Source organism: Neolamprologus multifasciatus, chromosome 11, assembly GCF_963576455.1.
Source record: "Neolamprologus multifasciatus chromosome 11, fNeoMul1.2, whole genome shotgun sequence".
NCBI classification, from domain to species: Eukaryota; Metazoa; Chordata; class Actinopteri; order Cichliformes; family Cichlidae; genus Neolamprologus; species Neolamprologus multifasciatus.
The window spans coordinates 9879627-9951715 of record NC_140449.1 but is presented as its reverse complement, the minus strand read 5'-3'; the positions used below and the strand labels follow the sequence as shown (position 1 = coordinate 9951715).

Here is a 72089-nt window from a genome sequence, read left to right as displayed (position 1 = left end):
CCAGTCCATCTTACTTCACCAGTTCAGATACTGTCAGCCTTTGATTTTCAGATAATCTTCTTATCCTCTTCTTTGTGATAAGTGGACATTGACTTGCTGTTCCTCTCTATTTGTGAGGTGCCTTGTGTGACACACACACACACACACACACACACACACACACACACTCATGTAGTGGAGTACACAAAGTTTGACCAAAAGCATATGTACATATGCGCATACATAGCTGTCAAGATCACAAATTCATCTTTGGGTTTTCACCATCGATGGACAATGTTCTACTTTCTCTTGCTTAAAGACACAAACATTCTAACATGCATGTACACACATATATTCTGGAGGATAGCTGAGCACCCAGGGGATGGATAGCATCACATGTGAACAATTTACACACCAACTGACTGTTGTAATGTATCTCAGATGCTTTCTCTCCATCCTAGAGCAGCTGTGAGAGATAGAAAGATATTCAAGACGGTTCTGCTAATGGATCAAGAGACAAATGGGGCTTTAAAGGGGATAGCCGCTTCGCAGGAGTGTGCACAGAGGAGATAATTATATGACATATTCTTTGTCTAGCGATATTTATCCATTGCCTTTTTTATTAGCTCCTTTGAAAATTTATTCTGAAACTGTAGGAGTGCAATGTATCACAGTGTATAGCACATGTTTTATGACATTTTCTTTACCGAGTGATTTTGTCATAGTTGGCTGTCATCGTAAACAGCCATAAAAAGAGTGCATCCACTCTGTAACTTATGTTAGCAATGCACATTCATTATTATACTTTAGTGACTTGCTAAATTTGAAAACTCTTCTTTTTCTCGGTAGGAAAAGCATAAACCTGAAACTACAGTGACTCTCTCCCACATCACAGTCACAGAGTCTGAAAACACTATTTTATAAACATTAAAGTTTGGAATTTTCAGAGTCCAAAAATCTTGGATTCTGAAAACTGGTTCAAATTCAGTGCATTACCATTTATATAGGTTGTGTGTCACACATCACATGAACAAAAAACAAAAAACAAATGAAAAAAACTCTTACATCTACATAATATACATGTCAGAAAAAAGGTATTTTGTCTATTTGTATAGCAATTGAATGTATATTCATTCAATATATAGACATCGTGAGCTTCTCTGTCTTTAAGCTGTGTCTGTGAGAGAGTGAAAAAGAATGGGCGAGAGAATTAAACCATTAATCAAATGTTATTAATGACTCACCCATATGCATGCGCTGGACAATTAACCATTCACAGGTGAATGCAGCTGATAGGCGCTTTGCTTTCTGTGGGACAAATTGAAAGAACTTTGATAACATCAGTGGCATCCCTCTTTTTTCTATACTCATTCATTCTCATCGGTTTTTATTTTTTTGTTTTTGTTTTTTTCCCTGTTGTTCACTGTGTGCTCTTGTTGCTTTGGTTATCAAACTATCACCAAAATTTGCTTGCCCATCTACCAAAGCAGAAAACGGGAAAGCGAGCAGACCAGAAAGAGAGAGGGAAGAGCCTAATTACTTTAGACTCTTCCAGTGTCAGGTCATTAATAAATCCTAGTTATCTTCCCATGATGTCCAGCCAGGAGCCTCCACAAGCCATATCTTCTTCTTATCTAGCATAAAATATTTGGGAATTTTTTCTCTAAAAATAATTCAAGATTTTTGTCTTGGCTGGATAATAAGAAAAAGGGAAAAAAATCCCAAATTCCGTGTGCATGTCTACATGCACGTGGGTGTTCCAGGTGGATAAATGTGCTAGAATTACACTTGCCTTAGCTTCATAAACATTGATGGATCTGGGCAACCTGCAAATGCAGATAAGGACTGTGGAAAAATCACTGGGGCAGTATTTTTCGTTCTTGGCCAATGTATATTTAAAAAGGTGTATATATGTGTGGGTTACATATGCATTACTTACTCTTTTGCCAACATACATCAATGACAAGCAAAGAAAAATGAATAGTCAATAATAGCATGGTGGGGTTGTCCCACGGAGTCCAGCCATGCATATTTTACACCTGCCTCTATCAAATAGAAATAGTAACGTGATATGCAGTTCATTTCCTGTAGTGTAACCTCTCTGGCCTGTTTGCTTGGGAGTCTGGTAGATGGAAAACAGAGCGGAGAATTTGTAAATCAGGTTGGGTACATGGGGCAACAATGTTTTTTACCAGCTATCATCTGTCTAGCTACAAGGCTGAAACTAAGTTTACATTTTTATCCATGGCCAACTATATCAGTGCCGACAACTGCTCTCTGTTCTTGCAAGGGTAAGAGAGGGCAGTTGCTTCATAGTGGTTATTCATGGCTGTCATGCAGAGTTAACATGATTAGTGTATTTTTTGGTTTGTCTTAATGAAGTAAAATTATACCAGTTCAGCCATCTGGCTTGTTTCCAAGCCATGGTCTTCAAGTATCACGGTTAACCACACAGAATGTGCATGTGTTGAGCGTGTATGATGTCCCTAAGCTTTCAGATACATCCCATAATACCCAGTTATTATCTTCATCTCTCCCTTCTGATGACAGATCATTTCCAGCTGCTTTGAAACAGTAGCACCCTCTACTGTGTACAGACCTCTGATCACACAAGAGCTGTATTCAGTGGGAAACACTGAATAGAAAGACACAGTTCACTCAAAATGTCTCATGTCTGATCAAATACATACCATTAATGCACTCAGCAGAGAAAGAAGGAGGCCTGGCGAGTTCAGACAAAGTGTCCGAAGAGAAGGAGAACAGGTATCTCTTTGTGTTTAGTGAGCAGAAATATATTGAGTCTATTTGACTTAGAGGTAGCACATAATTGAACATTCAACTAATAATAGTATATTATTTCTAGCTTTTATATTCAGTTGTATTCATGTATAACCTTATACCTTCAGCATAAACAAATATATCCTCTAAACTTTGGATGTAAACACTGTGTCCATCGGTCCACGACAAATTCTGGACATCTGTACGACGTCCAAACTACGTCCACAATTTGGACACGCAACCATGACCCAACTTGGGCGTCAATATGGCGTTCAACATTTTAATTTTGGAATTTTGGATAATTTTTTGGGACGTCATGTGGATGTCTATGACAGGTGCAGGAAATTTACACGATTAATAAATATTGCTTTTTATCTACAAATATCAACATTGTTGTTATCAACATGATTCATGTGAATATGGAATATTTACAAACAAACACAATTTCTTATGTCTTTATAGATTATTGATTTATTCAGTACATCTGTGTGTGTGGGGAGGGGGGTTATTTTAAATGTTTCTCTTTTTCTTTTACTGGTTTATTTATTTTAAGTAATCATCTGATTTTTTTGTAACCAGGTTAAAATTGTCATTTATTAAAATGTGTTGAAATATTAAAAATATTGAAATTCATGTTAAAATATAAAATAAAAATAGTTATAGTATTAGAAACATTTTGGAATTCCCTTTAAAAGGACTACAATGTGTTTAATATGTTTAAAAGAGTATTTTCATTATATATGGTTCATTTTTACAAGTAACCTGTTTTATTGTGAAGAGCTGATTGTAAGAGGAAGTGAATGTGGTTGTGTTCGATAGCAGGGTTAAAAAGGTTGTGCAAGTGTGTATGTATGAACTGGGCTATCTACTCAGCAGTCTTTGTTGGTGCGCACATTTTGCGAGCTACCTGTGAGAAACTGGGGATATTTCTGCTTGAAATCCACCGTGCAGCTGCTCGTTTTTGTTTTAGCATCAAGAGCCTGCACCATCTTGGAGATGTCCACTGATCACTCTGCATTCCTTCATGTTTTCTGTACATAAAACATGCCCTCCATCCTCTGGAGACATGGGACTACTGAGCCTATTGAAGCAGTATTAAAAGTATGTCTAAAATTAGTCATTTGTTTGACGTTGAAAAGCCACGCACAACGACCATTTGGATCTGCATTTGGACTATAAATACCCTGTACACGGAGGTCCTACAGACGACAACACGTCAGCAGAAAAAAAGACCAAGACCTATTAATTTATCACTATTGATCATGTTTGACTAGGTCAGTAGTGTCTCTTTGACATCATAAAAGGGATTTGTTTGACAGTACTTGCTGGATTATACATTACTCCAAAGAATTTGGAGAGTCCAAGAAATTCAGTGAAGATCTAAGAAGGAGATTTAGATTTACACAATCTGAGTCTCTTGGATGTGTCATCAATTTCCCAAAGTCAGGAAGAAGACCCAAACTATCACCCTCAAATGAGAGGAAAATGATTAGAAAGTTTAGGAACAGTGTCACTGTCCTGCGAAGCAAGTTTTACATGGCCATGGAGTGAGAGGGTACCAGACAAGAAAGAAGCCCCTGCCCCAAAATCCAAAACATTAAAAACTCTACTGAAATATATATATATATATATATATATATATATATATATATATATATATATATATATACACACATATTAGGGGTGCAACGATACTCGTATCGATATTGAACCGTTCGATACAGTACTTCCGGTTCGGTACTCATATGTATCGAACAATACAAATTTTTTTATTTATTTTATCAATCCGCGGTAGCTCATTAACGGAGATTTGCCATTTTGTGGCGTTAACGTCATTTCAGATTAACACTGACAGCACTAGTGGGAACACAACGAATATGACTGCACATTTACTCCGACATCATCCTCGTGCAAAGACAAGTGGAAGCAGACAAAAACAACAAGCACGCATGCTACAAACTTTACCCGAGTCATTTAGACAGCCTTTAGCACATGATTCTCCTTATGGGGACCTGATATGTTTAATATGCTGCTGAGAATATAGCCCAGAAGAAGCGTATAGTATAGCTTTTATTTTGGAAAGAGACATTTCTCTGTAATAAACTCTTTTCCAAAGATGAGTGATTTCTCCATCAGATAATTTATTTTTTTATTACTTTGTTCCAGCAACATTAAATTTAAAAACTGTACTTTTGAGTTAAAATATATATTTATAATTTTAATAAATGACAAATTAAAAAGGCATGAACATTTTTTTTGTATCGAAAAAATATTGAACCGTGACACCAAAGTATCAAACCGAACCGTGAATTTTGTGTATCGTTGCACCCCTAATATATATATATTTATATATATAGATGAGACACAGAAGATGAGACACAGAATGAACAATTTAGCCATAATTACAAGAGGTTTGGAATAAAGGTTAGGATTTCAAACCTAACAACATTGTTTCAGCTGTCAAATATGGTGGCGGTAGCATCATGCTCTAGGACTGTTTTGCTGCCACTTGTATTGGTACGTTGCAGCAAGTTGATGGAATAACGTAAAAAAAGATGGCTAGCTCCAAATTCTTAAACTTTATCATAATAGCTGGAGACTTGAAACACAGTTGGGTGTTCCAACAGGACAGTGATCCCAAACACACATCAAAATTGGTTTTGGAATGGATAAAACAGGATAACATTAAACTTCTGGAAAGCCCCGACTTCAACAATATTGAAAATTTGTGAACCACACTTAAAAGCTGGTTCAGAAACCAATCATTTTAAATGAACTCTACCAATTCTGCCAAGAAGAGTTTGCTTACCATGACAATCCACCCTCACCTCCTCCTCCTCCTTATGGGTACTTTGTGGCTCTGTAACTTCACTTTACTGCCTCATTTGTTCAAGGAAAGCTATAATCATTAGACAATAATGATAATGGTCTCAAATGACATTAAAGATAATAAACTCAATAAACAAGTGGTAATAATTTAGACTTCATCTTCTGCAGGTTGTTAAATAAAATTTGCAATTTGCTAAACAAAGGTTTACTGAACATTTTTTTTAGCACAAATGTTTGAATTCTCACTGTGTAAAGAGCAATTTGCAGTTTATCCTAAACAAAGCCAGAGACAAAACTCCATCCTCACCCATCCCTACTCCATATGTGTTCGTACAAGAGGAAAGAAACATTTTTATTAATAACAGTTGGGTATTCTTTTTGTTTCTTTTAAATGGCTATGCAGATGAAGTCAATATCACATCTAAAATGTTACGTCCAGATGAACAGAATCAACTTTTGGCAAATATCACAGCTACTCACTAAGTTTGTTTCAACAAGACTGCTTTTATCTAATATCCCCTACTGCACACAAGGAATTGTAACCCAACCCATGGCTTAGGGTCTGCATGGCCATCTAATTTGCTCTGCATTTAGGACTCATGAATAAGTAATGACATCTCTCAGTACTGACAGTAAGGCCAAGAGCTTTCACCTGCTCCAGCCCATGTTCAGCGTTAATGTTTTCCTTCCTTCTTGATCATGTGACAGACAAGCAGCTGACCCGAAACCACCATAAACAGTGGCATCCTGTAAGTGCAAGACAGTGAGGAAATATGAAGCTAGAATATTTGATTTGGATCCAAAATCATTATCTAGGTAGAGTCAGTGCACAAGTTATCAAACTTAAGTAAGTGTTCTTAAGTGTACACTTACTTAAGTGTAATAGATCAATTTCTGAAATAGCCAGGCATTAATATGAAATGGTTGATATTTTATTGAATTACTTTATTTGAACTTTGTTATATACATCAGTTAGTTAATTTGTGGGACCACTACATAGCACTGACACAAATTTTAGAAAGTATACAAAAGTATTAATTAAAATACATCCTTATGTAAATGTTAAAAAATAGAGTGATACAAAACTGCCCAAAGGCTTATCATCACAGGACACAATACATTAAACATCCAGAAAAGCTAGGATTTCATTATATAGATTAGTTCTGAGCTCCAATTTTGACCACTTTCTGTATTTATTCTTTTTTTTTTCTCATTTTTTTCAGTTTCACCTACAGTACTGTTCACAAGTCTTAGGTCACTTGTCTTTCTTATATTTTGGAAAATGGCAAATCAGTGCACCAAATTAGTGAAACATGCAAACATAGAGTTTGTACAGTTCTCATGAGCTTGAAAATCACTATTTATTATGACCACTTTTATTCAGCACATCTTGAATTATCTTAGGCAAACTTTCTCATAATTTCTTTAATTGGCCTTCATAAACAGTTCTACAGGTTTTCATCCTCCAAGATGATCCCCCACTTCAGTAATGTTGAGGTTCGTGGTGGAGGCCATGACTGAGACAATGTTAAGCACTGTGTGTTTTTCTATCCTGCTTTTACCCCATTGCTTTTACTGCATTGGTAGTGTGTTTGAGATCATTTGGGCCTTATTTACTAACAGTGCATACACACAAATCTGAGCATAAGGATTTGCCATCATGTCATTGTTGACCATCATTTCTACCATGTTGTCCACTGCCATGTCAACAGTGAACAAAAACTCCAGATGGCGCTTTGTGAGTGTAAGACTTCAATCTGCTACTGAACCTGCAAAGCTTCTTATGATTAGTATATCTGCTGATAGCTTATAAGGTAGCCAACTCCGCAATGCTATTGACATGCTTTCTAATTTGATAGAAATTGATAAATTGTTATCTGATACATCTGATAGTTATATCCTAAGTGTCTTGCAAGAAAAAAGCTATGGTTGGTACTACAAAGTAATGTAAAATCTAATAATATCATCATCAGTATAAAAAGTATGATAGGTTTTCTGACTTTTACCAGGAGAAAAGGACCCAACTACTTTGCAAGAAGAAGTGTGTTTCCTTTTTATTCGTACAGTAGAGGTGAACACCGGCACCACAACCTGGCGATAATATGCCGCCCCCCTCCTCTTATAGTTTTAGTCACTTTTTAAATTATGTTCCAGTGGTCATTTTTATCAGTACGCTAGATTTATTGATATGTTTAACAATACATTGTGATTTTGGCTCTAGTACCTCTCCCTTGCTGATGGATTTGCTGTGAAGATGAAAATATGGGTTCTAAAGGTGATAATAATACCAGAAAATTTCAATCCTTTATCCCCTTGCTCTCTTTCGCTCCCTTTCTCTCTGTCTCTCCTCTTCTTTTGTTATTGTTGAAAAGGTTGCCTAATGTCCCCACATCCTTACTTGGGCATATTCATTTCATGTTAAATTGATGAATTAAGTTATCCCTGGCTCAAAATCAATTGCAGCTTGCTTTTTTACACTGGCGAGAGAGAGAGAGGGAGGGTGAGAGAGAGAGAGAGAGAGAGAGAGAATGCATAGAGACACTGATAAGGCTCAGTCCCGTTATATGTCATTTTAAACAAAGAAGCAAAGCAGCCTGTGGAGACTCCCTATCAGCTATTAAACAGAGACGTAGCACGCAGCCTGAGATTGATGATTAGCATTTTCTACTGGTAGAATAAAGATGCTGGCCTGGACCAGCGATAACAAGAGTGACTACAAAGAAAGGCATCCCTTTTCTCGCCTTTTGTTTCCTCCTTTTTTTTAAGTATTTTTTTTTTATTTTATTGTATATTTGACTATATTAACACCCATAATCATAAATAATCACTTCTTCCTGTTTGTGTTCCACTCTTTTCCATTTTCTGTCTCTTTTTCTCTCTCCGTCCCATCACTCTTTGAATTTCTGTCCTTCTTTCCGTCTCACTTTACAGAGGCAAATAAATGTGCAGGCCACTTTGCTGTCCTTTTGTCTTGCATCTTTGTGTAATCGGTTAGGACTGGACGACGCAGAATCCCTTATGTCACAGTCAGAGACTTGTAAGTCTAGGCCAGATACAAGGCAGAATGACACAGAATGAAAGCGGGTTAAAAGAGGGGATTTAAGTAAGAATTTGATAGGACCATGTAGGGGCATTGTTTTCTTTCCTGCAAGGCCAATATCAACCACGGTGCTGAGACCGTTTCAACAGCATGTAAGAGCTACAAGACAGCTGAGCTTTAGATGCACAAAGAGACATATTTCTCTTGTAAAATACTAACTGAGAGATTTGGCAGTGATAATCTGTTTTTGTAATCTTAAATACACCCTGACTGTCAGATGTACCCTTTCCTTCATTTAAACACTAATACCATTTTTTAAATGTCTTTCATGTAATACTTAATAATACTGAAACTTAGCTTTCATTACATTTATGCATGGCACACATTTTTTTCTCCCAAGAAATTAATTAAGTAAAACAAAATTAAAAATGTAAAAAAAAAATGCATAAAGGTAAGTGTCAGTTCAATCATGGTTTTATTCAGTCTCCTGGATTAAATCGCCTCACAGGCTGTTGTATTTTACTGTATGTTGTTTGTTTTGGACAATTCTGATGTAAAAAAAATGTTAGTGGCAGGTCATTGAGGTTCCTACAGCATTCAGTGTTTGGCATATGCTTTTGATTGTGCAGCATCTTCAATTTATAACTTTGTATTTTGTGTACATTATTAGCTTTTAGAACATCTTATTTTTTGTTCTTGTTATCAAGAAAGATACTTTCTTTTCTTTTTCTGTTTTTGATTCTCTTTTTTTTTCTGTTTCAAAGATAATTTACATGAAATTTATGTTTAATGTGAATCACTTTTTTTGTCTTTTTACTCTGATTTAAGTTCTGTAACACAACTGATATTATCCTGGTTTAATATGTGTTTACTTCAAATTTGATATCTGAGAATTTTATAGGATCTTTTTCTTTAATTATCATATTTATTTACTTAGAATAGACTTGTTAGATGTCAGGTCAGGGTCACTGTGACCTCACATCATTTCTATTATCACATCTATCATTTCTAGAATACAATACATGACACACAAAGGAAATTGAATTCAATATGGCATAAAAGTTCACTTAACTGAAGTATGAGCTGATGAACCGATGCTCAAAGGTTAAGATCATATGATCTCACAAAAAACAAACTTTTTCCATAACTTAAGAATTTTTTTTATCACATTTACAACAACATTTAATAAGTGTAGCGATGCAAATTGGTAAAAGTGGTTAAACTAGACGAGTTAAGAAAATAGTCAATAAAGCAAATGGAGTCAAAGTTCACTTATAATCAGAGCACAAATAAGTGTTGTTTATTTTCATTGCTGTACTCGAATTTACACACGTTTGTTACCCATATGACACACATGGCCCTGTGTATACAAAAAATATGTATAAGGCTGTGCACACATGCACTAACATAACTTTAATCAACAAATGCATGAATCGTCAGCACAACAGCAGAAGTAACAAACATACAAAAATAGGTACACAGTCAAGGTTTGCATGCACATGTATACAGATGCAGATGTGGTCCTTCCAGCGGTCTTTCCAAGTGATCAAAACAATATCACTAGAGCTCCTCCAATTGCTCACAGTTAGTACTGCAGCAAACGAAAAATAGTCCACATTGTACATACTGTAGTCCGATAAGTGCATAGACATATGGATATAAATAACCTTGAAACAAGTCACTTATTTTATCCAAATAAATTAAGTATTTCAGCCTCTAGTATAGTTTAGATTTGCAAGTCTTAGGATAAAATACTAAACTTTAATCAGAAACTCTAACCTTTATATCTTCGCCACCTACATAAAGATCTTAACTAGATGGTTTGAAGAAGATGAGGAACTGACAAAATGAAAAAGCAGGCATGTCTCAAAAGGAAAAAATCAAAATCCCTTTGCTTTGATACCTTTGTCATCGCCATAGTTGGTCAATTAGACTAAACACTATCCCTCTTGCAGAAGAGAACATAGAAAGGTAATCAGAGAGAGGACGAGAGAGAGAAAATGGGGTACATTTGTTGAAGTGTTGGCAGATTTGGAGACAGGGAAGAACCAAGAAAAAAAAAGAAGGAAAAAAAAACCTAACAAGGACATTTGACACATGAAATGTGACATCTGCCTTTCATCAGCAAGCCACCCACACTTCCATTCCCACTTTGCCTGGACACTTGTACCAATTCAAGTAGAGTAATTTTGTTTCTGTCTAATCTTTCCAACCTGCTTGTCAAGAGAAGAATTAACTCTCTGTTTCTTCCACTCGCCTCTCCCAAGCGTTATCTTTTTGAATCTGTTTCAACTGTTTTAATTTTGTTTGTGGTGCCCTCTAATGTAATACATTTTAAGAGTCTGGATTTGTGTTGTTGCTTTTGAATGAGTGGTGATGAACTTTAAATTACTGAAGATTTAATGTTAAACTGTCAGCCACAACATTAAAATGATCTGGCTAAAATTTTCTTGTTCAACCTCATCAACCCTTTGGAAGAAAGTAATATTAGCATATTTAATACAAACAAACGTAATGCTCAAGCTTATTCTACCTGATAATGTAAGTGATTTACAGTAAACTGTCCTTGAAACCACAAACCTGTCTTCCACAGTTAAAACGACATGTCAGGCTACAGAACAAAACCATCATCTGTCCCCACTCAACATGTAGACTGAATATTAATTTAATATTCAGGAATTTTTTGGAATTTAATTCCACGAGTTTCGACTTCCCTTTGTTATCAGTGGTCAGTGTGAAACAAAATCATATTTGGCACACACACACCAAATGCAGGACAAATTGGGTTGATACAAAGCAAGGACTGTCTTATGGGCTTCATCTGAAAGTAACGTGTACGTATCAAGAAATGTGCACCACTGCACAGATAGACGTGTCTTTTAGCGAGTGTCATTTGAACCATATCATATACATAATCAATTATGCCATAATTTAGCAGGTATCCAAAACCATAAAGCTGTATAGTTCAGAAAGCAGAGATACACTTGTTGATCTTGTTCTTGAAAATAATTGTAACAACCTGAAGACCCTGCTTTGGCTAATAAAGTAAAGACTAGAAATTTTAGAAGTACATTTCTTTCTCATTCTTATTCAGAGACACAAATGCACACACACACACACTTGTGGTTTTACCACTGAGGTTGATCCGTGTTTTCTGTCACCTGACACTTCCCTTCTGATGATAGCACCACAAGATATGTGTATTGTGTGTGTATGTGTCGGTGCGAAAGAGCAGCATTCAGGTTTTATCTGTTTCCCATTCCTGCTTAGTATGATGCAGTCACATTCCAAATCACTGACACCCATTTGATTTCCATACTGGCTTGTGTCTCTATTTTTTCTACTTTCTTTGATTATTCAAGTGTATGTTTTTTTTTTTTTTATCTATTTGTTCCTTTGACTTCATTCTAAGTGACTTGAGAAAATTATTTAATATGAAGATTACAACAAAAAGATCAAAGCATAACCAAAGTCCAAAAAGTGATCAGTGATTCAGTCACTCCATGGTCACACTGGTTGTGCCTTTCAAGGTCAAATGCTGTCTCTGAAATATCCCAGCAACATTTTTATGAGTGTTAAAAATATACTCTTACTTCCTGAGAGATCCTTTTGAGACAAAGGGAGGTTGTTTCCCCATCAAATAGGAGTGGGCACTCAGCACCATTTAGTGATATATTACAAAGTAAACACATGCACAAGCACTGTCTGTATAATCTCCCCTTATAACTCCCCACTCTCCCTTTTGTTTTTGCATGTGTAATATTACAGTTGTACAGGTGTCCAGTCGGCAAAGCAACGCTGACAGACAGGCATGCCAGAGGACAGCCAAGCACTTGTGTTCACCACAAAGATCTTTCTTGTCCTACAACTGGCTGTCTTGCCCAACATGTGGCTTTGGTTACAAAACCCGCTCTTCTCTCAGGAACTCCCTTCATCTCCGCGAGGAACACAGAGGACGATGGAAGGTGCTTTCCAAGATGAGCGGCAAAGTGGCTTCCTTTTTCAAAGGGCCGTCGATGTACACGGCTCATGGATTCCTGTGTTAGCTCTGAGATAGCACAGCACCTGGAGAGGCCAGACAGGAAGAAAGGACACGAGATGAGAGGAAAGAGATGAGGGAAAAAAAAGAGAAAACAGCGAGAAGCCGCTTAGATGCAATGCCAGAGAAGGCACCGGCAGCTTTCTCAGATTTCAAACATTCGTTGTGTGAAACTGCGGTTTCAAACTGTAGCGATCAGACCGCCTTCCCCTCCCTACCCGCTTCATCCTGCACTCATCATCAGCATATCATGCAATGTGTAGATTAGTGGTTTCACAAAAGCCTGCTGCACAGAAATGGACGGTTGTGAATTCCTCTCTTACCTGTAGGTTCCGATAAAGTCCTCTCTCTGGGATAAACCTACAGCATTACACTTTTGTTTGAGGTTCTTTTCTTTACCACTTTTTGTTTTGGAACCAAATGTAAAACAAACCAACAACAAACAAAGAAAAGTCATAGGAATGCTTATTACTCATGCAAAGACGAATGAAAGTAAAAAGACAGGTCTTTGTTATAGAAGCAATAGAAGAGGGATAAAACAAAGGGCCTTTGGTGATTGACACTTGCAGAGTCCCCTGCCAATCTCGGGCACAATCCATTTCCTCAAGCCAAAGTGTTCTCTTTGTGTGTTGAGTATGTTTTGGAACATGCCGGCCATTGATTGACATGGGCGCAAGGGCTGGTAAAACATTTCTGTGGTGTGAAGCAAACAACGGTCCATCTGTCACTCTGCCTCAGATGTTTGGCCTGGGGGGTGGGGGTGGGGGGTGGGGGGATACTATATAACAGTGGTATAGAAATCTGGATTTTCTTCTTTTGTTCTTCTTCTTATTCCCTCTATTTAATTTCCACCTCATTCATTCATCATAGCTGTTCATTTGTATTTTTGTTCTCTAAATTTTCTGCTAACTGGTATTCAAACTTATTCACCGTTGGACTTCATCAGCACAGACTCAACCTTCTTTCATGTCACATTTGACAGAGTTTGCCTTCAGAAACTGATAGTCAGCTTTACTGCACTTTAATTCACAAATGCATGAAGCTGCCTCCGTTTTGAATCTGGCTTGAAATGTGGTGGTGGTGATGACAACTAAAGCCACTGAAACGCCTGTTTAGAAATGGAAGAATTTAAGATCCCATCAGAATCCTGTTGGAGACCAAAACAGTAAACAGTAAACTTAACTGGTTCCAAATTATGTTGATTGTTCACAAAACACCAGAAACAGAGTGATAATTGTCCTGTTACAGGTTTCACTGTGCATACCTTACACGTGGCTTTTGAGTAAACACCATATGCAATTATAGTGACATATTTATACTTGTTTAGGATGTTGAAACTTCATTTTTTCTCTCCCCTTCAAACAGTTGCAAGGCAGAGTTCTGACACCCAGTGCAAGTCACCACCTTGCACCTTTCTGTTTCCAAATGAAAACAATAGAAAAAATGCTGTATATATAAAATGTCCTGATAGCTGTGTATTTTTAAAATGTCATATGGATTGATTCAACACCGGCATTACAATTTTAATCAGTGGTGTAGAACCAGTTGTTAAAACGCATGCGGCAGCCCTCCAGGCCATAAGAAATTGGACAAGGCACCGGGAAATTGTCTCTCTTCTAGAAACAAGTGTTTTGTGATTGTTTACCCCATGTCTTTAAATTGGATTTCTTCCTTTTTAATTTAAGCACCTCAGCTATGGGATTGAAGGATGGAAAGAGAGGGAATGAGCTGTCGCAGAAATGGGGGAAACCTTTTCCCCTATTTCTTTCCCCCTTCTTCTATCTCTCCATCCTATCCAGTATTAACCCTGTCTTATATGATTCCTGTCAAATGCAAATGTCACGACCTGATACGGTCAGCCCACAGGGCACTTTGGCTACATGCTAGTCCATACCCAAATTACAATATGAAGTTTAATGGTGTGTGCTAGTCTGTCTGTGCCTGCAAAATGAGCGTTGTGTGTATGTGTTTATGTGTGTACGTGTTTGACTGGTTGTCCTTGACACATCTGCAATTGGAAAAGCCATAAGCAAAAAAAGAAAAAAAGAAAAGAAAACAGAGAAACATGACTGCTATGAGAATGAGGAGAAATCAAGTGTCACAATAAAAGTAAAGCCTCCAACATGCATCATCATTTTTCACACTATGCTTGAGTACCTATACAAGCATGTACTTGAATCAATAGGCTTGCAGAAGGGAAACTTTAAAAACTGCTGTGCACACACAATGTAATGCAGTTCAACACTCTGGCAAATATAAATGCGATACTTTGAGTTTTCTGCACAGCGTAGTCTATTTGTGTCGCGTCTTTTATTATGAAAAATAAATAACTAAATAAAAGTTATTTCCAAATAAACGTGTCTTAAACGTGTCAACTGCCCTGTTCACACCTTTTATCTGAAATGAACATATTCTCATGTAGGTACTTAAGACATACATATACACACCCTCTCACATTCTGCTCTCACTAGCGGCCTTTTACATCATTTGACATGGGATGGAAAGGAGTTAGTGAAGCAACTGGTGTTATAACTCAAACGTTTATTCATTTTTAAGCAATAAAGCAAGCAATAAACACTGAATTAAATAACATGTATTTATATTTTTTCTTCTTTTTTTTCTGCTGACTGATTTCAGTTTAATGGTTTAATGTCATTTGTCAAATCTAAAATATCTTTGGCAATTAATCAGGAGAGCATGATGACTGTTGAGAATCAAAGGAAATATAATCTTCCACTAAAATTAGCTCTTTATGTTGAAAGTGACGTGTATTATGAACTACATGGGCATCAACAGCTGTGTGTATACGTAAGCATCTTTACACATATCATTGAGTGTGTTGTCTTATACTAGTAAGTCAGAATTACTGTACTTCTGATGGCACTGTGAGGTTTTCACCACTAGAGGGAAGCATATAATCGGTTATAAACTGGCATTAAGGCAAGCCATTAAATAGGGTAAACAGTGTAAATATATATCACCATAAACGTTCTCCAGATGATATAAACATTAGGACCAATAATTCCTATATTATAACGTTTCTCAAACTTGATATTTACATATGCACATGAAAGAATATGCATCTAAACATGTCTGATTTAGAACAGAACTCTTTAAAGCCATAACAAAAAGCGGCTCATTAGATAAAGTTTTCTGCACATCTCTTTTTATTCTGACAAAAATGAGAAGAAAAATAATAAATAAATAGGAATGAATTAATTAATGACAGTTCTGTGAAACTTCCCCTGTGGGATTCTTAAATTAGCCATTTAAACACAAAATAGAAAAAGAAACATAAATAGCAAAACACCTCAATGCAGATTTTGGACAAGTTATGGAAACAAACAAATGAATCTCCAAATGAATCTCCAAATGAACTAAAGCCTAAAAAAATGGATGGAAAATACTTATTTTGTTTGTTTATTTGAGAATAGTCACAATGCAAACCATTAGTCCTAGATTTTGTGGTTAGTTGACTAACAAAGAGCCACTGCGTGATGAACTACGTTTGGGACAAATGAAATGTGTGTTTGTTTGGGGTTTTTTTTGTTGTTGTTGTTGGGTTATTTTTTTTTGCCTGTTATTGATTACTGATTGTTTATTGAACTGGGATATGTTGTCTGTATGTTCAGGTCTATGTCACCTTATTCATTTAAATTCAAATCTGTTTAAGCTACATATTTACAGTTCTGCAATTGGTCTCTTTGCAAAGCAGAAAAGACGGCTATCTCATACTTTAGAGGTTATCGTTTAGTTAAGTTAAGCTGTTCAAATTCACTCTCTTATTCTTCTTCTGGCTCCTCCTTTTAGGGTTTGCCACAACACACCATCTGCCACAATCTCACCCTATCCCTAGCATCTTCCTCTGTCACGCAAACCCTTTGCATGTCCTATTTTACTACATCCATGAATCTTCATTGTGCACTGTCCTCACCATTGTCTGACTCTCCTTATACATATCCTGCACCACCCCTCACGTACTTTTGACTTCCGTACCGCAGTTCTTCTCTTGGTACTTTGTCATATGCTTTCTCTAGATCCACAAAGACACAGTGTAACTCCTCCTGACCTTTACAACAATTCTTCTCCGTCCTCAGGCATTTTTAGACAGGTCCACACCGACACAGGTCTGTCATTCACCCTTCATATTCACCCTACATAATTTCCCCTAGGGATCAATAAAGTATTCTGATTCTGATTTTCTTCATAGCTGGCCTCCCTCACTCTTACTAATCTTCTGCATTTAATGATTCAATAGCTGTCCTTCATCCATCCTCCCTCTTTATTCATCAGCTCCTGAAAGTACTCCTTCCAAATTCTCAACACGCTCTTCAGTACTCTATCCTTAATCACCCTGACCTGTTGCACATCCTTTCCAGATCGATCTTTCTGCCTAGCCAATTGATACAAGACCCTTTATCCTTCCTTAGAGTCAAGCCCTTTTCCCTTGCCACATCCCTCTTTGCTGTACACCTACATTCCCAGTATTCGTGTCTATTTCCTTCATCTCCCTGCCCATCCCACTTTTTCTTTGTTGACCTCTTGCTTTGAATACTTTCCTGTACTTCCTCGTTCCGCCACCAAGTGTCCCTTTTCCTCTGCCCAGAGGATACATCGAATTCCTTCTCGGTAGTTTCCTTTTCCACTTCTGCTGTACTTTTGCAGTGACGGGAAACTATATATATATATATATATATATATATATATATATATATATATATATATATATATATATATATATATATATATATATATACACGTCATTAGTCATTATATAAATTTTAACCCACCGTATTTAGGTGTGCTTGTGTTATAAATATTCATTTTTTTAAAAAAACGAAATAAGTAAATATCCTCCCAAATACAAATAAACAAACAAAATCAAATTATTAAAATTACGACATTTTTGTTAAATGTGAACGCAGCATCACACCATGCTGGGCACAGGGGATCGACATGGGTAAGAAAGATTGTCTTGCGCATGCGTGATGCAAGACGAGTGGAACAGCGGCTCCGTTAGCATCCAAAGCTAGCGGACTGGTTTGATTGGGGAGCACGGTGTGGAGGAAGGACTCCTGCGATATCGGCGACTTCAGACATCCCCAGCTAATCCTCAAGCCAGTCATCATCCCTCCATGCTGTCCAAGAAAGGGAGATAGCGTTAATAGCCCTGCACTGCCAGCTCAATTAGCCACTGTCCAAGACAGATAAGGGACGCTACGTTTTGCGTGAAGAGCCTTCCTTTCAAGCAGAATCAGTTTTCTGACTGAAGTATTAAGAAATACAGCTGCAGCCACGACTAATATTACCTCTATAAAAAATGAGGTTGCCGAGTAACAGACAATGTGTGATGGAAGGAGATGGAAAGAAAATGGATCAAGCTCCACCGGTCAGAAACCCTTTTGTGCACGTCTTGAAATTCACCCCACTGGAAAAAGCAAAGGTAATTTTGTGCATGTGTTTGCACGCATTTTTAACCTATTCTTGCTTTCATGCAGTTTTAGCTGCCCGTGGAACACTATCACTTTAGTGCGACACAGAGTCATACTGGCAGTTATTTAACTGATTCCCTTGATTGCATGCATTCAGTTGAGCTAGTATTAGCTAGTCTGCTAACATTAGCTACATACATGTTGCTTTTTCTCCACTATCTTGTCGGTTCTACTGCCTTACTTGAGTCCCCATTGAAAGCGCTGGGGGTCTTTAAAAAATCGCCTTAACTGTAGAAAGAATGTCCCATTTTACACACGACTACCTGATGTAAAGCTTGTAAATCACTCTGTCTCTCTAATAGGAGAACGAAAGTCAGTTATTTGAGCATGGCTGCCTGTCCAAGAGGGGCCTAGCTTGTTGCTGTTTAATTGTTACTCCGGCTATTAGAAAGGTTTTTTGGTGGGTTTCACTATATTGGATGACAACATTTGTGTACGTCGTTTATTTAAACATGCTTCTCTTCTTTTTTGCTCTGGCTTCGTTGGTTATCGCGGTTCAATTAACACGTGAGGATTTGGAGAAGGGGGGTTGTAAACCGGCAGACACGTTTTTTCCAACCCTCCTGTCTACAAATAAAATGGATTTCCCCACAGCTCTTGATGTTCAAACAATTTGCCTTTCTCGTTGAAGATGGAGCAAAACTTTATAGCAGCTATTCGTCACTGCTGCTGCACGTAATCAGATTTTGGAGCTTTCGGGCTTCTCTGCAAAAGGAGTTAATTGGAGAGCTTTTGCAGCCACTAGGCTTACACTGATCAGTTTCACTTTAAAGTCATGAAACTGTTTAAGTGAGAAGTACAGACATCATTCAGCGGAAATTTGAAACCCTGCACAGATTTACCTCCTTCCGTATTGTCTTGTCCACTTTTGCGACGTGTTGCATTAGGCACAGATAATGACAACCTGCAGTCATCATCTGTAAGCTTGAGTATTAGACTGTCATGTTCTTGAAAACTGGGACTGCTTGCGAATTAAAGGCACACATGGGTCCTTTGTAGTTAACCTCATATGATCTCTCGAAATAGCTGACACAGAGATGTGTGTGCATTCTAAACAATTACTTGCAATTGACTGCTTATTCTTAGCATAGATAATGTAATATGTGCTGTGTTAGTAAACAATGTGGAATTGCAGCACAGTTATGTGTTAGTTATTTTCAGTAACACAGCTCAGTGGAATGGGAAGGCCAGAGTTTATGAATGAGGCAGCTCTGCCATTCTGTAATAGAGTATGGTGTTACAGATACACATAGTGACTAGGGGAAGGTCAAGCACATCTCTTTATTTGTTGCTTTTTTCTCCATAGAGACTGGAGGGAGAATTGAGAATGTGTGGTAGATAGGTGGATCAAAGTCAAGAGAATAGGCTTACATTTTTTAGCCGTTCCTCAAGACTAAAACAAAAGTGTGGTTTCTCCAGCAAGTTTAATATATAAACAAAAGGGGAAGAAATGAAAACTGATAAGTGACACTCAAAGAGGCTACAGAGAGCATCGTGCTCAGGTCTTGCTTTCACATCCAAATGATCAACCCACGGAGTCTGTTTTCACTTCAGAGAGAAAGGGAACTGCAGTATGTTCTGTTTATTGTAAAACCGGACATTGTCACAGTCTTTCTAGTGAAACACACAAACTGAAGAAGTTTTTGTGTTGCATTGGTGTTTCACAAATGCAAAAGACTGCCTCAATTGTATGGTGATAATTTAATTAAGTAATGGACAATAATAGCAGGATCAGAGGAGTTGCTGTCAAACCATAAAGCTTTAACTTTATATAGTTTTGCAGGCTAACGGCTTGGGAACTGATAGGCTGTTAATGAATTGAGAATTATTCTGCTTTTGCACATTTTTAAAAGGAATAAATTCTTTTCACTGCTTTGCTGATGCTCGAAGTGGATTTCTATAAAAAGAGGCAGGTAGATAATTCTTACTAATGGGGGCAATAGGGCAAATGACTAATGTGGCTAAATCTTGGATCAACTTTAGAGGCTTTGTAATTCAATACTTACCCATTCAATCCACATAAAGTTGCTCATGCAATGTCTGTAAACTTTCCTATGCAAGTTAATTGACTGAGAGCTGATCAGTAGGGTGACTTAATGGCAATATTTTGTGATGTTCTTGATTAGATTGTGGTCAGCCAATATTCTATTCCAAAGAACTATTCCTGAGAAGCTTCAAAAGCTGGTGAGGTGTCACAATGCATTCTGCTAATCTTAGGAGTCTGATTTTGACAAGCCTAACCTAAAGGCCCAAATCTGTCTTTGTGTAGTGAAAGTGGAAACATTTACAACTTCTCATAATTGCACAAAACCACACCATTAAATAATATTTCCTACATGAATGCCAGAACACAGGGTTCGCTAGCAAAATGCTGTCCTGTATATGATAATCGCTGTGATTCACTACTCGATGAGCGATGATATTGTGGTAACTTTTTAGTATAATTAGAAGTTTTATGTGGTCTGACATCAAGAGTGGGCACATCAGTTGTGTATAGTGCTTTGGAAAACAATACTTCCTGCCCCTTCATAACTAAATGGCCTTCAGTATTTGCTCTATAGTATCCAGCATCTACATCCACACTGAATAATAGTGTGAGTATGATCCTGCTCATGTAAAAGTTGTAGTTTATAAATGTTGAACATGAAATGACACAGAAAAGATTGCAGACTGCAGGTCTGATAGAGCATAGATTGATTGGCAGAGCACTGCGTACTGTATTAGTGTAGTGTTGGCATTAGCATTGTGAGGAACCATCACTCTTCTCTAAACTAAATCTCAGCTTCATTTTTTTTGTTTGAAAGTCCACTCCCAGAAACACTGTCTTTTTCTTATACTTTTGCACGTTAATATTTCCAAATCAAGTGAACATGAAGGATTTTCTTTCTTTTCTTTTTTTTTTTTTTTCTAACTCATCCGTGCTAAAACGAGAGGGAGTGGTTAAACCCTCTGGGCATATACAATTCGCTTGGATTTTTATTTGTCAATGCTGCTAATTCAGAGAAGTGTTTTACTATTAATTTGTTGGCATCTCCTTAAACACAGGCTAAAATCACTCTATTGTTTTTGTATTTTTGCTGATATTTAAAAATGGAAGAAAAAACCCCCAAATGCACAAAAGATCATCTTTGAGGTTAGTGTGGAACTGCGTGTATAGCTGATGTTTAACACAGAGCTCACTTTCTAACTTAGCTTTCTGTTACATATGTATGATTATGTGGTTTAACAGTGCACATTGTTTTCATCCTCTTGGGACTTTAATTAGGACAGAAAAAAGATTCATACAGTCTGTTAGATAACATTTTTATATTTGATGACATTATAAGCCCTAAAATAAAGTTTTTTAGTACATTGCTACACCTCTTAAATTCCAAAGAGTCCGTTTACTACTACTACTGTGCTTTGAATTGATCTTTCAACGGTGCACAGGTTAAGACATTCTTAACAACAGGAACCCCCAGTCCCTTTTTTTGAGAATGTGTTTAGCATTTTCAAATGCAGTTTAAACTGAATTTACTGTTAGATAAGAACTCTCTCCTGATAAGGTAGGCCACTTAGACTTGATGTTTAACAGCAGTGCTTGCTATCAGGACAAATATTGACAAAAGATAAGGTGTGCTATCAGGGTCATGAATAGCTTTTAAATAAACAGTCATAACTGAATCTTTAGAGTTAGGTGCAAGGATTATCAGAGCCTCTAAGAATGCACAACTTGGTATATAACATGTCAGCTTTAAAGGATATTGCATATGAGTATAGGAAGTAAACCCATAAGACAAATTTGTATTGCATAGTCTTAAATTATAGGAGCTATGTTTAGAGGCCATGCTACAAACTCGCTGCCATTTATACTGTGTAGGACACGCATATTAGGCACCAGTTTGTGTGTGTTGCTTATTTTACAAACACACACAGTCATTTTACTTGTTTGAACTGCAGCCTGAGACCATTGTTGTTCGACCATTACAGCTCCAGTTTGGCAACCTGAACAGCTATGATGTTGCTGACATACCCATCCTGTAAGGGATCACTTCAGTCATGGATTTATTCTGTAGGCTGAAGTCGTCCTTTTACAAATAAGAACTGTAGCAGTATAGAAGATAACTGAACTTTTTGCTTTTTCTCTATTTCACAGATTGCGTTAATGACAGTCACGCTATTCCCCATCCGTCTACTCATAGCTGCATTCATGATGTTGCTGGCCTGGCCTTTTGCCTTCATTGCCTCAGTGGGGCGCTCCGAGACCACCGTAGAACCCCAGTGCCTCTGGAGAAGGTGGGTGTTTTTTAATGTATAGCTTTCAATAATTAAAAAAAAAAACAACTGGTAGAACTGACTCAAAGTTCAGTAATTAAGCTGGAGTGGCTCCATAGTGTAATGATTTGCACATTGGCCTAAGAAATAAAAGATCCCTGGTTTCCCTTTGGAGTTGTGGGCATACAATCATGGAGCTATGGCGACCCCTCTTGAATGAGGGAGTTTAGAGTGCAGAGTCTAGTACCGTTAAACTAATGTGCATTTTTATGGTAGATTTGTGATGTGCTTCCCTTGCATTACTCATTTTATGTTTTCGAAGGAACTGCACAATGAAATTTGTCGAAGTATGTGACTTCCTATGTTTGCTGAGTTTGTACGATAGCATCCATGTTCAAACATGTTTTTGCCAATCCAGCACCGTCTTTCTATAATTTAGTTGTGGAGGTGGTGCCCACTTCCTCCTGACAGTAGCCAGTATAAATTGAGGAATTTATTGATTTTTAAGACAAGAAACAATTGCATAATCATGAGCATCGTTATTATCAAGTTTAGTTTGGCTGCTGACAGCAGGCCCTGTAGGGTTAAAGCACACAGTTCTCCAGCTAGTCTTTGCTGTCTTACTCACTTTATGATGATACCACTTTTTGTTGAATTTAAAGCTCTGATGTACTTAAAGTGCTGTGTGTCAAATAGAAATTTTGTGATACTTCTGGTAAAAGGTGTTTTTAGCGAAACTTATAGCTAGTTTCTTGATTGGCCTTGACTGGAAAGATGACGGATATAATTCTGTCTTAAGTTGTGAGATCTCACCGGTAATGTTAGTGAAGAAACGGCGTGAGAAGTAATACATTTGAAGAACTAGACCCCACACTGTGCATTACAGGTGGTTATGGTGTCAGTTCCCTTCTGGTCACCCTTTATTGACAGTGTTTATTTTCCATAGCAACTTATAAGAGTCCATAATCCTGTGTCCCTTATGACTCTACTGTGAAGATTGGTACTGCTGTTTTAATAAACTATGCTATATCATTTAAAGTGTTTTCTTTTATTTGCAAGAAGTGAAAAGTGCTTCTCACACATGGATGATTTTGTTTCCAGACTGGTGGACATCATTCTGAGAATAATCATGCGAGTCATGTGGTTTGCGGGAGGGTTCCATTGGATGACTGTGAAAGGGCGAAGGGCATTGCCTACAGAAGCACCTATCCTTACCCTGGCACCCCACTCTTCTTACTTTGATGCCATCCCAGTCACCATGACAATGTCCTCAATTGTCATGAAGGCTGAGAGCAAGGATATACCTCTTTGGGGAAGTAAGTAACCCCACCACCACACACACGAACACACAGGCACACACCAAAAAAAATCTCATTGCTCATGACAGTGAGTTACTAGATGCATTTCAGCAGCACGTGAGGGAAAGATGATATTTGTGGTATGTGGCTTGTACAAAGGGGAAGATAATCAGTACAGCATCAGTAAGACAGTTCCCATGACTTTGCTGCCGTTGCAGTCAACAGGGGATTGCCCACTCTGATTTGCATTTAATTTTGATAAGTTAAAAGCAAGTGTAGCTTGGTTTTTGTTCAGCCTAGTGTAGCTTGGTATAGCAGTGCTATACCTCAAAAAAAGACAAAGCAAATACAGATGCTATGCTGTAATGAAAGCAGATATTATACTCCAGAACAATATGAGTTTTCAACTGTGACTAAACAAGGTAATTTTGTTAAAAAGGAAAAAAAAGTCAAACTTGAATGCTCAGTGTTACACTGTACTCACAACATTCTTTAACCCACAGACATGTCAAAAGGAGCCAAGTCAAAATATACGTGTCTGGATAAAAGACACTCAGACTAATGTTTTTTTTTTTTTAATTTTATTCATAGCCAGACATAGATCCCACAAAGCCAAATGCTTATTTAGCTAGCTGTGTGGCCTTGTCTTTGCACAACCTAGAGTAACATCCAGGCAGGACTTGCTTAGATACACTCAGGATCTGACTTATAGTATTGTACTATCAACTAGGCTGCAAGTTCAACAGTCTTCTCAATTGCCATTTCAGTCACCGGTTCTTATGTCCCCGTAAGCAGAACATGCTGTGAAGGTGTTTATGTGTTATTTTTGCCTTCCTTTCTCCTCCTGCTCTGCCTGCTGAGTCAGTAATTAGCCACATTGTTAGCTCCAGGCTGAGTGAAGCTCGGCCAAGTTAAAGCAGCTTTACTTGTGTTGCAGGATTACAACCATATTTCAGCATATTTGTTTATTGGCAAATTGTCTGTTTAAACAATATGCAGTCAGCTATTATGATTTGGATTAGCTGGGCTAAAGAGTAAAAAATGCAAATGAATGCATTTGAAATTGTAAAAATATATTGAATTTTATGCTGTTATTCTATTGTTTCTACTATCTCAGTGTTGGCTTTCCCTAAAATGTTAAAGGGCCTCTAATGTTCTTTAGGGTGACAAGTCCTTTTGGACTTGCAGTAGGAACCAAGCACAAGGGCATGGCCACGTGGAATCCAGAATAAGCATTAAGACCTGATCAGCCAGAATGACGTGTGCAGAGCGACTTGTAGGGTTCTTGCGAGAGATTTAATCCCTTCCTGTCAGCAGACAGCTCACAGTTGAAATCATTTCTTCTTCTTCTTCTTGTCATGGTCTCACCTTCTTCTTTCTTCATTTTGTTCCCTTACTACTCTCAAACTTCTCTCTTTCTCTTGACTTTCTGTATGAGCAAAGAGAGGCTTTTTTTTTTTTTTTTTTGTCTCTGTAAAACGAAAGATGCTTCTGCTCTACAAAGTCTTTAACCCTAGTCTGTCTACTCAGTTTCCTGTTTGTCATTGCACATGTCCCTTTGCACGTCTACTAGTGCACAGATTGCACATATATTGGACGAATATTTAAATTTGTTCTTTCAGTTATTATGCACCAACAATAATTTCACTGCATTATGCAAGAGTACTTTTTTGGCTGTGAAATGAGCAGTTTTGTTGTTACGGCACAAAGAGCGCTGTAGATGCAGTAGAGAAGGTCAGAAGGAGCTGCATTGTGTCTTTGTGGACCTGGAGAAAGCATATGATAAGGTGCCAAGAGAGGAACTGTAGTAGTATATGAGGATGGTGCAGAAAGTGTATGAGGCCAGCAAAACAGTGGTGAGGTGTGTAGTAGATGTGGCAGACGGGTTCAAAGTGGGGGTGGGATTACATCGGGGATCGGCTCTGAACCCCTTTTTGTTTGCAGTTATGATGGACAGGTTGACAGATGTCATCAGATAGGAGTCTCCATGGACTATGGTGTTCACAGGTGACATTATGATCTATAGTGAGTTGAGGAGAGCAGGTGGTAAAGAGCCTGGAGAGAAGAGGAATGAAATTCAGTGAATGAGAGGGAGATGGGTGTAACAGTGAAGCTATGGGGGTAGATAAATTTACACTCCAGGGGTTAACCAGCCAAAGCAATAGACAGTGCTCTATAGATGTGAAGAAGAGAGTGCAGGCAAGGTGGAGTGGGTGGCAACAAGTGTTAATGTTCTCATTACACCTTACATTTTAGTGATAGGGCTTAGAAAAACAAACAAATAAATACATGGTCTAGCATTACATTGGACAGTTGCTCTGTAGCTGATAATATGCACACAGTTAACTGGTTCAGCACTGTTGTTGTAGATTGTGTCAGTATGTAAAGGTTAAAGTTTCAGTTTCAAATGCAGGTGATTATCATCAACAAAGCCAGCAGCAGTGGACAAAAGCTCCAGCGTGTAACTACTGCCCGCACAAAAACTGTATCACTGTCAACAAAATAAAAAGAATCATATCATATAGACGGACATAACAAATAGTCATACAGTCACCATTACCCCTGTTGTCCCTGGTTGTTTTTCACAGATTGATAGTTGCACTGACCATTACTGTTGTTTTGTTGTGCTCTGAATTGACATTGCAGCTGGAGGTGTTTCAAATCAGTTATCCCATCATCTAAAGATGGTCTCATGGTCATGAAAACAAACTGAAAGGGCTGATTAGAGGGCTGTAAGTTATGTCCTGTGTGTTTTAGTGCCACCTTCTGCCTGCTCAGAGTTCCTACAATGGAAAGGTGGCTTATATTTAAACATTAGATGAATCAGAATCAGAATACTTTATTAATCCCAGGGGAAACAGTTGCTCAAGGCAGTAGGAAAATTAACTAGTTAAAATACAATATATTACAAAATGGTTCTTATAAATACAAATAGCTCTAATATATAGATATCCTAATATATCAAACAAAATTTAATATGGATAAAGTTTTAATTGAGGTCCCTCTCTTATCATACTTATTTTGTTATCGTCTCTGTACAGTATGTGCAGATCTTAAAGGCGTGTATGTGTGCTTTAGATGGAGGAACTGTACATAAAGATGACCACAGGCAGCAATGATTTCTTGTCATTCAGTGGTGGATTTGGGTAATCTCAGTCTGTCACTGACTGTGCTCCCGTGACTGGTCAGCATGTCACTGAGTGGGTGGGGGTTATTGTACAGAATTGGCTTCCTAATCTGTCACCAAAAGGGGAAGTTGACATCAAATGGAACACGACTGTGTGACAGTTTTTGTTCCTTAATAGCTGTGTTCCTTGTAATTGTCTATCTCCTTCTGTATGTTTATGAGTTATACTCACTGAATAAAGTACTAGAGATGGCACGATACCACTTTTTTATGTCCGATACCGATACCGATATCATAAATTTGGATATCTGCCGATACCGATATGAATCCGATATAGTGTTTTTTAATCAATAAAACGTTTTTTTTTAATATCTTGCTGCATTTTGTATAAGTTCATACTCAAGTTTAAATAAATAACAACACTAAAGCTATTCTGTTATACCTGTATGTAAAAAATACACTGCGCCCAAAATATTTCATAGTTCAGCAATACTGATCAAACTAATAACCTTAAACCTGCTCCATCCTCCCTATTCTGGTATTTTAAAGAGTACTTAGCAGAAATATTAAACAACCTAACTAATAGGGTTGCAAACTCCCAGCAAAAAAAAAATAGGGAACCACCCTCCACCTCATGATGCTTAATCGATGTAATCAAATTTAATTTGATGCAGGGGGAAAATGCACAAAAATAAATTATTTTTCAAGAATAATTAAATAGATTCAACATCTTTCTTCAACAGAACTGCAGACTGCACAGATGGTATCTTCCCAAAGGAAAAAGTACTATAGCTTACTAGGGTATATTAGACTTAACAGTTACTATATACAGTAATGGACTTCTATATATTTTACATCAGATTAAAACTTTGGGTGTAAGATTCAGATAATTATTTATTAAAAGCTCGACATTTTAAATGAGAATAAGAAAGAAAAGTATGTCTTTGTGCCCCCTTTTCCCTGTTCATGCCCTATCGGCCCTCCTGGCTAAACTTTGCTAGATCCGCCCCTGCACAGTTACCAGCCGTCAGCTGCGTAGAAAAAGATCCTGGTGTAGAAAGTATTAATAAATAAATTCTAACAACAGCTTATCAAGCTTAAACGTGCTGCTGTTGTTCAGCCGCTGGTTTCCTCTTTCTGGTGAGAAGTGGGCCAAAAACTAAGAAGAGAGACGGACTCGCGACAGAAAAGCCGATCAGCTGATCATTAAGCAGTTTCACGATTGAAGTAGCAGCAAGAGAGAGAGAGAGAGAGAGAGAGAGAGAGAGAGAGAGATGCAGTCGCTCCATAAGCTTTACAAACATTCAGAGATGAACTTACACACTTGCTTTACTTCTCTCTGGGAAAACTTCCTCGGAGATGAAATGTTTGCTGGTTTGCTAGCAGGCTACAAATACACACAGCCGCTCTATCACGTGATGCACACTGCTGCGACGTGCTACGTTGTGTAGCAAGTTTTGTGAGGTGCTTTTTTGATATTTAATGGATCGGATTACATTTTTTATTTCTCGCCGATATCCGATCCAGTAATTTGGGTCAGTATCGGACCGATACCGATACGTAATATCGGATCGGTCCATCTCTATAAAGTACACCATTATTTTTTTTTACAGCAAAAGGAAATCCAAGTACAATGTAAGATATATTTAACAGTGATTTAATCCTGCAAACTTTTTGTGGATCTTACAGATTTTCATAAAATTATGCATTTTTGCTTGAAATGTATCTAATCCAAGTCATTATTGGATACTGTTTTTCCTTTGTTGTGTTAAAAACTTTAGACTTTTGATTGAGTTTTGTGCTAGCAAAAGATTATATCTCTGCCCAATTAAATTATTCTGTGTAGTGAAAGATTTGTGCTTTTGATGTTTGACTGTTCTACATTTACGATTGTGATATTTATTGCGGAAATAGAAGTATTTGTTGTTTGCAGCAATGGCTTCTCAAGTAATTTCTATCTGAATTCTCTCCACTGTTTTCCTTCTGCTTCAAGCTTTGATTAAGTACATCAGGCCGGTGTTCGTTTCCCGGTCAGACCAGGACTCCAGGAAGAAGACTGTGGAGGAGATCAAACGCAGAGCCCGCTCTGGAGGAGAATGGCCTCAGGTAAGTTGGTGAAGTTATGCAAGAGTCATCATGTTGCACCAATTAAATGCATGAATGCCATGATCTGTTTTTACCAGACATTGCAGTAAACATCAACCACTAACTAGTTTCCCTCTCATAAATACAGATTATGATTTTCCCAGAGGGAACGTGCACCAATAGATCCTGCCTAATCACCTTTAAGCCAGGTAAGTACCCATGTTTTTTTGTTTTGTTTTCTTTCTTTTTTTTAAGTGTGTAATTGCTATTCTAATTTTTTCTTAGACCAGCATGTTTCCTTTACAAATATAACAAATGAAAACTAGTGTCCGGTCTTCTTGTTGTTGTTGTTTTTAAATCCTTGTAGGGGCCTTCATCCCAGCTGTACCAGTGCAGCCTGTGGTCATTCGTTACCCTAATAAACTGGTAAGTAAATTGGCAAAAAGTTGTTTTTTTCCCCTCTTAGCCTTTTTGTCATTAGGTGATAGATTAGAAATAGGAGCTGTGAAATGTAGAAAAAAACAAATCTAGAATCGTGTCCTGTGGCCTTAATTCATTATATTCGGAAAAGCACTCATCCCCCTTTTTGTTCCTCAAACCAATTGACTGGTTAACCATGATGCTTTTGTTATGGAATTTTCAAATACCTAAAATGTTTTGTTGATTGATGCCAATTTGTTTTGCCATTTTTTTCCTCATGATGGCACTATTGGCTTTACTTTTATGATGCTGAAATTCATGCACAATGATAATAACTGTGCAGTAGTGCAATGATGCACAGCAAGGCTACACAGCACCATTTTCTTAGAGTTCTGCTGATATCGCAGAAAATTATCTTACTATGACTGCAGAATTTAGTCATTCAAAGGCATAACAGCTTTCTGAGACATAATTTTACATATGAAAATTACGTCTGATGAAAATGAAGTCGTGTCCACAGCTAGAGGAAAGAAAGGGGGGTGGGTTCCACAGCTTTAAAGAGTTAAAAGCGATTCCAGAAGAACTTAGTTTTTCAGCCATATGAAATCACTCTAACTGAGAAAAAACTCTAGTGATGCCCATTTTGCCCACCTGTATTCAACCGCAAAGCATTAGAACGAAGTACAGAAACCAATTTTTAATAACTTCTAGCTAGTCTGTGTGAATATTAATTCCTGGGCTGCCTCATTTGGATTTGATAGGTGTCATTGTGTGAGAACAGTAGACTTTTTAATATAATGGTAATAAAAAAAAAAAAAAAAAATTCAGTCTGCCATGAAGCATGATGGATTTTGAATTTTATTGACACACGTTATCTTACAATGTTTACATTTAAGGGGTTAAACATAGCATTTCCATTTTTTTGGAGCAACCTTATTTTGGAAATGTCCATAAAAGGATAGAATCCTTTCAAAATTTAAAAGGCTAAAGAATCATTAGCACAATGAATCTCTTAGCTTTGGAAACCTAAGCACGTATCCGGTTGAAGTCTAAAGCTAATACATGTTTTCGCTCTGAGTACACGCATCAAAACTGTAACATATTGAAACCTGTATGAAATGCTTGTTGGGGGTGTCTGAAAAATGTTTGTCCAAACTGAATTTTAATGTGCTAGAGTTGAGTATTTTATTGCACACTTAACTTGTGTGTAACTGTAATCATTTTTAAACTGATTGAAAATAAGCTGCCTGTGAGAAAGAAAGCTGGAGCAAAGTTATCACTTGAACCAAGAAATAAAAAATAAAAGTGTGTTTGAGAGATTAATAATTAGTCTCTTCTTCATGTGGTTTATTTATTTATTTATTTTGAACAGGACTCAATCACATGGACATGGCAAGGCCCAGGAGCGTAAGTACAGAATTTCACACAGTTTCTTAATTTAACACTTTGTCCATTCTTTACATACTGTAACTAACATTGTTTTAAGTCAAAATCAGACATAAATAAACCAAGAACTAAACTCAAAATGACAAATATGGAAATTGCATAATATTTACACACAATCTCACCTGACTTAATAATTTGACAGTGTTTTAATTTATTTATTCTCGCACGTTACCTTAAGCTTTCCCAGCTGGAACTTAAATATTAAAGAGTTTGAAAATTTGTGCATTAAGAAAATTAAATAAACAACAAGAAAAAAGTAAGAGGTTTTCAGTTGACGTGTTGTCTGTGCAGGGCTCTCCTTTTTTTTGTTTGTTTGTTTGTTTGTAATTTTTTTGTTGTTGTTGATGTCCTGTTATTATCCAGATTCCAAATTTTATGGCTGACACTCTGCCAGTTACACAATGAGTTTGTGATAGAGGTAAGTGTGCATTACTGTCAATACAGATAATTGCATATCTACCCGTATAAAAAATATGACAGAGAGAGATGCTAATGATTTTAAAAAATACATTTTTGCGTGGGCTTTCTACAGTTTCTTCCCATCTATACACCCTCAGAGGAGGAGAAGAAGAATCCTGCACTCTTCGCCATCAATGTGAGACGTATCATGGCTAAGTATGTTGAAATAATTGATCATATTATATACATTTCAACAATTTATGTACACAATTATGTACACAACACAAAGTTGACTGGGGTTATTATTCCAATTCCAATTTTGCCTCTTCATTTAAAAACGTGAATGCCGCATACGTATATAGTTTGTCTCTAGCTGTAAAGTAAAGTTGTATTAATCCACATCTTTTAGATTTCCATTGTCATCTAATCATTAAATAAAGTATACACTGTTTAGAAACTTTGCATTTTTCTTTAAGTATAATAATTATATATAAAATACAATCCTAAATTAATGTGAACCACCTAGTTATCATTGTCTTATGCTGTGTAAGGGCTATACTTGCCTACTAGATTCCTACAGTTTGTGCATTATTGCTTTGAGCTACAAATGGGGAAACTTCAGCTCTGCAGATTCATGGAGAAAACTTGGAACATTGTTCTCAACTTCAAAGTAGATGTATCAGATACTTTCTCTGCGTTATTGGCCTTAAGCAAGGTTCATATTGATTTGCACAAACTGATGTCCCATCATTATCTCTCCTGTGTGGTGCACAGAGCCCTGGGGGTACCCATCACAGATTATTCATTTGAAGACTGCCAGCTGGCCATGGCAGAAGGCCAGCTGAGGCTGCCAGTCGACACCTGTCTGCTGGAGTTTGCCAAGCTTGTCAGGAGACTGGGGTGAGTCATTCAAACTTTCCAAGGCAATAAACCTATCAAAGATGACTAAGTAAGGGGCACAAGGGTGAGGAAGGCAAAATATTCTCCCAACACTGCAGGGACTCTGCAGGGATTTAGCGTTTTGGCTAGCAGAGAATGAAAGAGTCGAAACAATGAAAAACATGTAGTTTGTTGGAGGAAAAATGCAAATGAGTAGAACGGAGCACATAAATATTATACAGTATAACTGTAAAGTCTATAGAGTTGTCATAGCTTGCTCATTCTCAGGAGCACAAGTCTTCTCATTTTTCCCCCTCTCTCCTTGCTTACACTGTTATTATAATTATGTTATTATTAAAAGTTACCCGTTTCTTCCTCTCGCTGTCCCAGATTGAAACCACAGAACTCCGAGAAGGTTTTGCAGGAGTATGGGAACAGAGCCAGGAAGCTTGAGGGGCAGAAGCTGGGACTGGAAGACTTTGCACACTTCCTTGATGTGCCAGTTTCAGATATGCTGCGAGACATGTTTGGTCTTTTTGACGAGGTAAACACTGCAGTGACCTTTTACTGATAACCATGATTGCTCTGCAGTCTTTCACAGTGGTTACTGCTGCTACTTGAGTGCATTTTGTTTTATTATTTCCACGTTTAGTTTTTATTATGCAAATACAGAACAGCAGTTTTAGAAAAATGCACAACTGAAGCAATATTTGTTATAGTTTGGGGCGTGATTGAAGTAGTCTGATGAGAAAGTGCTTCTAGAAAACTGGATTGTATGCGCTTTCTTTAAACTAAACCCAGTGTGCATATTTGCATAATGGAACCTAAACTAGAAAAGATTTGTTGCTACAATGTGTTTTTGACCTAAATGGCTATCGGCCAGATGCTTCTGTGAAACATAGCAGTCTTGCTCACAGTCTGATTTCATTTTTATTGTGGTCTCTTGTCTTTTCAGCATGAAGATAACAGAATGGATATTAGAGAATATGTGATAGCCTTATCTGTTGTATGCAGGCCTGCCAAAACTCTGGAAACAATGAAATTGGCCTTTAAGGTAAGATTTATGCTTTTCTGACCAACTGGCAGAATAGTTTTGTGCTTCATAAGCACCAGCATAACATTTGCTCCATTAACGCATCTTCTGGGTAGTACATTTATATTTGTCCCATATTTCAAAGCCTTTCAAAATGCTTGATGAAGTGTGCATTTAGGGTTTCACTGAAGCCGATCAGTTACTCTGGGTATCTATAAATCAGCTTGATGAAGTAAGGTGAGAAGAGCATAATAATCTTCTCTTCTTACCTGCTTGATATTTGAGTTGAGCAAGGACTGTCACCTTATATGCTGTTCAAGTGGCCCTAAAGCAAAGCCGAGGAGAATATGTTTTAATCTTATCATATTTCCTCTTCCCCAGATGTTTGAGGCAGAGGAGGATGGTGCCATCACAGAAAGCGAGTTAGCAGTTATACTTAAGACAGCTTTAGGCGTGAGTCACATCAGCGTGTCACATCTGTTTACCGCCATCGACGTGGACGACACAGGGAAGATCACATTTGGTAAGAGATCGAATAAAACGGCCATAAAAATATTTCACTGTATCCTTTTGAGCTATAATTAGTTATCAAAGTGAGTTTTTTTCCACTCATGCATTGGATTAGATTTGACAACCAGGACACTTTATTTTAAGATGCCCTCAGTCTCTTTGCAGTTTTTCCTAATGCTGCCTTTGTGTCTGGCACCCCCATGTGGTCTTTTTGCAGACAAGTTCAGAAACTTTGTGGAGCACCACCAAGACTTTGCTGACGACTACCTGTACACAGAAAACACAGACCTCCACAGTGCTCCCTACAATGATCACCAAACCCAACCCAGCCTGTCGACACTGAAAGTGAAAGGAGCCGCCACCAGCAAAACGGCTAATGGTATCTGTCCCGAATTCAGCGACCACGATGGCACAATAGATGGACTCAAGAAACACAACTAAAAGAGTTTAGAGAAATTGGATGGGGAAAGCAAACCCCTCTCCTGGTGAGAGGAGTGTTGTGTAAGGGGAGCTGTAAATTGCTGAATAAGAAGGGACTATCTTTCATTAATCACAAATACACAAATCAAGTTTACCATAACCTTTTATTACCATTGTATCCGTGAAATTTATGAGATTTTCAGCCTCTAAAAAGTTTATTTTGTTACTTTTCTTTCCTCTTCCATAGTAAGATTTGTCAGAATGCCAAACAATGGCTGTTAGGGTTACAATACTTGAATACTTGAAGCGCAGGCACATATTAAAATTTCTAGGGCAAATTCTTTTCCCTCTAACAGACTGTCCTTTTGTTTGATCTTTTTTTATTATTATTATTTTTTAAATATATAAATGAGGGGAAACTGAATAAAATGAGCCCCCAGTCATCTGTATTTGGTTATCATTGATTTGTAACTTTTATCCATTTCCTCTCTTTATGATAGCTGCCTTTTGAGTAGAAAGTGCAGAAAGGATGGGCTCAAGTTAATTTAAGCAGGATTGAGGATTAAGTGTTGAAAAGGGAAGGCCTGAGGGTACCAGTGACAACTGTTGGACTACTTGAAGTATTTAGCTTCAATAGCCACATTTGAGGTTAACTAGGGTCTCTGCAGGTTTGTGGTCGTACTTGCTATGAGCCTGGTGTGTGTGTGGGTGTATTTGTACATAAATATAATATTTGATTTCGCTCAGGGTTCAGAGACAAAATTGAAAAACTTGTATGATGTCACAATTTTTGGCGTTCAATGGATCATATGCATGTACATTCCACAGGTTGGTCATTTCTCACCGCATAAGTTTTTTTTTTTTTTATGTTTTAAAAGAAATTACACTTGGACCAAAAATGCATTTGATGATTTCACGTCACCTTCTAGGTTTGTACTGTTCTTTTGAGCTAGTTGTGTAATGTTGAAAAGAGTGGAAAAACATCACTGTACGTGACCGCTGAAAGCACATCGAGTTAAGTAGCTTAGTTGGATATTTTAAAGGCAAAAGTGTATTTTCTGCATTACACTGTTATCCTTGTAGGACCATATTATTGTCAATTAATCTTCCCTAATAACTTCCAGGATGGAGTTTGCTCCTTAGTCATCTGTAACATTGTGCTTCATACACCCCAAGGCATGTTTTAGATCCAAACACCTTTGCATTTAGTGACATTTGAGGGACCAGTCTGTTGTTTGAAATGTCCGCCTGTAATTTTACTTTTGGTACCCCCCCCCCCCCCCCCCTTTCCCTTCCCTCCAGGGGATCTGATTTAGACACTCAGTAAGGGGGTGAGGTTGTGATTTCAATTGTAATGACAGTGAAGGGATTTAATACAAATTAAGTTTGAGGTTAAGTAGTTCCTCATTTAGTTCTTTGGTCAGATTTTTATTTTATTTATTTATTTTATTTTGGAAACAAATAAAATGAGGGATTTTGGGAGATTATTTTAAATCACATTCCCATCTCATCTGTGATCATGCATAGTGTATATGTATCCCATTACGGCTTTCAGTGAAGCAATATTTCACATCTCTTAAGCCTTCTCAAGATGTATGCTTTTGAAGAGTTCTTATATGCATTTTGAATATTCCAAATGCAGGACATTTTGTGAATTTTTGATATACGTATATGACTGATTTTTATTTTCACTGCCATGACAAAGATCTGTGATCTTCTCTGCAGATTTTATTGTTGATAAATGAGCCACATTTTATTTTTCTTTGTGTAATAATGCAGTTGTTTTTGTGCTGTATTCCTCCTACACTATGAAAGGTTTATTGCTATATTATTACTATTCGTGATGATAGCCTTGAATCTGTAGACTTTTTATGCGAAAATCAAGAATGTATAGACAATCTTGTCACAATTGGAAGCCACTCGGCACTGATCTCCAGTGGACATTTTCCTAAGGAATTAAGGTTTCAAAAGTTTTGTTTTCTGTCTTTTTCATCCCCCCCCCCCCTTCCTCCTTGTTTTACTAATGTGTGATGTGTGCAGGTTGAACTAAGTAAAGTGTGAGTGTGTACATATGTCGAGCCCTGAGGTGAAGAACCGCCACATGACGGGCCACATCATACAGACACTCCAGACTGCACACATGTCATGACAATCTTTTGGTATTGTCTCCATACTTTGTCATTGAAGTTTTATCGATTTGTGCTTGCACTTTAGTAGCTTTTCCTTCTTAAATATTTCACATTGCTCTAAAGCATGTTGCATTTGTAGACAACAGTATTGTAGGTCATTTTAATGTGATTCTTTTTTTCTCATGTATTTGTTACAGTAAAGGGAGCACAGAGAAAAGTATAGATCACAAAGAAAGCTGCCCCCCCCTTCCCTTTTTAGCCCTACTTTTCTGCAACATCTCAGGATTGTGGAAATTTTGTAGCCTGAAATTGAATTTGTGAACTTCTAGGACTTGGCATTAGTGTAAAGATTTGAATGACTTAAACCTGTTTGCACCGTGAAATGGATACGTATTAAATGTACTTCTTAGTGATGTGATTTTTCTAATGCATAGTTAACAGGTCACTCTGTATGTTTGAAACCATACTGTTTTTGTATATAAATGGGGAATCTTATTTTGAATTACGGCTGAAACAGGAAGTCAATATTTCAGCACCTGACAGAATGCGATTTATTGAGCCACAGTAACCCCTCCTGCAGTTTTATTTTAAATGGAAAGCTCCACTGGACGGTCAGAGGATGATGATGATGTACTATGATATGTATTCAAGTCAAAGATCTGCTTTTTATATAGTCAGTATTTATATTCAGAACAATTCTGCATTGGGGCTATATGAAAATACTATTTCAATTTCCTTTCATGACTTTTTTGTCTCCCTCCACTCACATATTTTCATTTCAGGTACCTCGATAGAGGCAGTGTTTTTCCTGACTTTGTATCAGTCTGAGAAAATGTAAACCTATGAGAGAACTTGTATGCTATTACTGCCTGCTTAAACAGTTTATCCAACAGTGAGCCTAAGACGAAAGACTTGTGTACTCTGAAAGAGCGATTATCTTTCTGATGGCTCACTGTATATGGACCATGAAACTGAACTACTTTTCTCCTGTAGCTTTACTTCAAACTTTTTTCTGAATAAGTTTTTGTTTTTATTTTGTTAATGCATTTTGATGATTGAGAGTTTTGAATTTGTTCAGGACTGCTATGATATAACTTGTTAATGTGACTCGCCGATGGAATTAAAGAAGCATCAACACTCCTCCTGTCTCTGTCACAGTGTTATTGGGTCATTCTGTAACATAGGTTTTATTATGTGAGGTTGGGGTGCAGTGACTTCTACATCAGTAGAAGAAAGCCTTTGCAGTGAAAAACTTCTATTTGTAATTATGAATTTAGCTTTACTGTATAATGCATGTTAAAGATATTGAGAAAAGTGTAATTGCAGCATCAATTCTTTGATTGTTTCTTCCATGTATGCCTTACATCTATAACCATGAATTATAAGGTTGATAGAAAAGTAGTTAGGCCACATGTTTATACAGTCATCTATTCTTGACCTGTTATTGCATAAATGCCTCCCTCTTGAGGAAACACAGAGAAAATGCAGTGTTTTTTTTAAGTGAAGTCCAGTATGTTGAGCTGCAGTAGGCTGCATGACGGAGACTGGGGTAGGAGAAATCCATAATGGTACAATTTAAGTTAAATATCTAGGAAATTATGTGACTCACAATAAGTTGAGGTCATGTTTATGAAATGATTTGCACAAGTATATTCAGCCATTTAATTTCCTTCCAGCTCTGTTTTTTGTCAGACATACTTTGGTCACCTCTCTATAGACGTTAATCTCTGTTCTGTTCACCCAGTTCCACCACTTTGAGCCACAGTGAAATGTTTTGTCATAAATTATGTGCATGTGACACACTATCCATGTACCTAATGGGTTACATACAGACATTCAGAGTTCACAGGGGATGGATGCTAACAATACTGGTTGTCCCTTGACTTTTCCTTTAGTTCCAGGAGTGTGTAATTCAATGAATTTATTTTCCATGCACTGTTGTTACTTAGAGGCCTCTATAGTGTGACCTCTAGTGTGTAGCAAAACTAAGCAATTCTCTCTGCCATTCTGTAAAACATCCAGCAACAATATGCTACCATGCTTGCATAAACATTTAGTACAAAACCTCAGTGTGTATGTACTCCCTGAGCAATTACCATGGCTGAAGACTCTTCAGTCAGTTGAAACCATTTGCTCAATAACTGTATGTAAGACTTATTATTGTTACTTTGTAGTTACCAGAGGCTTTGTATGTAACTGAAAAGTGCTAATGGCATTTTCCCAATTAGAGAACACAAGTAAGTAAAAAAAAAAAAACTGTTTCCAAAGTAATTTATTATTGAATTAGACTTTCAGGAGTCCCCACTGTGATGCTCAGGAGGTTAAATAGGTTAGTCTGTGGATGGGAGGAATGTTCTTATTGTCTGAAATGAGTGCTTATGCTCATGACTCAATGGGTTAAGAATTTGTCCTCATTCCTTCTCCTGTGTTTCTTTTTTCCCTCCTTTCATGATCAAGCAGACGGCGCTCACAAGGAGAAAACGGGCTTGTGCGTCTACTAACCCTCTCAAATCATCATCTAGATGTAACTGCTTATTCAAAGGAGAAAACTCATTAGAACAAAAAGGAAAGTTTCAGGTTGTAGTAGTTACCAGCCGGTAATACTGTATAGTCTTCTCATTTTAACATTTTTCTCATTTTCTTTCCTTTTGCATTGCCTTTCACTTCCTCCTCTGCCATTCTGTCCTCACCCTCGCCTATCTTCTGCTCCTGCTTGCTCCCCTCCTCCTCCTCGTGACCCTTCTCTGGGTCTCAGCTGTTGCATTTATGAAAACAAGACACTCGATTATGTTCCACTCATCGTTGTCCAAGCTCTGTCGGAAACCTCATAATTCCAGCACGGCTTACATCGACCCAACAACTTCTGATACGAGGCTTGAAGGATGATTGCACTTTAAAGGTGTGTGCGTTGTGTATTGTGTCAGTTGAGCTGGGGTTGGTGGACAATTGATCACCACGATTGGCTTGCAAACAACAAGTTGCCATTCTAAACATGAGTTATACGTCCGTCCAAGGGGAGCAGGCTGATTGGGTTATTCAATGCCCCGGTCCTGCTGTGGTTAAATCTGAAATGGAAGGGGTCTAAGTGTCAGTGCTGATTCTGTTTTGCCTGTTGAACATTACAGGTAATGACATTTTTGCTTGGACACGGTGTGTCACTTGGTCACTGAGATCGTTTTAAAGGTAGAAGGGGGGTATCAACTAAGAAAGACCTTTGATGTTAACCTTGGGTTTTACACATAAGAGGCAAAATTATTAAAACCTCCCAGAACATCTTACTTCTAACTCCGCTTCTTACTATTAAGCCCCAAAGCAAAGTTTCATTTACTTCAATTAGTATTTTGTTTGTGTGTGTGTGTTGTTCTTTGTGCGACTGACACTGATTTCAAGTGGGATAAGGTTCGATGCATATTATTATTAGATACGGTTGTCTTTTCTTGCTGCTGCTCACAGTGTTTCATTTCTTTTGAGGGTTTTCGCTAATGCTAGCTACTCCAGGAGACAGGTATTGTTATAAGCTAGTTTGAATCTCAGGTGCAACCAAGTTAGAGATTTTATTTTGAGAGACTGAATCATTGCAGTTTGTTGCATAATGGTATTCTGTGTTCATGCCAACCCTTTTGCGTATTTATTTTTGTTTTTTAGACATTTTTTAAGACAAATTAAAATACATTTTTACTAATTATATATTAAAATTGTTATTTTTATGGCAGCTTATTCAAATCATATATTGGTGATAATGCCTCAGACCCACTGCAAATTAATTTACTGAATAGTTTTATTTTGGAGGTTGAAGGAGCTGTATGGTTTTCTCCTTTTTCTACCACCGCCTTTCTTCTATCACCTTAGTACTTTGGGTATTGAGATTGCAATGAATTGCTGCCAACTGTATTGCTGTTAAAGGTGAGTTCCCTGAACATAAAACCAAGAAAGTCTATGAACAGCTTTAACCACAACCACTCTACCTTATATAAGGGGTGGCTGTAGCTCAGGAGGTAGAGCAGGTCATCTACTGATTGGAAGGTTGGTTTGATCCCTGTTTCCTTCAGTCTGTATGCCAAATATCCTTGGGCAAGATACTAACTATGCATCCATTGGAGTATGAAGGTGTGAATAGTGAATAGAAAGAATAAAAGAAAGTGTGAAATCTGGCATGTCGTATAAAGTGCTTTGAGTTCTCTGGGAGAGTAGGAAAGCGCTATATAAGACTCAGTCAAAGGAATATTGAGATTGAAAGGGAATCAAGGAAACTAGCGGATTATAGGAACCATCTCCGTTTCAACCTAAGATGCAGACAAACCAGAGTTGTTCCCAAGAGCCTGCGCCTTGGATCCACTGTCAGGGGATACAGAGCAGACTTGATTCTACAGAGAGCGCAAAATCACCTTTTAAGTGAAAGGATAAGACAGGTCCATTTCACTATAGATGCCCTCCAAATCAAGATCAGCCAGACTCTGCAGGAACTGGAAACACTTCTACCCTCTCCAATCTTAGAAGAGGTTTACAAGTTTGTGGACAAGGCTCAGCGGGCCCAACACTCGAAAGGAAAAGAAAGACAACGCAGGAAATTTCACACCTTGCATTTAAAAACACACACTCCTCATTCTGAATCTGAACCTACACAACCCATAGAAGAAAACACACCTGAAGACAGTCAGGAGAAATGGGTTAAGAACTTTTCAGACAGGAATCTCACTGAACCTGAAAAGAGAGTATTAGCCAAAGGTCTCAATTTTGCCATTTCTCCACAACAGTTGCCCATAGTGGACCTCATCACAGCCACAGAATCTGCCATTCGGATTAATAAATTATCACAGACAGAAGCAGAGCAAATCAGGATGAAAGTCTCAGCCACCCTCTCCAGTGCCAAAGTCCCTCCGTCCAACCTCACAATACAGGAAAAGAAGGCCGTCGCTTCCCTGAGCAAAGACCACAACATCACTGTTTTACCAGCGGATAAGGGAAGATGCACCGTGGTCCTAAACACTACAGATTACCATACAAAGATCACTACTCTCCTCAGTGACAACAATACCTACGAAGCCTTAAAGCGAGACCCCACAAGCAGCTACAAAAAGAAAGTTATAGCTTGCCTTCAAGACTTGGAAAAGGACAAAATCATTGACCGCCTTACTTATCACCGCCTTTACCCAGGGGATGCCATACCCTGCATTTACGGACTTCCAAAAATCCACAAGGAAGCTGTCCCACTCAGACCCATAGTCAGTAGCATAAACTCAGCCACTTATAACATTGCAAAACACCTTGCTACCATCCTTGCTCCTCTCGTGGGGAACACCCCACACCACATCAAGAACTCCACCGACTTCACTGACAAGGTCCAGAAACTTACCCTGGATCCAGATGAAACCATAGTGTCCTTTGATGTAGTCTCTCTCTTCACTTGCATACCCACCACGGAGGCAGTGGAGACTGTCAGAAAACGACTACAAGAAGACAGCTCCTTGGAAGACAGGACCAACTTCACACCCGATCAGATTTGCACACTGTTAGACCTCTGCCTCACCACTACATATTTCAAATACAACGAAGGCTATTACAGACAAAAACATGGCTGTGCTATGGGCTCCCCCGTGTCACCTATTGTAGCCAACCTTTACATGGAGGAAGTGGAAAGGAAGGCTCTTGGCTCTTTCAAAGGAAGAGGACCCAGCCACTGGTACAGATATGTAGACGACACCTGGGTCAAAATCAAGACACAAGAAGTGGAATCCTTCACTGCGCACATCAACGCTGTGGATAAAAACATCAAGTTCACCAGGGAAGACATGAAGGATGACTGTTTGCCTTTCCTGGACTGCGCTGTGCACATTGAAGAGAATGGCAACCTCAACATCGAAGTTTACCGGAAGCCCACACACACGGACCAGTACCTCCTGTTTGACTCCCATCACCCTCTGGAACACAAACTTGGAGTAATTAGGACCCTACACCACCGGGCAGAACATGTTCCCTCTAAGCCTGAAGGGAAAAAGAAGGAACACACACATGTAAAGGAAGCACTCAAAACGTGCGGCTATCCTAAATGGGCGTTTTTAAAGTCAGCAAAGAGGCACAGAAAAGAAGATCAGACACCAGCGAGGGAGGATAAGAAGGACAGGCGCAACAACATTGTCATCCCCTATGTAGCCGGTGTATCAGAGAAACTCAGGAGGGTTTTCTCCAAGCATGACATCCCGGTGTACTTCAGACCCAGCAACACACTCAGACAAAAACTGGTTCACCCGAAAGACAAAACGCCAAAACACAGACTTAACAATGTGGTGTATGCCGTACAGTGCAGCGAGGAATGCCCAGACCTCTACATTGGAGAGACCAAACAGCCACTTCACAAGCGCATGGCACAACACAGAAGAGCGACCTCCACAGGACAAGATTCAGCTGTCCATCTGCATCTTAAGGATAAAGGACACTCTTTCGAGGATGCCAATGTTCACATTTTGGACAGAGAGGACAGATGGTTTGAAAGAGGAGTGAAAGAAGCCATCTATGTCCACTGTGAGCGACCATCTTTGAACAGAGGCGGTGGTTTACGACACCAACTCTCTGCCATCTATAATCCAGTTTTGAGATCCCTTCCCAGACGCCTTAAGGCCCACTCACACCCTGGGCCATCTGACCTCAGGAATTCGCATGATAAGGTGGGGCCAGGTTTCACAATGAAATCACCCGAAACTCTGGCTGATTGGGACCCACACCCAGTTCCACACCTTGGCTCAGGCGATTAGAGGATCATCAGGGGGTCCTTTTGTCCCTCTGTGGGGGGACACTCCCACTAGGGTTATATCTGGGACTCTCCACCATTTGACCTTAGAACTGAAGAAGCCTCTCGGATGAGAGGTGAAACGTCTTCAAGTAACTTAAAGAAGTCCAGACGCTTTTCTTTGCAAGCTCCTTTGACTACGATGACCTGGATGACTGAGAACCTTCACAGACATATATAAGACTCAGTCCATTTACCAATACAGCTGTAGGTTAGATGCAAAATTAAGGCTTTTCAATGTAATTAATAAAATTATTATTTTAATTTATTTATGTTTTTTTTTTAATTTTATTGCACTTTATTTTATAAATCTTTAAGCTTTAAGCTCTCACTGCTGTCTTATCCGTGGGCCAGAGATTAGGTGCTTATGTTATACAGCTATAATGTAACTGAATCAAGAGGATGATAACGATGCTGAAACTGCATGCATCTGGGAATAAGTGTTGCAATATTGTATTTGCTTTTTATCCCCTCACACTTACATGGATATATGATGGGTGAGAGAGGAGGAGGAAAACATGAAGCTTGATCGAGGAGGGAGGGAGGAGAGTGACGGTGATGGGGGGGGTGTTGTTGATTGTTTCTCATATTTCAAGAGTGGTCCCGCAGACAGATCTCCATACAAACCCACAGGGTGCTCGGGGCTCTGTGTGTCTGTCAGTGGAGCCAAGGAGGGTGGGAGGGCTTTCTATAACTCATAGATTGCCAGTTCCTCATCTTTTTCTCTCTTAATTATCATCTTTTTCCCCCCCTTCTGTTTGTGCTTAACATCTCTTGCTTTGAGTCTAACTTATCAAGGAAGGTCTGCGTAAATATGATCAGCATCAGTTTACAGCACACTAGAGAACATCAGCATTGGAATTGAATCCAAACTGACATCGGGGTTCAGCTATTATTTCTAAAAGGTAAGAATATCATTTTGTAGTTTAAAATGTTTTGTGCTTTGTAACTCTGTATTTCCCTGTATTAATAGCATTATATATCCATTATATCCTGTGTTGTTAGTAAAAAAAATATGAATTAATTGCAATTTAATTACAATAATTTGATGTGATCCCTTTGAAAAGATTTAGACAAAAAAAAAAAAAAAAACAAAAAGAAAAAAAATGAAAATGGCAATTTTGGGCCAAATATTGTGTTTTATTTCACATAAAAGGTATTTTTGTGACATAATTTTTAACCAAAATTAAATCTGGAGTACAACATGTTGGTAGATAGTGTACATCATCAAGATACTAGGCCATTCTGCAAGTAAAATGGTTATCAGCACTTGTGAAATAAAACGAGCATGCTGTGATGACCTTGTATAGATGCTCCCCCATCCCTTCTCGTTACCCTCAGTCTGAATCAAATGACTCTCATTTGTGTTTTCTCTTTCTCTTTCTTATGCCACATTTAATTTTTTTTTAAATATATATATTTTTGCTACAGTTTCAGTGTTTAAAAGCATCTCATTATATTGTTCTTAATCCTTCATTTTCATCCCAGTGATCCTTTTGATGATTTTTATACTTGCATCAAAAACCTTATTCTTCACAAACGGAATAATTAAAAAAAAACACCTAATTTTTTTCTGTCTCATTTTGTGCTCAAGACTTGTCAGCTTTACCTACCGAGATTTCAACTATTACCATTTTGCACCGTGATGTCCTCAGTTGTAGCCCCAGAAAAACCCACCTCCAACACGATGGGTCCAAAAGAGGTCGGTACACATCTAAGACACACAGTGCTGTTACTGTGCAAAGGTCTCAATTTATGAAATGACTGCATTTGCTCTCTCATCTGTGTGACTCATTATATTGTACTAAACTATATAGTGCTAAAGATCAGCATTATACAAATATGATGCTTTTTTAAAGAAAAAAAAATAGTACAAATAATAGTATTTTGCAGTACATTTTTTAATACATCACCATGAATAACATTTCTTAAGGTGAATGTGTTTGTAATATTCCATTCTGCATTATGCATGATTGATTTTAAACTTGGTGACCCTTCAGGTGGAGCTGATACTTGTAAAGGAACAGAATGGGGTTCAGTTCACATCGACCACCTTAGTGACTCCAACTCCGACTCAGACTAACCCCAGTGGGGAGGAAGAGAGGGAGACCTGGGGAAAGAAAATTGACTTCCTCCTGTCCGTGATTGGATTTGCTGTGGACCTGGCAAATGTCTGGAGGTTCCCTTATCTCTGCTACAAAAATGGAGGAGGTGAGACTGATGAAGAGACTGACGTGAGGAAACTGTGTTTTTCTTTCTTTCTTTCTTTCTTTCTTTCTTTCTTTCTTTCTTTCTTTCTTTCTTTCTTTCTTTTTTGCCCCAGTCCAGGGGATTAGTCTGCCACATTGAGAGGGGTAGGAGGGCATAAACATGGTGACTGTGTTGAGCAACGGCAAATAAGAAAAATAATGAAACAGAGAGAGAAGAAGGCGGAGAAAAGGAGGAATTAGTTTGTTAGTTAGGAGTATTTTATGCATGTACTACATGCACATGTTTGTGTGTGCTTCAGATCTGTGTGTATGATGGCCGCTGTTTTCGTCTTATTTCAACCCTTTACAGAGATCAAAATAGGGGAAAAACCACCACAGCTGTTCTGAATAGATTAGCTCTAACAATCAGTGTCACTAATTATGGCTGTTTAACATAGAGCTCTCATTATGTTTAAGAGCTGTAAATGATGCTGCAGCTATGGTCAAGGCTAACACACAGCCTTTCACGTCGCTAAGTCTAATATGTATGTAAGGAAATATGACAAAATTTCTGTCAGAGGCATGAACTTTATCTTCAAAGACAAACTACACTTTTATATATGAGCCCCCTCTTTTGAAAATTGTGTTTTCATTTTATTAGAATAGCCAATTATTGGAGTAAAGAGGGCAAAAGTAACCTGTCAATCGTACAGCGGCAGTTTGACATAGAAAGAAAAATTTAAAAATACTAAATACTACATTTTCATAATCTGCGTTGACACTGCATATGATCCTGTAAACTGGCACTAAACTGATGCTGTTCTTTGAATTTACAGGTGTGAATATGTCTGCAAGACATAAGTAAATAAATGTATTTATTTTTAAAATTGTGTGTGTGTGTGTGTGTGTGTGTAGGTGCATTTCTGGTGCCGTACCTGTTTTTCATGGTGATAGCAGGCATGCCACTCTTCTACATGGAGCTGGCTCTGGGTCAGTATAACAGAGAGGGGGCAGCAGGAGTCTGGAAGATATGTCCCATATTTAAAGGTAGGAAAGTAAAATGTATGAAGGTAAAATCAAATGTGACAGACCCTTACTCACATATGCAAACACTCGAGGATATACGCACACCCTCTTAGGAATATAATAAATGTATCATGGGACGAGTTACATTTTTCTGTATGTCCATCTGCTTACATGGCTGTCTGTCTGCTAACATTCTCCCTTTAATCCCTACGTGTCTTTCTGTCTGCTTGCCTGCCCACATGCCTGCCTGTCCACATGCCAGTCTCTTTTGTCTGCTTGTCTCTGAGCTGAGCAGCGACAGGCATTGTTTATCCCTCCCGGAACATCAGGTTCTGCTGGCACTCACATGGAAAGCAAATGAAAATTGGGCTTTTAGACTTTTATTCTGATTGTCCGCATCCTTTTGTGTCACCCAGTGGCAGGTAACACTGGCTGACACTTGTTCTGGGTACTTTTTAACACACCGTTAAGCAAAGCGCAGTTCAGGAGAAATGCCATCCAAACATACACTAATGGAGAAACAAACATGAAGTCCGACTCACGTTTCTAAGCAAAGTCATGAGTTGAAAATATAATGATACACTTTACTTGGCTCTGTTTTTTACGCTTTTTAAACAAGCTTTAATTTGTGTGCATTCATCCGTCGCTTTCTCTGAATTCCCTTTGATTTTTTAGAAGAAGTTACCTCTGATAACAGCAGACCATCTGTTGCTCCACAGTGAGAAGCCATGAGGCTGTCTTGTGTGGCATCGTGCCCTTGTTGGTCTGAAGGTGGCCGGCAGTGTGTACGTGTTGCTTCGTGTTTTTCGTCTATGTGTGTTCCTTGGAGCATGTGCCGTCTGTCAGGGACCACACAGAGTACGTTGACGTTCTAATCACACGCTTCACTCTCTCTCTGTCTCTCAGCAGGGGGATAACAGTAATTATTCAAATACACGTACACATGCCCGTATTGACAGTAATTATTCTGATCAAAAAGCTGGTTTCCTCCCAGGATCAATCCATTTGAAGAAAAGAGGACTTGGAAAGGGCTGGTGAAGGGAGATTGAGAGATAGCACGGCCACATGTGGCGCTAATAAGAGACATGGCTCCCTGGACAAATATCACATCCACATTACAAAGAAATCAATAAGGCACAGTTGCAGTTATGCTTCTTAGCAAAGGTTAACATTTAAATACAGCCTTAGAAGAGTGGACATTGTTTCTGATTTACAGAAAGGGTAGATGGATTGATAATTAAGGCATAAAGAGGCAGCGTTTGAAGGTTGTTTCTTTTTTTTTGTGAGACTGCAGGCATGTAGCACTGGCTACTCTGGCTACTGTATACTCACAGTGACCCAAAGATTGTGCTTTATGGTGTGCACTAATAATATGTTACGTCTGGTCACGAGAAAGACAGTAATATTATTGCTATTAGTAGTAATATTCTTCAGTATTGTATCCTTAGTGTTTATGATATTCATAACTTATGTTTCCCTCAACAGGCGTAGGCTTTACAGTGATCCTCATCTCCCTCTATGTTGGTTTCTACTATAACGTCATCATCTCATGGGCAATGTTCTACCTCTTCTCCTCTTTCACTGGCGAGCTACCGTGGGTTCATTGCAACAACACGTGGAACAGTCCAAACTGCTCCGACTGGGCTGACAACGGTTCAGTCAGTGACATTTACAAAGCCACCCCGGCTCAGGAGTATTTTGAGTAAGTTGGCCTGATCTTCAGCTTTAGCACACTATTTGTAAGGAGTAAAAAAGGTTGCTTAGATAGTCCTGCACATGTCTACTGCATGAGCTATGATGTGTTTGGTTGCAGTGCAGTAATGGAAGGCCTTTGCAGCCTAAATAGCTGAGATATATTATAACAGAGAATCAGAAATGCACAGTTTGGCTGCATTTAGCCAATATTGCCTTCCTTTATGAAGCTGACCAGGTGTCTCCTATTTCAGCAAGTGAAAGGGGTTGTTCTGCTGTGACAGATGCAGTATTTCATCCACGTTAGATAAAATGGCAGTGGGCTATTTATGCAAAACCACCTGCAGACAATTTGACTATATCAGCTGAAAATTGGCTGATCTTATTTAGTCTCATCTGTTAGGCTGCCTCTAAATTTATGGATCAAGGCAAAAACAATATCCACTGAATTTAGTCTTTAACGTGACACATGCTTGGTAACTATCTAGAATAAAGTAGACTTTGAACGTTGTCACCTTTAGGCAGTTTTCCCATCTTAGCTGCCATTTGTGATAATGTAATTCATTATAAGGCATTATTTTCAGCACTTGCAACAGATGTAGCGACACTTGGTGCAGCATCTGGTCAGACAGCCTGAGGTCTCAAATCTCCCTTTAGGTGAAGCTCAAGTATCATCTTTCAGAAACAGGGACTGGATGTAAAGCCAATCTTCAGTTTCTGATATGAATAATAATATTATAATGAACTTTAGTCATTTTTATCTTGATTGCAGCAGTTATTATGATTACATCTGGAATCAGTGAACCGTAAATATCCTACTCAGTACATACAGTACTGTATGTACTTTAGATGTGTGTGTTTTAGTAATGGTATTTTACGTCCTGTAGTTCATATGGAACATATTTAAACATATATTTAATTGGTGTTGATACATTTTCATGACAGAAATAATAAAATAGGTTATTTTTTTCTTTTTAAATGTCTGGAGAGAAGTCAACAGAGGTGTTGCTTTACCTTCTGTTGCATATGTTCTTTTTATTCTTTTTTTTTTAAGACGCTGAGCTCTCGTCAGAAAAAAAGGGAACCCTTTGGATTGAGTGCAGTAACTATGGTGACTAAAAAACTCAGAAATTAGCTACAATGTTAAGCCCAGTGCAGACGATGGATTGGTGTCAACAATGTGTGACATGAAATTCGGGTGACAGCTTTTTAGGCCAGTATTCTTGAGCTCATCCTGTCTCTTCACACCTCTGTTAAGTGAAGTCTTTCTAAATTTGAATGTGCTCATACATACAAGACAGTCAGTGTACACTAAATGGTGATTTAGGAGTCACCATGCCTCTTGCTTGAATGTTCTCCTTTCTCAGAAGGGCAGTACTCCATATCCAGGACAGTAACGGCATTGATGACCTGGGTCGTCCACGTTGGCAGCTGACTTCCTGTCTAGCTGTGGTTATTGTTCTGCTCTACTTCAGTCTCTGGAAGGGAGTCAAGACTTCTGGCAAGGTAACATATAAGATAGCAGACATTAATTACTGTTATATTTGCAAAACTAAAAAGTTAAGTGAGTCATGGTGCGCAGTGACTTTAACAGCATAGCAGTCAAATGCAGCACCATCTTTAAATGCATGATTGTTCTGCATGCATGTATCTTTTTCTTGTGTGTATCATGTGTGTGGGTGGGTGTACCTTGTGTGACTCTTTCAGGTTGTGTGGATCACAGCCACCATGCCCTATGTGGTCTTGACTGTGCTGCTGCTCCGCGGAGTCACCCTGCCTGGAGCCATTGATGGCATTAAGGCCTACCTCTCCGTGGACTTCCTAAGACTCTGTGATGCCAAGGTGAGCGCCAAAAGAAGAAAGAGGAGACACAAGTGAAGTGAGAGTGACAGTGTTCCACAAGAAGATATAGTATGAGGGGAAATATTGTGGCTTTATTTACATTTTCACTTGTATTTCCTGTATTCAATATTAACACTTGCATGTAAAGAGACTCCAGTACTAAAAAAGGAAGAATGCACAACTACAATTATTTTTTTAACATATCATACTAATGTGCTTAACAGAAGTTCTAATGGCAGGGAATTGTAACTTGTACATGTTGCTTGACATCCAATGCAAAGCCAGTGTATAGGTCAAAACCAACACATACTGCAACAACTAACGCTGATAAATTTAGCATTTAAAGTCCTAGATCTTGATGAATGATATTCTTATCAACCCAAAATGTGATATAACATAATCCAAGAAAGTATTTTATAGCTGTAGATTTGTTGGCATAGTTATAGATTTTCTGAGATAAATAACCAAAACAGAAAAAAACAAAACAACAATGAACTCAGAAAAAAAGGGTAGAAAATGGCTGTATATAAAAGATGGAAGTGGCCATCAATAAAAGAAAGTCTAAATCTCTGTTTTATCTTAGTTTAGTTTATTTTAGTCTAGTTTAGTTTAATTATGGTTCCACAAAGAGTGATTTACACAACAGACCTGCTCACACACAAAAAATGTTGACACATAAAATGCTGAGCTCAAGTCCACAGATTAAGAGAACCTGAAACAGTGATAACAGAACAAAAGCATAATGAAGTTTTATTTGCTTAACAAACAAGAAGCATAACAAGAGCATTGGGCTCTACTATTGCTATCCTCTATGTCTACTGTTAAATTAACCCTTTAATTTTATTGTGCCAAAAGCCTGAATGTGGAATTATTTCAGTGCAAGTAAACACAGCGTTGTTTTAATTGTTACCTTCTCTAGAGGCAATAAAGAAATTTGAGAAAACTACTTGTGTCACTCATTTCAAATATTTTTCTTATCCATGAAACTTCTTATCACAATATAAATATCTAATTTAGCTTAACACTAGGTGTTGAGGGTCCCAATAAATCCACATGCGTGACTAAAGGATTCATTTATGATAGCGAAAGCAAGGACAGAGATTGAGAGATGCACGGGAGCAATTGGAGAATTAGATTAGATAGATGCATGGAGCAGTAATTTGCAAAATTACCCCCCGTATTCACAAGCGTCTTTCATCTGCTGCTGTTGAATGAGTTTCCTGCAATTATCTCTAATAATGGCTTTTTTCCTCTCCTGTGCCTTTTGTTGCCGCTTCACACAAGTGTGCTTGTTCTTTCTCTCCCCAGGTCTGGATTGAGGCAGCAACGCAGATCTGTTTCTCGCTGGGAGTGGGGTTTGGTGTGCTAATTGCCTTTTCCAGCTACAACAAATTCAGCAACAACTGTTACAGGTACGGATACACGGGGAGAGGCAGGTGGGAATTCACGGAGGCACACGGAGGTGGGGAAGCTGATTCTGCAAGCACACATGCAACATAAGCAGGTGAATTACAATAACCTTTGAAGCTCCTTGAAACCCTCTATGTCTTTGACACCAAGCTGCGCAGCAGACTACTTTAGATGTTACACCAATCAAAACTGTTGCACTCTTTGAAAATCATCTGCGTCCCACAGGTGGCTTTTATCTCCCCCTTTTTGCCCTTTAAAAAAATGCTTCTGATAACTAACACTTCGAGGATTCCATAAAAGCATGAACTTGCTTTTAACGTACCATTTAACCTTAAGAAGGTTATTACTGTTTTGTTTTTTTGTTTTTTAATGAAAAGAACAACTCACTAGTTTGTCACATGATGCAAGATACTGAAAATCTGACAGAGCAATCTATCTAGAGCTAGATTAGTCAAAGGTTTCCTAAGCTGATGTCAAGCCTGTATATATATATATTTTTTTAAGTGCATCCCTGACTCACAGCTGGTCTGGTCAGTTATGTAGATATTGACTGTGTGCTGGCTGATGATATATTGACAAAGTGTTTTACATTCTTAAAATGGACTATCGTGTTTCTGCCTTCTTTTATTGATCCAGGGACGCCATCATTACCAGCTCCATCAACTCTTTAACAAGTTTCTTCTCTGGCTTTGTGGTTTTCTCCTTCCTTGGGTACATGTCCCAAAAGCACAATGTGGCTCTAGACAAAGTTGCAAGAGACGGTATGATTGTTTATTGTTGATTATGCAAAGCTTTGTAAACTGTTTAATTTTTTAGTTTAAAATGTCATAAAACTGACGGGAAGGCTATAAGGCTGTTGATTTTGGCTAATCCACAACATCCATTTTTGTTCTACCTCCTCTTTTACTTTTATTTTATATTTGCTAGAAGGGGAAATAGTTTGAGCACTACATTTTGTTTTGCGCTGCCATTCCCCGTTACTCTTTTTTTCATGGTTTTGTGCTCTTTTAGGCGCTGGATTAGTCTTTGTCATTTACCCCGAAGCCATTGCAACACTACCCGGGTCATCAATTTGGGCAGTTATCTTCTTCATCATGCTGTTGACTCTGGGCATTGACAGTGCAGTGAGTATCCACACAGACACTCACAGTTACATCCCTTTGGTCAGCCAAATAGCATACCTTTTCTGTGTCAAATTACTGTTTTTCATTACTCTCAAATATATAGTCTAGGAGGAGTAACTATCCAAGCATCGACGGGCCTCTTCAGTGACTTAACAGCTCAGGACTGACTTTTTCTTTCTGTGTTTTTTGTTGTAGATGGGTGGCATGGAATCAGTGATCACGGGGCTAATTGATGAATTCAAATTCCTCCACAAGCACAGAGAGCTGTTCACCCTCTTTATTGTCGTTTCCACTTTTCTCATCTCACTCTTCTGTGTTACAAATGTAAGTCTCTTAGTGAGGAGTCTGTGTTTAATGGCATGCACATCATGTTAGTGTGCTAGTTAGAATTTATCCTTGCGCTGTGGTTAAACACTAGTGTTTGCATACGTACAGACATAATATCTGTAAAACTGTCTAAAAACAAGGTAACAGTAGAAAACTTACAGGCATTATTTTCTTTCTTTCCTCTGTCCTCTTCCTCTCCAGGGAGGGATGTATGTGTTTACTCTGCTGGACCACTTTGCAGCAGGAACATCGATTCTGTTTGGAGTGCTTATTGAAGCCATCGGTATAGCGTGGTTCTATGGTGAGAAAGATGGACTGAAGAAAAGAGGCAGGGGGATGATTTTTTTTTTTCATGGCCAACAAAGCTGATGCTGTATTAAGGGTTTGATGAGAAATCTTTTCGCATAAGTCATCTGTGCCTCAATGCAACATATTTCTATTAGATGTAAGAATATTGCTGCCAGACGATCCATTCCTACTGGCCACTTCACTCTCTGACCAAATCTCTACCCAAGCCACAAGCATATACAGTACCTGTGGTGCTTGCAAGATGAAGACGAATTCTAACCATTGCCCGTGTGAATCTTTGTGCTCACTCAGCAGTGATGAAGAACTATATAAAGAAAATTGTATCTTGGGAACCGGCAGGAATCAGCTGTCTGATATCTAGATCGCAGGCTCTTGTGTGCAAGTCAAACTCTCTCCATGTGACCAGATTCTTATGATACTCCATTTAACATAGTTTTTGTCAATAGCAAATTAAATTATTTATGAATAACATCAGACAGAGGAAGAAAATAAAGAAATTTATTATATTTACAGGGTAAGAGGCACTGTATAGAAAGACACCTCTAGTTTTGGTAGGAGCTCATGAAGACAAATATTAGACCTCTGTGTGCTCTTTAGTGACCTCTTGTGGTTCTGTAGATAATTGCAGTAATGTGATTACGATGATTATGTGATTACCCCCGAAGGAAGGGGTAAGTCTATGTGTGTTTGATTTTTTTCATGAATTTTCACCTACAGCAATAACAGCTTAAAAGAAAAACAAGAAAATTTAAATAAATAACAATAATTGAGTGGAAATTCTAGACCCTATTCGGAAACACCAGCAGACAGAAAAACAATTTAAAGGTCAGAGACTGAGTTTCTTGTCTAATGTCTAATAAGTATGACTATGAAGAGGTGCATAAAGGACTAAATACTAAGCAGGCCCCAGGCAATGAGGTCAACATATTGCCCCACTTTGGTGGGTCCTGGCCTTGGCAAGTCAGATAAATCAAGCCTAAGGCTTTAGGGGGCCTTTTTCTGGCTCTTTTCCCCCCAATACTCATAACTGCTGACAGAAATACTTGACCCCGGCCACTGTGGTCTTTTGATCTGCACTCCACTGCATAAGTACATCTTGCAGTGCGGAATACCTGGCAGTCGTTCCGGATCTATTCCTCTGCGGTGAGAGATGCCTTCAGGACAGGAAGGCACAAAGGCAAAATGCAGCCAAGGAATAAGAGAAGCAAAATCATGACAAAGGTGAAAAATGGTGCAGCAGCTCATAATGGTTAGCTTTGCAGAATGACGTTGGTTAATGCAAATAGTTTAATGGTATGCTGTATTTTTTGCTATTTTTACTGATACCTGATAACCTCCGGTATTACAGGTTTTTTGTATTAGACTTAACTTTCAATTTAAATGTATACACATGGAGCATGAACACACACCCTGCTTTGATAATGCTCATACCAAAATTTCTCTTGGAATTGTGCAGAGAGAAAGACAGAGACATTGTTCTTCTTATTCTCCAAGCTAATATACAGTACTGTAACTATGCTTTTCTTTAACCATGTCATGGTAATATTGAGTATTTCTGTGTGTTTTAGGAGTGGACCGTTTCAGCGATGATATTGAGGAGATGATTGGCCACCGACCAGGCAGGTACTGGAGGCTATGCTGGAAGTTTGTCAGTCCCTGCTTCCTCCTGGTGAGTCATACTAACCCCAGCAAGTGAAAGTTAAAAAAATGTGAAATCAAAAGATGTATAAAACTCAGACTGTAGTTTGATCTGATTCTCCTCTCATCAGTGAGTGTTTTTTTTTTTTTATCATGATAACCAAACAAAGTTTGACTTTTAAACAGAGAATTTAGTTTTCCACAGACAAAATGTGACCTCAATACCAGAAATAAAAAAGCATGTTTAATTTTGCATTAAAAAAAATCAACAGACCTGCTGAATGAATAAAGTAGCTATTCAACCCCCATACATTAACCCTATCATTATCTCACTGCTTAGCTCTCACATTCACACTGAGTATAAATCAGATTGTTCATATCCTCTGCTTTTGTCTAGCAGTACACTCACACGACTATATGTCAGCAGCAAAACACTGTTACTACAGCATTTTCTTCCAAATACGTACACAAAGGAAACCACTTCACTGGATATTATTATTCCCTAGTCTCTCATCTTTCCTGGGGTGGCTAAGGCATGTTATTCACTCATCATGAGAATGAATGATTGAGTTCATTTCTTACTATGCTTTCCATTTTAACATCAGCCACAAGTGTTGTCTTGCAATAATCTAACCTCCTTTTAATCAGTGGTTTTTCAGGTCATGTGTGTTCATAAATCTCTTTCCCATAGTTCATGGTTGTGGTGAGCTTTGCCACATTTAACCCCCCAAACTATGGCTCCTACATGTTTCCTGCATGGGCTAACATGCTTGGGTGGTGTCTGGCCATGTCCTCAATGACCATGGTGCCTCTCTATGCCATCTACAAACTGTGCACACTGCCTGGAAAGTTTTGCGACGTAAGTCTATAAGCTCCAGAATCTTTTCAGATGATTCTTATCCATACTAATCTTCCATCTTTAGCGGCCTTTGTCATGATGGAGCTCTTTCGTGATCAATTAAGTGGAGTGTTTGACAAGAGTTAATTACTCTTTTCCCTTGAACAGAGATTGGCTTATGCCATCACCCCAGAGACAGAGCATCATCTGGTAGACAACGGGGAGGTCCGGCAGTTCACTGTAAGAGTTAATTCAATCCTACTTTATGGTAATTTGTACGGGAGCACAGTGCTGTAATTTATTTCTTTGACGTATTGCACTTTTTCCCTCCCACAGTTGCATCACTGGTTGGTGGTCTGAGGGCTACAGAGAGAGTGGGAAAGAAAGAAAGAGAGAGAGTGCGAGAGAGAGAGAGAGAGAGAGAGAGAGAGAGAGAGAGGATGACTGCATGGACACTGAGTGAATGCATGCACAGTAAATGTCCAAGGAACAAAGAAGAGGAGAGCAGTTTATTTAAAAACAATGATAATGGTGGTGGGAAGTTTAAAAGTGCCAAGAAAAAAAACACATACACACACACACACAATGAAATCGTAGTGTTCTTTAATTTTGTGTGAAGCTGTGCATTGGACATCTCCACCATTTAATTACTGCTAGTGAATGGGATTCAGTTAAACAGTTCATGTGGTGTTCAGCCTGTTCTTTTCCATAAATGCAAAGGTCCCTGAATGCAGCTTGCTAAGTAGCAGTGTGAGAAATGTTCTTGGATATTTTTGCATTAGCCATTCCCAATAACGACCAATGAAAGCTCCAAGAAAATGAATGCAGTATGTTTTGATGCCCATGGATATTTGTCAACATGACAACTGTGGAAGATGTTGAGGTGCTACACACAACAATGTCACATTTTATTTATGTTGGTTTGTTTCATTTTCAGTTAGCTGATAAAGTTCAAACAGCATGTGGCCTTTATTTTCATTACCTTTATGTTTTTATTGTTGTTATTGTTCTGGGTGAAAAATCTTCAAATATTCAGCGCTCAGAAATAATTGAAATGCTGAGCGCTCAAAGTTTTACTGAATCCCAGTCCATATTATGTTAATGTCGCTATATATCTGTTTGCTGTTTCTGTTAAAAGACTGTTATGAAGTTAGGATTCCTGCAGAGCATATTTCACCAGGTCTTTACTTTATTTCCAATTCCAATATTTCATTAAACAAAAATGACATGAGAGTAAAAAGGAGCTTTTACTCTGAGCTCATTCACTTCGCATCACAACGTAATGCTTTAAGTTAAAAATCACAAAACACGCTGAAGATAAAACTGTCATTTATTACAGCTGCCCTGGAGTCACATGAGCTCAACACCAGTTCTAAAGTTTAAAAGAACGTACCGATAGACCAAAAAAAATAAAAATAAAAGCATTAGCCACGCTGCTGATTTAATCGACCAAAGAGCACAGTGAGTTAAAAAAAATTCAGATATCTCGTCATCTAATGAGAATATTTTGCCAAGGGACGTACTTTCTTTTAAACTGTACACAGCTCATCTTAGAAGATCATTAACTTTACACATTGTAACAAATCGTGTCCCCACTCCTTCCTCAAAAGGTTTCAGGTTGTGATTTGGCGACAATGACTGTCACATTTCCTCTAGAAAGCATAAAGCTTTAATTTCACAGTTTACACAGTCTTAATCAATATTTCAAGACTGTTTGAAAGCTGCTTTTTATTGAACTGCAAATAAATAGTGTGTAATGTAACAAAATGGTATATCTGTGTAAGTAAATGTAATGTAGAGAGCCTTGTATTGTACTGTATGATATTAAATAACTGCAAACACACAAACGCACATATATTCATATAAGATTTACATACATTTTCTTCCTGTTGCAAACTCTTTCTGTTTAATCAGAAAACAAGTAATCCTTCCCAAACAGGTTAATAATGACTTGTTATCACTCCTTATGGTACATGTAACACTATTTCCCAAATTGTATGCCTGTGCTGCTGTACTGTGCCTTGTGGTGTTTACAACTGTATAATTTTGTTTTGTACTGTCAAATAAAGTATTATTAATTCAATTTAAATATACCTCATTGTTTTCTCTTTTAACCAACAGCAACAACAATAACGATAATACTTTCTTCTCCTTTCTTTCTGGCACTGTGATGGCTTTATAGAAGTTAGCACCAATATAATTTGTTTAAGTAACTGCTGATCAGTGAAGCTATTGCTTTAATATTAAATAAAAATGATGTAATCTGGTATGATCATTAGGAGCACAAATGTCAGGGTTCCACTCGAACAATTTTGTGCACGAAAACCAGAAGGTTTATTGATCCCTCATAACGTTGTCTTCGGTATTCCAAAAGAGACATTTTAGCCATCTACCCTCCAGGCATGTCTGTATTCAAGTGATTTATTCTGACTAAACAGATAACCACTAAACTGAAAAACATAAACACAGCCCGCATGTTGTGAAAAGCACCGATAATTGAGCTCTTTCAAGATTGGTCAGCGTGACCCAGACTCTGTGGTGTTCATTACTGTAACAAGTGCGTTAGACAAATGGTTTCAGAGGCACTCCACAGAAACATAATATTCCTTATCCACCAAGACAAACATTTGGGTACAATTGATGATTAAAAAGCACGATCTCTCAAAAGAAATCAAAAGTTTAACTTCCTGGTTATTAAATGACACTGTAAGGGTTGATTTGTCATTCAGAATGAAAAGATGTTCAATTCACTGCAATTTCATTGCTAATTAGACTTTACTTAGTTACTTACGGTTTGCTAATTGATGTGTACTAATGATGGGAAGCACTAATGTAACATTCTACATTCTGCATTTGTTAAAGATTCCCAAATGTTGTTGTTTTAAAATAAAGGTTTCATTAGTGTGTAATCATATATCATAGTTTTATCAAAGCTTAGCATGTTATAAAATTATTCAATTCATTTAAATGAGGAAATAGATCACCAGAGTACATGACATTTTACAATGTGTCATTATTTATTTAAAAAATCAAAGTCAAAATGCAAAAACATCGTGTGAAAAACTAAGCACCTCACTCCTACACTACCATCTTAATTTCTATGGAAGCTGCAAGGGTGTGCTTAGTTTTTCATGCAATAATTTTGCATTTTGGCTTAGTTTTTGTTAAATAAATGATGCTGTTGTTATGTATTGTTATTATGCAATTTTAGACCCTGCTAAAGGACAGATGATCTTTTCATGATTCCTGATATGTAAAATCTTAGAATCGACAATGGGTACACTTTATTCTTACCCTGAGTGTATATATAAATATGTATGGGACACTGAGCATAATGAAGAAGTTCTGGGAATCAGAATATTTATCTTTAAATATTTAAATTCGGCTAGTTTGCCTTCAAGGTTATTTTCTCAGGCACGTAGAGAAGTCCTGTTAAGCAATTTCACCACAGACCTGAAACTTGCACCAAACAGCTTTTGTTCATGAAGAAATTATATCATCATCCATTGCTGTCCATAAGAAAGTAGTGATCAATAGCACTATCACTGGTATTAATTAACTTCTACGCATTATAGCTGGATAAACTGAAAACTACTACTACTAATAATGATAATAATAAAATCTAAAAATACTAGCAGGTACTATATATTCATGACATTGCCATCTATCCATGGGAACACAACGTGGTAAATGACAACTAGCAGGTATGACAGCGAAATTGAGGTAAGAACTGGTCCTCAAATCCACAGCGGTAATTTGAAGATGGGAAACAGGTGTAGTAACTGAACCCAGGTGGCAAATGATTCAGCCACACCATCAGCCAGAGCAGATATTTAGGTTCTTGAGAGCCCTAGTGCACCATCTGTATGGGCAGGGAAATATGGACCTGTAGGGCAAAAGGAGGTCTGCACAGACCCTCATGCTAACCATCTCATAAAAGGAGGACGTTTACATTGTTCTTGATTCTTCCTCAGTTTCAAGGGTATTTAAGACATGCTGAACTGCTGTCAGTGGCTGAGTAGTAGACAGAAGTGGTAAAAGTACAGATGTTCTTTATTTGAGTAGAACTAAGTAAAGAATATCTGTACTTTTGATACCAGTGTCAAAAAATACTACAATAAAAGCTGAAGTGCTGATTCAAGTGAAGGTAAAAAGTACAGGCTCTGAAACATACTTAAAATAAGAAAGTAGAAATAGCTCCTTGAAGAACATTTCTACCACCTATTTTTATGCAAATTTAGCTGAATCTTTTGCTACATTAATGTAATAGTAATGTAATATTATTAGATAGAGTAAAATAAAGTTTGTATTCCTATCTGTAGTACACAGTTTTGCCTCTTTCGTCTCTTTCTATGTGACATACCCTGGTGATTAATACAAGAACAGGACTGTCTTTCATACGTTACTGTTTAGGCTCAAATCAGTTTGATGTTTGATGGCTTCCTTAAATCAATTAAACCAAAAGAAATGAGCCCCCTTTGAAAATGGTAGAAGTACAGATGTTTGTATAAAAATGTAGGGAATAAATGTAAAAAGCTGTCAGAAAAACAGCTACTCAAGTAAAGTACAGATGCCTGAAAATTCTACTTAAGTCTTTACTTCCCACCTCGAGCAGTAGATGTGTGATGGGCCAGCACATTGGGGCTCTCAAGTTATAAGTAGTCCTAATGCTGTGAAAATTTCAAACTAAATGCTCCTAGGTAATTTTAGGAAATGAATTTGATGCTTGGAATACTCTCAGTTTTTTTTTTTTAATTAAATGCCCCAAGATAGTTGTAGAAATTCCTATAAGTATCACTATTTCAATATAAAAACCTAAAATTGCTTTAATGCTGTGAAATTTTAAACATAAAACTCCCAGTCCGTCCATCCATCCACCCATTCTCTTCTGCTTATCTGCTTATTCTTGTCAGGGTCGTTGAACTCCCAGTTAACTTAAAAAAATGAAATGTTATCCTCAGAAATTATTCAGATTTTCAAAAATAAAAGCCTTCACTTATTTATTATTTTATTATGATTCCTTAATGTGCCAGGTTTACAAAATAAAAGCACACATTTTTCTTAGTTACAGCACTTAACTATTTTTGTATCAACTGCTATCTCTACTGATCCTTTTAGCCAGTCTATTTAAGGTTTTAACAACAAACAAGCACTTTTGTACATTTACATTTTATTTTATACGGAAGTAGATCCTTAATATACCCGAATTTCTACGTTTTCATGATGCCACCCTACCTCAGTTTCTCGCTAGTGTTATCAGGCAATGACAGATATTTGCCATCAAGTTTTTTCCAAATGTTGTCAAGCAAGGGCAATTGCAAAGCAATTTTGGCTGTGCAGGGATAGGGTTTAAAAGGTGCCATTATCACATCCGATAAACAACAGCAATTATGTATAATTTCATGTCTTGCCACTGATGTTGAGATTGAAAAAAGACACATATACACAAGGAAAGGTGGAAGAAAATGGAATTTTCTTGTTTTGATGTGCACTGTGCTTATATTATTTGGGCTTATTCTTGATATTGTGTCTAATGGGATATACACATTCTGCAACTTTCCAGTCACTTTAACTGAAAACTGTGTAAACCTTGTGCACTGAAAGTCTTAAATAAACATGTCTTTTGAAAAAAATATGCTAGGAAAATAATCATTTTTCCAAATTAAAAAAAAGAGGTACTTTTAGCCGCTCCCTTATTTCCAAAGGTTTGTTATTTCCTGATGCAGCCTTCTCATTTATGTAGGCTTGGAACCAGCATTAGGAGTATACTAGCTTGTGACCACCTGAAGCTGGGTTTGCATCTCCTCCCAGTCTCAAACTGGAGGTCTTTTATGTTCAAAGAATAAACGAATCAATTTAATTTCATAGCATACAGAAAACAAATAAACAAAGCGGTCACTGCCTGTAGTTAATTGTACATTTGAGACAATACTCTATAACTTCTTATGTCATAAGAGTATTGCTAAATGCATCACGTTTTCATGCACCATACTATTGTACTACTATGACATCACAGAACCAACAGAGGCAACACTCTATGAATGGATAAGTACACAAATTACTTTTTATTGCATACAAATACTTTCTTTTGACGTCTTCTCTTGCAGGTGTGTGGTTATGATCCGTTATTTGGTGTCCACTGCCCTCTACTGGTTGGAAAAGGGCACTACATGCCACTAGCCCATCAATGCAGGGTTACTTGTATATACAGTTCGGTTGCCAAAAAAAAAAAGAGCACAGAGCTTACTCATTATGAAGAGTTCAAATAAAGAACCGAACCCATTTTAATATAACTGACTTCATATCCTGTCTACTATGGAGTGTTTAAAAATATGATGCAAAACTTGGTGGGGTTTTTTTTTTGTTCCACTTCAAATTTCAGTATTCGGATAATAATCATAGCAGTGTAAGCTATTATTGGCCCAGGCGTGAATTCTCTTTTTAAATGAATTACACTTTATGCATCATCTTCTAAGGTAATGCACGCACTTACAAACGCTCACCTACAATGTCACCGAAATGGCTCCAAAAAAGTACACCACAGTGGCTATATTTATTACATTTAGTTATATTTATTATAATTACTTGTGTAGAACTTTTGCTCTGAATTATCTGACGGACCTCTAACAAGCGGATTGCTCAGCAAAATTATAAAAATAAGGTGGAAAGCTTAGAACTTCACAGAAATCAACCACAGACAGTGCATTAGTAGTAATAGTTGTTGTTCGTCGTCGTCTTCTTCTTATTATTAGTAGTATCATTAGTAGTATTGGTTCTAATAGAAACATTGAATTTAATTAAAATGAATCAGGGTCTTTTGACTTGTATGAATACATTTGGCGTTTCACTTTTGAGCAAAAGTACATAAGGTACACATATCTAGGCGTTTCCAGAATAATTACAGTTCACAAGACAAACATGTTTTTCGCCCCGCTTTCAGGATGTCACCAGCAACCCGGCTTCGACCTGGTCTCATGGTGCCTCATTAACGTTCTCACCTGCCCACCAGGAGTATTTGGTTACAAATTGTTACAAATTTTTTTTTAATTTTTTTATTATTATTATTATTTTTCTCTGACCACGGACCTCTTTGGGCCTTATCTTACCCCACACACTGACGGGGCGCATTTGAACACTTAGGTCTCCATCTCATCAGCTAATGATTGACTACCTGGTGATTATGGCTGTGCAAGGTCCCTTCTAATCGGCCAGGGGACGACGGCTTGTTCCCATAGATACATCCCAACAGTTGAGCTCCCATGATACCCAGTCTACATAGAGTAGGGAACTACTTAGACTCGCTGGGCTTTTTACCATCACCTGCGGTTTATAGCGGCGCACACGCTGTAGCGGTTACTCCACACACTCCTGTGCAGAGGAGCGGGAATTCTGCCGACAGCTGACATTTGTAACGCAGGGAAACATCAGCACTTTTATACGCTCCATCATACTTTTAATCAGCAACTTTCTTAAGTGCAGAAAGCAGTTTTTTCCTCCTCTGGATTTTTCTCTGTCCAGTCTGCTGGTTGAAGATTTGCCTCCATTACCCATTTTTACTCAACCCAGAACATTTGACGAGAATGGAACAGCTCTAATGACGTTATAATGGCCTGTACCTCTGAACCGTGAGTTTGTTGTAACGTGTTTTTTCTCTCCGCCCGCTTTTACGCACAAAGATGAGTTCGGAGAGGCCAAACTTTCTCTCTCAACCCGTGGTGAAGAACGTCTTCATGTTTCGAAACGGCGATCCATACTACGATGCTCGGCGGATAGTGATAAACCAAAAGAGGGTGTGCAACTTTGAAACCTTGCTAAGAGAGGTGACGGGCGGCATACAAGCCCCGTTTGGAGCCGTGAGAAACATTTACACACCGAGAGGAGGTCATAAAGTTGACTGCTTGGAGAGCCTGAGGAGCGGGGAGCAGTACGTCGCTGCTGGGAGGGAAAAATTCAAAAAGCTAGAGTAAGCATAAATTGTGGTTTAGGCAAATAAGCTAGCCTACTTTTATAAGGCTTTCACGCTGTGTCATTATACAGACGTCTATAAGCATTAGATGCATACAGCTGTAGATGACCAGGAATAAACCATCTACAAGTTGCTGATGCATTCAAGAGGGAAAGCTGGCCATTAGAAATCATTGTTAATCGAGACTCATGCAAATTTCTTTTGAAATATCCCTACTGTTTCATAATCATTGTAGCTGACATTAGCAAATATATATATACGCAAATCGAGCCAATTGTCAGACACGGGGCTGAGTCGTGGCTTTAAAGTTTTGCACCAGTGCTGACTCACGGCAGTGATAAATGAGATCAGCACTGTAGAGAAGTGTACTCTGCCCTAGCCTAAAAATAAGTGGCCTCATGCAGCAGATAATGAGATTTGAGCAGCCACTCATTCATAGAATGCAATGGAGAAGCAGCAGAGGGGAAGTTAATGTATCCCAGATGCAAAAAGATTGCATACTGTCTCCATCCTCCTTTATTTTTACAGTAAAAACCAGAGAAAGTGCATGCAGATTTTTTTTCTTTAAATATTCAGATAAAAATGTTTGGAATATCAGCTGTGATGATGCAGGAACAATTGAAATTAACGCTCTCTGTATAACAACTTATTAAATTTTGTGCAGTAAAAAGCTGCACATTTGGTATTTAACTTTATGCGACAAGTGGCTAAATTCGAGCTGTTTAACTCTTGGTACAGCTTTCAGCAGTTAGCAAATTCTCATCCCTAACTGCTGAAAAACGTTATTCTGCATGTGTGGGATGCAGAATACCTTACAGAATAGGAAACCTAACCTTTACTTCACGTTATCTCTTGTTTTTAGTTATCTACAGATTGGCTCCAGGAAGAAGAAAATGATGCAGACCGTTCCAATGCAGGTATGGCAAAGTGGCTTCAAAAGTCAGTAAGATCCACGCTGTTATAGGGTAACAGTGTTAACAGCCGGGAATTCCCAGGATTTTTTTTTACAGCTGGCTTCAAACCAACAATTAGAAGAGATGGTTTATATAATTTACAGTTCCAATAATCCAGCTAGACTCCTCAAATGCTCTCTTACTACATCAAGTCCACAGGTTGCATTAGATTTAGTTTCAGACACTTTAGTGTGTTGAAGTGGCTACATTTCAACTACAAGCTTGTTATGTCCAGTTTTTAACATCCAAAACTGCCTCAAAATGAAAAATGTATTTGGGAACACCCACAGCGTAAAGATTTTATGAAGTTCCTTGAAGAAAGGTGTTATGTTTAGCATTCCCCCTAATTGTTCTCTGTGAGGAATCACTGTGTTGTCATCTCAGTTTCCATGCATTATTGATTTATGGATCATAATCATCCCTCCTTTTAATACATCTTTAATGCATCAATGAAGTCAGAGCCAAAGGAGCTTAAAGTCAGGTAGCCTACAGGTTCATGACCTCCTTTTTTTTAAACTAATATAAAATGTATCTTGGCGAAAGCACAGAATGGTCTAGTAGAACCCAAAATAACAAATTTTGCTAACTTCATTTGCATTATGGACAGGATGTCAGAAAATAAAGAGGTGCAGAATTTGACATGCTAATTGCTGTCAGAGCAAATAATGGGGCACTCCAAATTTTGTCAGGGTATTCTAAAAAGTGTGCAGCCCATTTTTAAAATTATTGTAATTTATTTTTTTCTTAACTTATGACCGCAACTTTAAAGACACTAGCTGTCATCATCTGCTCCTCTTGACTGTAACGTGTTTATCGTTCAAAGAGAACGTGCTCTTGATTATGTCTCATCACCCGCTGCAAGAACTTTCATTATAGATGACCTTGTTAATTGTTGTTTACTTCACTGGTATCTAGCGAGTGCACACTCGAGATATAACTGAGTAGGTGTGTGATGTGGCAGAGGTTCCATTTAAATGATGCACTGAAAGAACAAGGAGTTTCCTTTGTTTTTTTTGCTGCCAAGTGGACTATGTACAAGGACGCTAAAACGAGCTGTGGGGACTTTTTCCCCACTATAGAATGAAAGATCAGATACTGATAAACAAATCGATAGATAAAAAAACTTGTGTGATGTCCCTAGAGACTGATGCATGCCTTGCCTTGCTTGGTTTCTTCCTGATTTGGATTGGTTAGCTAGGTCTCACAAAAAACATAAAATAAATAAAACTAATTATATTCTCTAGCAAACAGCAGATTTCAGGATTTTTGATTGTGGTGTTTTATCATCTTCTGTGGTTTCCAAAGCCTCTCTCTGTAGTATGTTGTAGAATTTTCTCCCGGTGTGCAGTTGGCTTGCTGTTGAAAACTGGTGTACCACTGAACATGCACCGCCCTTTATTTATCTAAGATTTTTTAATTTTACTTCTGACCTTCACACCTCAGTTGCCAGGTTGCACTCACACACACCAGAAGACTTTTAATATAACTCCTCCCTCATCCCATTCTCCCCTAGGATGCAAGTCTCACAGGTGAGACACAGGTGTTGTGGGACAAAACCTGCAGAGCTTACTCTCTGCAGCCTCACATCACAGGGGAGCTCATTCTTTTGCTGTCACGGACATCACGGATGATTTTAGTGTGACCATAGCAGATTTTCTTTCCCTTTAGAAGTAAAAGCTTTGATGTTGCTCTTTCTTTATTTTGTACTTTGGTGTACTAAAATATGGTTAAATGATTTTACAAAGCAATATAATTACTGTCAAACTGTTGTTCCTAGTTTCGACTCTAGAGCTTACATGCTATTATTAACCCTGATGAGTCTTTTGTATCCAGTATTTAGGATGAAGGGTTAGTAAAGTGCCCATTCTGTTTGGACTACAGTATGAGCATTGGTCTGCAAAGTCCCAAAGTTTATACAGGTCTGTTGTTTTGAGCCTCCAGATCCCACGTGGACAAGGTGATTCACCAACAAGCTTTTAACTTAGTCCTGTTATCACAAAACATCAACATTACTCATTCAGCTTAGTGCATTATTAAAAACTGCATTAATAGTTTTTTTCTTCCAGATAAATGTAATTAACAGCTGTATGTTTGATATAGACTTATTGACGCTTTTTGACTGTTTCTTTTTTTCTCTTTTTTTAGATTAAACCTTTTCCACCAAATAGATTCATTGTGTCAGCTCGATTCCTGAAACCCATCAAGGAGCCATGCACCATATTGTAAGCTGAATTTTCATTTTTCAAGTTTTTAACTTCACTTTGGGGAAAAATCTTCTTAAATTGTCCCATTATTTGGATTAAATACATAATTTAAATATATGACCAATTTGGACATAGAAAAGAAGTAGATGTAGTAGATAGGTAGCGTAAGAAAAACTGGACTTGACAATGGAAACTGAAACAGTTTGCACCAAAGTTCTGCCTTTTTTTTTTAACTGTGTGCATTTCCCTTCCATAGTGTGGTGGCAAATGGTGATATATTGAACTCCGCAGTGAGGCTGTTGGTCCACCAGAGGATACTGGGCCAGTTTGACAAGATACTAGAAATGATTACAGAGAAGATGGGTTTAAGAGTCCTCGGGGGAGTTAGAAGGTAGGTGGACAATTTCAAAAAACAAAAAACTGCATAAATGTACTGCATTTCTTTGCAAACTTTATTATATAAACTAATTTGCATCAGACTTTCAACACACGCACTTCCGTTACAGCAGATTATTCCTAATTTCATATATTTTCATTATTGAATTTTGATTTGATTTTTGATCTCAAAATGTATTTACTACTGATGCTAAAATGGATTTTCTTTTGTTAAGTAAAAATATACACTATCAGTCAAAAATTTGGACACACCTTCTCATTCAGTGTTTTTTCTTCTTATATTGTAGGTATATGCTAAAGACACCAAATATAAGGATTTAAAATATAAAACATGTTTTGAGTTATTTAACTTTTTTGTTTACTATACAATTCCATATGTGTTCATTCATAGTGTTGATGCCTTCAGTGAGAATTTATAATGTAAATCGTCAGAAAAATAAAGAAAAACCATTAAATGAGAAGCTATGTCTAAACTTTTAACTGGTAGTCTATCTGCTCTGACACTATATGAAACATACATTCTACTGGCACAACAAAAGTCGGTATGCTTCATTTTTCAACCAGCTCAATAAACGATCACATGGAGCAAGCACATGATGTAAACAATAAGGCTTTTGATTCTCTTTGTGTGTTCTAGTCTCTTTACCTATGAGGGCCAACAGGTGACTGAGGGGAATCAGCTAGAGAGCGGTCAGCTTTATGTGGCTGTGGGAAGAGAAAAGTTTAAGAAGCTTCCTTACAGTGATCTGCTCTTCACCAAACCCAGAGGGACAAGGCGAGTCAGAGGGTAAAGAAAGTAACACTTTATCTTAACACTGAGTGCTTGATTTAAAAACAAAAATGAAGACTTGACATTTACCAAACTGTCACACATCTAAGATCTGCAAAATGATGCCCTTAGGTTTGAAATTTTGCATTTGATTTAGCCTGCATTAAAAATAAACACAAGCATTTTTACAATAGAATTGCACACGAAAAGCAGTGAGTCATGAACACCGTTAATATCCATCACTATGTGTAGTCTTGAGTCATTCACGAAGAGCCGTGGAACTTTAAAAATAGAATACTATGGTGAGCAGGGATGCTTCTTGGAAACCGTACAGTTTGTGTTTAGATCTTTTCCACTGGGGCAACTAATTACTCCTTTAGGGCTACAGATGTGCTTTTAATTCTCTTGAAAACTACAATCCTCACGCATGTTCCATCTGTATGAAGGTGTTCTGTTTGAAATGATTATGATTAAAGATAGATAGGCACGTACATCACACAACTATGAAGAGCTTCTTAATTACAGACAGACTAAAAAACAAACATAGATATTAGGAAGTTTGTGAACAGATGTTATTTAAGATAAGATAAGATAAGACTTTATTGATTCCACGACGGGGAAATTTTTGCGTTAGCTCAGGTACAGATATCAGAAGGAAAATACAAAAAATACAAAAAATACAAACAAATAAAAAAGAAGTAAGATAATACACTATATACAACGGTAGCATACACAGTATGTGATTATGGATATGGTTGTGTAAATATGCAAGACATAAACTATATAGCTTAAAATAACTTTTCTACCACTACTATTCCTATGTATAGACATGTACATGCACACACACGTACACACTAAATATACATACATATATACCTGCACACGTCATGTTCAAATGTATTACACTTCAATGCTTTATGTATGGGTTTCATGTATGTAAGTCAATATTCGTTAATCATTTTTGCAGCATCAAATATATATATGTCAACACTTTTTGTCTGTTTTCTTTTTTTCACAGAATGAAATCTTATTCTTTGCCGCCCATCTACAGGTTCTCAAAACAGAGTGAAAATGTCAGTACTCCACGTACCATTTCCAATATTTTGTGAGCTGTTATTTATTTATATTTTATAATCCAAAACTTTTCCAGGATTCTTTAACATGCAAAGCACAGAGAAAAAAAAATCTCTGAAAAATTCTGCTGGTTTAATTATTTAGGGATGGCTAGCAAATAATGATGTGAAAACATGGTGGTCTAGACTCCCCAGTCCTAAAATTTAAGCCTGAATTAAATTTAGGATCAAGTGGACTTGCAGAATTGTATTTAATTGTGAATATAAAATTTTTAGTCATGTTTCTAAAAAACCCCGTTACGGTTCATTTCAAAATCCCACCTTTGGATAAACTGATGCAGCAAACCCAAGACGTAAGTCTTTTTTTTACTCTCCATCGTCATGATTTTGAGAAGTTTCTTACTAACTAAATCTGACTGCTACTTTCTGCAGGGTAAGTCCATGGTCCAGAGCAGTGACAGTGGAGATGGAGAGTCTCCTAAGGCCTCGCCTCCAAGCCACAACAAGGAACACCTGTCTTCCATTGTAAGAGAGATTTCTCAGGCCAGACTGCTCTCCTTAAAGAAGATTAAGAGCAGACAGAGCTTGACTCCTGGTGTATCTGACAATGGTAATGCAAAAACACAAAAAAGATCACAGTGAATAGAAGTGAAATTTTAATATCTACACCTGTTTGTTTTCATGGTGGCTATTAATCTCAGCGGGGCTGTATTCATCCCGAAGTCAAAGAAAGGAAAGCATTGCTACTGTATATAGTATAGGTTTATATTTAAGGGTTACTTTGACCACACTGGATAAAAAATATAGCAGTGAAATGCTGCTTTAATTAGTTTAATGTCATATCTCCTCTTGCTCATATTATTCTGGGGTTTGCATTTGTAATTATATCCTTAAGTAGTTTGTTTGTAATATATATTTAAACATAGAGTTATAATCAGTAATATTTACTTGTTTCAACACCGTCAAAAAAAGTCACATTTTAATAAAAATGAGCTAGTGAATGAAAATCATACAAAAGGAATCGAATCAAAGTTTGTTTGACATATTATTACCCAAGAACTAAAATAGTTTAGTTCATGGGTAACAATATACCCAAGAACCAATAGTTAGCAACACTCACGCTCCTGTGATTCTGTCATCATCATCATCACCACTTTCTGTATTCATTTTTCATCTATAGAGTATGCTAGATGTGTGCAAGTGGAAGGTATCAGAATAATCTACTTCTTTAAGAATTTGCCGTCCCATGTTTCACAAGTGGTGTTTATGTGCTGCTGAGAGTTTAACATACACAAAAATATGATGTAATGCTTTGTCACTGGAATCTTATGTAACCTGCTGCATTCATAAATGTCCACACAGTGGCACTGTTGCTCTGCAAAATATTTGCCATGAAACATTAAAAGTAGGTCTAACATGATGACATTACCTTCATTACAACAAACACATTACGTCATCTTCTTGTGATACGTATATAATAATGTCCTACAGAAAGTTTGGCACCTGACATCCTTTTTTTGGAAATTAGGAGGTTTTGCTGCTCTGGGACTCTTAATCTTATTATTATTATTATTATTCATCCATCTATCCATTCATCCATTGTCTTTATGATTATCAGTTTTTACAGTCAAAGGGAAGCAAATCTTCTGCAGACTGCTGCTGACCTTGTTATAACTGATTCTGTGGCATGAACCACATTACGTCATGTTGTGGCTCTTAATAGATTTTGCCTGTTTGCTCTCTGGCAGGGGATTTGACAGCAGAACCCCCAAAAGAGCATGGAGAATTTGTGACTGTGGTTCAGAGGAGGTGGCTTTTTGCATCAAACGAGAGAACTGAGGAACATGTGTGTGCGTGTGTGTGTTCTCTGTGTCGGTATGTGCATGTCTGCATTTGCAGCCTGTAATGTCACCCTCAAAATTGCCTGCATCAGATTGTGTGGCACGTCATATTACAGGCACAGAAAAGCATACTGCATTATTGGTCCCCTTGGATGACATTGAGCAAAAATTACATTAACAGACAGACATCTCAGAAAACAAAATCTGACATAAGAGATCTTTAAATGGCTTTGAGGACATTTCACTTTCTCATGCAGTCCTCACCGTTTGACCTGTACAATGCTTTCTAAGTCCTTTCATGTGAGTGAGACACAATATTTTCCTTATTTGTTTGGTTTCATAGAAAGACAGAGTGTTTGTCTCTGTCCATGGTCCTGAATTCACTCTAAGCAGTATATTTAATTCGCAAAGGCATCTTTATTCTTTTTATTTATTGCTTTTTTGTTGTTGTTTGGTTTTTTTGGTTCTCAAATGAAACGTGAACAAATACTGGCTTACACAACAACAGCAACAACAACAATAAAAACTATCTTAGGCAGGTTAAATTCAGTGTTGTGTTAATATTTGGCTTTGCAACAGGAACACAGTGTTCATATCACCTTTTATGGTGATTGTAAGCAGCACAGAGGTGTTTGGTGTTATTTTCCCTTTGGGAAATCCTGCCCTGGCCGGGCATGAGGTAAATACACCCCGCTCTGGTGCCAAAAGGAACACAGCCAAAAGGTTGCCAGACTGGCAGAGGCTGTGGAAAGTACAAAGCATGAAACCCACACTTCAGATCTCTGATGTGTTGGAACATTGGAACCAAGACAAAAGATATTATATGATTATAAAAGCATCAATTCATTATAAATGTATTTGTCAAAGATGGCTTTGGAATGAGGGATGAGACTGAAAGGACAAGCAAGCCGATGACAGCGGGAAAAAAAGACGGACGAGACCGAGTGACCCTGTAACCGGAGATTCTCCCTCTGCAGTGCACTCACTGTGTTTACAACATGGAGTTTAGTTTTTGAGTGCGTGTGTCTGTGTGTGTGTGTGTGTGTGTGTTCACCAGTCCCCATTACTCACCGTCTATTGTAAAGCCTTTACCTTTGCTGTTTCATTAGGGAACACAATGGTGAGTGAGAGCAGAGAGAAGGGAGAGGAGGTGTGACATCTCGTGCAGCAAACGTGGAATGAATGAAATTAATTTGACCTTAATATAACAAAGACACCCAGCTTAACCCTTGCATCCTGTTCAGGTCAAATGTAGCTTTTTTTGACATTTGACAGCAGAAAACGTACCCTAAATGTTTTGACCTGAATTTTAAGACTTTTTATAAAGTGACCCAAAATACACAAGATGTATTTAAAAATTGTATAGTATAATATAAATTGTTGTACCCCGAGGCTGTTCAGGGTCAAATTTGACCCATACAATTGTGATTGATTTTGGATATATATCAATATTCACCAAAGTATTCCCAGCCAGCCAAGAGACATAAGGTCAAATTTGCTAATGTCTTATGCCAGTGCGATCTGGGTTTTGGCATTAAAAAAGTACTCTTG

At 37.9% G+C, this 72089-nt stretch overlaps 3 protein-coding genes across 4 annotated transcripts in view; all 3 read left to right on the top strand.

Annotated features, from left to right (window-relative positions):
- The first annotated feature begins 17636 nt into the window (after nucleotides 1-17636).
- Nucleotides 17637-37297, top strand: LOC146507829 (lysophosphatidylcholine acyltransferase 1). The gene is made up of 14 exons (XM_085177096.1): nucleotides 17637-18108; nucleotides 22293-22432; nucleotides 23513-23727; nucleotides 28830-28942; nucleotides 29070-29130; nucleotides 29289-29347; nucleotides 30714-30748; nucleotides 31151-31205; nucleotides 31320-31402; nucleotides 31961-32086; nucleotides 32456-32609; nucleotides 33021-33119; nucleotides 33480-33621; nucleotides 33826-37297. The coding sequence occupies exons 1-14, from the start codon at nucleotides 17986-17988 to the stop codon at nucleotides 34047-34049; spliced, it is 1629 nt and encodes a 542-aa protein (XP_085033222.1). The 5' UTR covers nucleotides 17637-17985; the 3' UTR covers nucleotides 34050-37297.
- Nucleotides 37298-43129: 5832 nt separating this feature from the next.
- On the top strand, nucleotides 43130-56757 carry slc6a3 (solute carrier family 6 member 3). Its single transcript, XM_085177095.1, has 16 exons — nucleotides 43130-43846; nucleotides 44536-44643; nucleotides 44942-45152; nucleotides 46046-46177; nucleotides 47642-47858; nucleotides 49216-49354; nucleotides 49556-49690; nucleotides 50999-51102; nucleotides 51737-51861; nucleotides 52112-52224; nucleotides 52420-52548; nucleotides 52753-52852; nucleotides 54429-54529; nucleotides 55190-55357; nucleotides 55505-55576; nucleotides 55673-56757. The coding sequence occupies exons 2-16, from the start codon at nucleotides 44587-44589 to the stop codon at nucleotides 55694-55696; spliced, it is 1827 nt and encodes a 608-aa protein (XP_085033221.1). The 5' UTR covers nucleotides 43130-43846; nucleotides 44536-44586; the 3' UTR covers nucleotides 55697-56757.
- Nucleotides 56758-62474: 5717 nt separating this feature from the next.
- The window catches only part of LOC146507827 (doublecortin domain-containing protein 2-like), a 20143-nt gene continuing 10528 nt past the window's right edge, over nucleotides 62475-72089 (top strand). Inside the window, exons 1-7 of one of the 2 annotated variants that reach the window (XM_085177092.1) lie at nucleotides 62475-63299; nucleotides 64165-64219; nucleotides 66401-66477; nucleotides 66716-66850; nucleotides 67493-67642; nucleotides 68643-68697; nucleotides 69130-69307. In XM_085177092.1, coding sequence (XP_085033218.1) covers nucleotides 63013-63299; nucleotides 64165-64219; nucleotides 66401-66477; nucleotides 66716-66850; nucleotides 67493-67642; nucleotides 68643-68697; nucleotides 69130-69307 — 937 coding nt within the window. In that variant the 5' untranslated portion in view covers nucleotides 62475-63012. The remainder of the gene's footprint in view (nucleotides 63300-64164; nucleotides 64220-66400; nucleotides 66478-66715; nucleotides 66851-67492; nucleotides 67643-68642; nucleotides 68698-69129; nucleotides 69308-72089) is intronic. The other variant, XM_085177093.1, reaches the window with a different exon arrangement.

Excerpts from the sequence above, each read along its gene's own strand:
- LOC146507829 (XM_085177096.1), top strand. The coding sequence starts at position 17,986 with ATGAGGTTGCCGAGTAACAGACAATGTGTGATGGAAGGAGATGGAAAG. Across the intron at positions 32,087-32,455 it reads AAGCTTGTCAGGAGACTGGG|ATTGAAACCACAGAACTCCG; the intron begins GTGAGTCATTCA and ends TCGCTGTCCCAG. Across the intron at positions 33,622-33,825 it reads CACAGGGAAGATCACATTTG|ACAAGTTCAGAAACTTTGTG; the intron begins GTAAGAGATCGA and ends GTCTTTTTGCAG.
- slc6a3 (XM_085177095.1), top strand. The coding sequence starts at position 44,587 with ATGTCCTCAGTTGTAGCCCCAGAAAAACCCACCTCCAACACGATGGGT. Across the intron at positions 49,355-49,555 it reads GAGTCAAGACTTCTGGCAAG|GTTGTGTGGATCACAGCCAC; the intron begins GTAACATATAAG and ends TGACTCTTTCAG. Across the intron at positions 52,853-54,428 it reads CGGTATAGCGTGGTTCTATG|GAGTGGACCGTTTCAGCGAT; the intron begins GTGAGAAAGATG and ends TGTGTGTTTTAG.